Source organism: Lathyrus oleraceus, chromosome 1 (genome assembly GCF_024323335.1).
Source record: "Lathyrus oleraceus cultivar Zhongwan6 chromosome 1, CAAS_Psat_ZW6_1.0, whole genome shotgun sequence".
NCBI lineage: Eukaryota > Viridiplantae > Streptophyta > Magnoliopsida > Fabales > Fabaceae > Lathyrus > Lathyrus oleraceus.
The window spans coordinates 234,271,884-234,343,972 of NC_066579.1; the positions used below are offsets into that span (position 1 = coordinate 234,271,884).

General features: G+C 38.2%; 1 long non-coding RNA gene and 1 pseudogene across 1 annotated transcript; both read right to left on the bottom strand.

Moving 5' to 3' along the window:
- Window positions 1–38,080: 38,080 nt before the first annotated feature.
- LOC127129022 (uncharacterized) lies at window positions 38,081–39,813 on the bottom strand. Its single transcript, XR_007806118.1, has 2 exons — window positions 38,862–39,813; window positions 38,081–38,481 (listed from the first exon to the last, which is right to left on the bottom strand). It is a non-coding gene; the product is annotated as an uncharacterized LOC127129022 (long non-coding RNA).
- Window positions 39,814–49,006: 9,193 nt separating this feature from the next.
- Window positions 49,007–49,106, bottom strand: LOC127116440 (uncharacterized; annotated as a pseudogene).
- Window positions 49,107–72,089: the final 22,983 nt, after the last annotated feature.

Genomic DNA, 72,089 nt, shown 5'->3' on the forward strand with positions numbered 1-72,089 from the left:
ATTAGAGGGCGCTTGTGGAAAAAAAGCGCCCTCTAAAGGGGGCCTAAGAGGGCGCTTATGAAAGCGCTCTCTAAGGCTTTCCAGAAGCGCTTTATAAGCTGGAAATGCACGTGGACTTATAACAGCGCTTTATTAAAAGCGCCCTCTAAGGGTAACCTTAGAGGGCGCTTTCTATAAAGCGCCATGTATTGTTGTCCCTCTATCTCCTCCTTATTTTTTCGTTTCACCTTAGAGGGCGCTTGTGGAAACAAAGCGCCCTCTAAAGGGGGCCTAAGAGGGCGCTTATGAAAGCGCTCTCTAAGGCTTTCCAGAAGCGCTCTATAAGCTGGAAATGCACATGGACTTATAACAGCGCTTTATTAAAAGCGCCCTCTAAGGGTAACCTTAGAGGGCGCTTTCTAAAAAGCGCCATGTATTGTTGTCCCTCTATCTCCTCCTTATTTTTTCGCTTCACCTTAGAGGGCGCTTTATTACAAAAGCGCCCTCTAAAGTGCGCTGTCTATTGCTCCTTATTTTTCGCTTCACTTTAGAGGGCGCTTTTGTAATAAAGCGCCCTCTAAGGTGCGCTGTCTATTCCAGTTTTTGGCGTAGTGTTGGTACCATATAGAGACTATGCGAGGAGGATTTCAACTTTCTTTACAAAGGTTGAGTTTCGTCATATCCCTCGAGATGAAAATCGGATGGCAGATGCTCTTGCAACGCTGACTTTAATGATTATGGTGAAATTCTGGAATGAAGTTCCCAATTTGACTATGATGCATATTGATAGGCCATCTCATGTGTTTGCTGTTGAAGAAGTCAAAGATGAGAAGCCATGGTATTATAATATCAAGTGTTTCCTCCAAAGTCAGATTTACCCGTCTGGGGAATCTTTGAAAGACAAGAAGACTTTGAGAAGATTAGCTGGCAACTCCTACCTGAACAATGATGTGCTTTACAAGGGAAACTTCGATATGGTTTTGCTCAGATGCGTGGATAAACATGAAGAAGACATGTTGATGATTGAAGTCGATGAAGGTTCCTTTGATACTCATTCCAATGGATACGCTATGGAAAAAAAGATGTCGAGAGCAGATTACTATTGGGTGACAATAGAATCTGACTCTTGCAAGTTTGTGAAGAAATGCCACTAGTGTCAAATTTATGCAGATAAAATTCATGTTCCTCCGACACTGTTGAATTTCATTTCCTCCCCATGGCCCTTCTCCATGTGGGGAATTGATATGATTGGCATGATTGAGCCCAAAGCTTAGAACGGACATCGTTTTATTCTGGTGGCTATTGATTACTTCACAAAGTGGGTTCAAGCGGCATCATACGTGAATGTCACCAAGCAAGTTGTCATGAGGTTTATCAAGAATCATATTACATGTCGTTATGGTGTGCAGAGTAAGATCATTACTGATAATGGATCAAACTTGAACAATAATATGGTGGAAGATCTTTGTAAAGACTTCAAGATTTCACATCATAACTCTTCTCCCTACAGACCCAAGATGAAGGGGGTTGTTGAAGCTGCAAATAAGAACATCAAGAAGATCATTCAGAAAATGGTTGTGATGTATAAAGACTGGCATGAGATGCTCCTATTTGCTTTGCATGGGTATCGTACATCCATCCACACTTCAACAGGGGCAACCCTTTTCTCTCTTGTTTACCGCATGGAAGTTGTGCTCCCCGTGGAGGTTGAGATCTCATCATTGCGTGTCTCGATGAAAGCCAAGTTGATAAAAGTTGAATGGTGCCAGACCAGATATGACCAGTTGAATTTGATTGAAGAGAAGAGATTGACTGACATGTGTCATGGTCAGTTATATCAGTAGAGAATGAAGAAAGCTTTTGATAAGAAGGTCAGGTCTCGTGTGTTCAGAGAAGGTGACCTTATTCTCAAGAAGATTTTATCTTTCAAACCAGATGTCAGAGGGCAAATGGACTCCTAAATATGAAGGCCCATATGTTGTTAAGAGAGCCTTTTCAGGCGGTGCTTTGATTATTACGACTATGGATGGTGAAGAGTTCACTCGTCCTATGAATGTCGGTGCAGTCAAGAAATACTTCGCCTAAAAAGAAAAGAACAACTCGCTAAGTTGAAAACCTAAAAGGGCGACTTAGGCAAAAATGAGCGTCTCGGTGGATTGAAAACCCGAAAGGGCGATCTAGGAAAAAGTTAGAGACATAAAAGCATAAAATTTATTCTAATAGATTGAGTACCCCACTTTGGGGCAATCTAGGCAAAAATTAGGGATTATGGCAAGTAACTGCATTCGGTTGGTCCTAGTCATTGAGACTATTTTTGAGCAAGTCATTTGGTTCTGATTCATTATTCTCAACCGAAACCAAGAGCAGAGTAGATATCGAAGTTGGTAGAAGGACTAGTGATCACTGTATTCAATGTAGCCCTTTTCCATGTAAATTACCATTTTCAACTTTGTAAAAATCTATGGAGTCTTGTCATTTATAGACTACCATCCTATTAAATAAAGTTGAGCTTTTTACCCAATTGTTTCTACTCTTATTTATTTTAGCCAAATAAAATTGAATTTTTGTGATGATAATTTTGAAAGGAATTAATAAATTAAAATCATTTTTTCTTAAGAATATAAAAGCAATTACTTTAAGAACAATCGATTTCAGCAAGGAATATCAACAACAATCCGAGAACAGGTAAGTCTTGAAATGCGAAGCCTTATTGGTCTTCCCCGAGTAGTTGGTTTGGTAAATTTTCCCAAACAATTCATCATTTATCCCCAATAGAGTTGAGCTAGTGATCGGTCCCTTTTGCAAACTTCTTCCCTAGCTGAGTTTTAGGCTCACATCCTTAGCAGTTTTCCTAGTTCCTCCATGCAGAGTTTTATCTCTTGTACTCCTCGGTGGGGTTCATCTTCAGATACGGCAGTGTTGATTCTGAGCAGTATTTGGTTTGGTCCCCTGCGAGGTTGTCTCCCATTTGATATGGTGTTGACCTAGAATTCCCTGCAGAGTTGACAACTTGGATCCTCAGCAAACCTTTTCTCTTTCCCTAGTTAGTATTGAGACATTCAAAGCCAAATTATTTGTGTTCATCCCCAACATTTTTCTCCAGTTGGTGTTTCCATCTTGTTGAGATTAACCGAGTGTTGCAGCGGTGATTCAAATTTGTGATATTTGTATCCTTTGTGATTGTTTTGTTAGCATAATTATAATCATATACATGCTTATTCATGCATAAAGCACAACATCATATATTTTCATTATGCATTTTATTGCATTTGATTTCTTATTTTTGATCCCCTGTTATGGTGATACTTACTCCCCATAAGCAGAAAGAGTTTAACCTTTCTCATTTTCCCAGTGAGTTATTTCCTCGTGGATGATCATTATTTCAGTTTCCTCCCTAGTTAATTATCCGGATGGTATCACTCCCCTTGAGTTATATCCTCATTGGGTCGAGTCTTTGTTTGACCATTTCTTTCTAGTTACTACGCAGATGGATATTTTGGTCCCTTGAGAATATGTTACCCAGTAACTGGTAATATTCCTCTCAATTTTTTTAGTACATTTACATTTGCCCAATACCCGATAAAATGTAAGCCACTTCCTTTGTTTTCCCTAGTGGATTCGTTTTCACGTTTCCTCAGGAAGTTTATCCTTGATATTTTCATCCTAATCGATGACGGATATTCTCCCTTTGTGGTTTTCTACATAGTAAACAGGTAGTTGTAATCCCTATTTCATTCCACAGAGAGTTAATCCTCGATATTTTCATCTTAACCGATGACGGATTTTCTCCTCTTCGCGGTCTTCTGCCCAGTAACAGGTAGTTGTAAATCCTTCTTTCCCCTGATGAGTCTATCCTTGATATGTTCATCCTAATCGGTGGCGGATATTCTCTCTTTGGTATTCTATCCAGTAACTGATAGATATAATTCATATTTTTCCCCGATAGTACATTCTTGATATATTCATCCTAGGCGATGACGGACATTTTTCCTTTGAGTTTATCCTTGATATGTTCACTTTAACTAGTGACGGATATTCTCTATTTGGTCTTCTGCCCAATAATGGGTAGTTGTAAACCCTATTTAATGTTTTCCCCAACAGGTTATTCTTACCCAGTAACTGGTAACGAATACACCTCATGTTTCTCAGTGAGTCATCCTTGATATGTTTACCCTAATCGGTAACGGATGATCCTCTGTCAGAATATATTATCTTCCTACCCAGTAATCGGTAATAGATAATATACTTCTGATACTCCTGTGTTGAAGGTTCATTCTTCCCCAGTTGGGTTTGAGTGCGTATTTCCCCAGTGAAGTCGCCAATCCCCTGTTTGGTTCGAGTATTTCAGCGTTGTTCTGATTTACCCATTTCCCCTGCATATTTTCTCTTATTTCCACAACCGAGTCCTTCCATTGATTTATTTTCATGGAATTCCTCTCGTGTCTCCAGCAGTTTTAAAGTCATAGCCTGGCCTACACACAACTGTTTATTCCCTAGAGTCTCTGTCTCCTTAGTGAGTTTTCGTTATGGAATGCATCATGCTCCTGTAGACTTCTATTCTCTCCGGATTCTTTTCCTTTGTGGCAATATTTTCCCCACATATATTATTTTTAACATTCGATATCATATGCAACATGAGGTCTCTTAGGGAACAAAATTTGTTTCTATTGTTGTTATTTAAGTCCATTCTACTGAGTTGATACGAAGATTTTAACCTTCACATCCTCAGTTAGAATGTCCTTAAATAGGGGCAGTTGTAAGACCCCAATTTTGATCCTAAGATCCCTCATGCTATCTCATTATATGCATTAGCTTTGGGATCACACCTTGGCATCTTCCTTACCCCTTTCATTCATTGGGAGAGATCACCAAGCATTTTTAATTGTATCATACTTTGTTTTTCATTATTTACTAACCAAAATACCCAAGATATGTCAATGTATAGTTTGTTGCTTTTGTAGGTAGTGTGTACATCTACCAATGCCTCATCAAGCTCATATTTAGGGCTTGAGACCCTCAATGAAATAAGAATAATCAAGAGATGGTTCACATTGACTCTAGACATAATATACGGATCCCCGTGGTCTCCTCATATCATTATGATAAAGAATTCATCAAGAGTTTGAAGCTTGTTTGCCTTGGAAACCCTAATTCATCTAGGTATCTTGTGTGACTTCCTTAGAACGTTTCTTCAACATTTGATCAAATATTTCAAGGGGTACTTCATATTACATCATCTTACACATATATGATCCTCCATGAGTCCTAAAGATCAAGAAAATGTCAAGTTTTCAAGTTGGTTCATGGTGGTTGATCAAAGAAAGTCAACTGGTCAAAACTGGGGTTCCCTAGACCCTATCTCCTACACTTTTTGTCATATGAAAATGATTCTAAAAGAAATGTTACCCATCATGACATTCCAAACAACTTTAATGTTGAAGTCAAGAGCTAGTTTTGCTTGGAAAGTCATTTTTTATGGTGAAAGATTATACGTCATTTTGTCTAAACCCTAGTTAAGAGGTCAACTTCCAAGAACCATAACTTGCTCATTTTATATGATTTGAAATCCATTAAAGTTCCATGATAAAATTCAAGATGTCCTTTTCAACTTTTATGTTTGTAAGAATTTCAAATTAAACTTGGAAATTCATGTGCCAAGAGGAAAGATTATAGGTCATTTTGGGCCATTACCATTGAATAAGTGATTTTTCTCAATTTCTAAAAGGCATAACTCCTTCATGCCAAATCCAAATGAGGTCAAATTTGTGACCAAATTTAAGAGGTTTGAAATATATACAACTTTTATGAAGGAATATTTTCCATTTGAAGTCCATAGCAAAAGTTATTCAAGGTGGAAGAAGTGAACATTTGACTTGGTACTTAGAAAATTTTCAAATATGTTTGATTTTCCAAACTTCCACCTCAAAATTCATCATGATCCAAGCTTCAAATCGAAAAGTTTCCAACATGAAAGTTGTTCCCATTGATCTCACATTTCCAAAAAGTCAAAGATCATCTCATTTTCCCAAGGAATGAAGGACTTTTGCATGGGTTCTTTCAAATATCCATTTGGATGAATTTCACCATCACTTTCCAATTTCAAATGCATGGCCACATGACATGATTTCAGCATTTTACACAAGCAATTTTGGACCTGAATACATCACTTGATGGGCCTATCACACGCCCATGCAAGCATGCAATGCAAATTGCTAAATTTGGAAAAATTTGGAAGTGTGTGGAAATGAATCACATTTGCTATAAATACAACCCTCATGGCTCAGAATTGAGGACCTCGTGCTCAAGCTTTGAACCTGCAATCCAAACCCTCACCATTGAAGGATAATCTTGAAGGTTTTCATTTGAAAATCGAGCTTCAAATCTCATTTTATTTTGAGATTGAAACTCCAAGAGTCCAAGCTTTTCTTTGATCCTAATCACTTCCTACAAGCTTCTGAAACCAAGCCAATGACAATTGGAATCAAGATCAAGCAAGGTTGAAACTCCTTCAAAGATAATTTTTTCGAATTTTCATCTCTTCAATTCTCTCGCAATTCATCACTATTCTTTGTGATTTTTGGTTGGCTGAAGTCCTACCAATATATGCAACAAGATTGAGTTGCTTTGAGGTCAAATTGAAGCAACTCAGTTCATGATACTCAAAATTCAAATCCCTGTATCTTTTTATATACTTGGAATTGGAGAAAATTGAGGCCAGATTCGAGCTCCTGGGCATTTTTTTCTTTAAATCTATGTCCTTGTTTTTCATTTTCGTGGTGGTTGGTGGTGGACTAGTCTGGTGAGGTTCACCGGAGAAGAAGACCGGAGTTAGGGCTCCGATGATGTGTTAGCGTGTCCAAATCCATTGGATCATGATCTCCCATTTTAATCTTAGGCTTATGTTGTGATTACCAATTGTGCTACGTGTTTGACTCAAGTGGTAGTGGAATGCGCACTTTTGGCCATCAGACATGCCACCTCAATTAATGAGGGAGATCTGATGGCCCTCGTTTTTTTGATTTTCTTTTTAATTTCTGATTTTATGTTTAATTGATTTATTTTGTTTAATTCATAATAATATCATTTTTACTCCAAAAAAGTATGGGATTTTCACCAAAAATATTTAAATCTTTTTCTCTTTTATTTTCTGAATTAAAATTATTTTTTGGATTAATTTTGATGTTTTTCATGAATTAAAAGTTTTTGTGCATATTTTTAATTGTTTAAAAATACTTATGAGTTTTCAAAAATGATGAAATTTTTTGTCTAAGGTCCTTTGACCTTGTTTGGTCTAGGATAAATCTCTTGGCCATTTATTTGGTGTTTTGAAGAGAATTTAGGTTTTGATAATTGAATTTTAATGCATTTTTAATTTGATTTTTAATTGATTAATTCTGTAAAAATTATGTTGAGCCATTTTAATGGACTTGTAATGTTTGACTATTTGTTTGGGCCTTGGTCAAGGTTGATTTGACTTTTGTTGGATTAAAATCATTGTATTTAGGGGATTGATGAAATGTACATTTCATCTCCCAAAATGAATGAATGATTTTAATTTGATAAAATTCCTCCCATGACCAATTTGTGTTTCTCTCACTTCCCCTCCCCCTTCATCTTCATCTTCATCCCCGTTCTTTCCCATTTCTTTCATTGACCAATGAAATTTCAAATGTCCTAAGGCTAATTGATTCATCAATGACCTTGTGTCAGATGAATCAATACAAGTATGGATGAGATAGGTCCATCTCTCTTGATATTTTATTTTAGTGTGTGGTATGTCTTAGGAGTTTGGTTCATTATACCAAATCTTTAACATGTATTAACACCTAAATTTCTATTGCCCGACCTCAGATAGTTGTGACTTCTACATAAGTCCAATTACGATTGCTTAACATAGAGTTAAATTTGACCCTAAAGGCATAACATTCTAGTAAGTGAGATTGTAAATCTCCCATCCTTTATGGTATTATGTGGAAAGTTGGCCTTTTTTCCTTCCAATGCAAGATGTCTTGGTTCAAGGATCCATGCTTGTGAATGAATGGTTGAGTGTTCTCCAAAGAATGAATTAATCAATAAAAAAAGCAAAACACCACTAACATTCAATTAACCTTGACTAACATTTTACTAACTCTTGTTAATATTGCTCTATTTTCAAGTCATTTACTTTATGTAATTTAATTTTCACTCATTTATCATTCATTGCCATTTACATTTCATTTAATTTTTTTATATTTATGTCATTTTCACTTTGCTCATTTGATTCATATCTTGTGATTGTATATATTGTTTGTGCATTTTGATGTTGTTTGTGGTCTTAGGACCTTAAAACACTTAATAACAACAAAAACCCAAAAAAATGTTTGGTGGACTGTTGATCTTGATCTGAACTTTTGGACTTATAACTAGGAAACATTCCCTGTGCAAAAAGGACTTGGCTAATGCCAAGATTTTGAGACCAAGTTATTATGAACTGAGCCTTCATCTGATGTAAGTCTTGGGATTTATTTGAATTCATCTGCTACTTTGATCTTGTGGCTGATGCTTTGTTCTGAGTTGATCAAGGAATATGTCATCTGGTACATGATAAGACAAAGAAGACTGATAGCCATGGGAATTGCTTGCTTGGATGTGGCTATCTTTATTTGATGCCTTGATCTTCATGATGTTTGGATATTGCTAATCGCTTATTGATTATTGCTTGATTCAAAGTCCAAAGGGAAAGTGGGTTTTCTATATGACATTCTTGTCTGTTGGATGACATCTCATTAGTCATATCTTTTTCAACTCTTAACTTTTAAATTTGTGCTTAGGATAGCCTCTTCATCCCTTCCCATTTCTTAAATTTCAAAATCTCTCCCTCTTTTCAAAAACTTCTTTGCTTGTGATTTTAAACTTAGACTTTGTTTTAATAATTAGAAACTTTGGCCTTATGCCAATGAATTTTCAAACCTTTTATCTTAAATCAAATTTGTAAATAAACCTAATCATATTGACTTAACATTTCAAAAACACAAAAAGAACTAACAACTTCATTTAAACTTTTGGTTCTTTGTGCCTTTCTTATTAAACTTTTCTGTTAAAAGCAATTCACCAACTTCTTTGAAATTTTTACCATGAACTACGAGGTTTTGATCCCTCATTCTTATGTTGGTACGTAGGCACAAGTCCGAAGGTCTTGTCAAACACAAAAATATAATCAATGAATTATTTTCTAACCTTCACACTCTATTTCATCAAACATCTTTTATACCCAACACATATGCACACATAAAACAGGGCTCCCTAGGAGTACCTACGACACTTTGGGTGCTAACACGTTCCCTCTGGGTAACCAACCCCCTTACTTGTAATCTCTGGCATTTTATTAGTTTTGATTTAAAAACTTCTTATCTTTGGGTTTTGTTCGTACTTTTCCCTTTCCTTTGGAAACAATAAAAGCGCAATGGCGACTCTGGTTTTATTGACGTTAAACGTATCCATAGCTTAATGGTCATGAATTTACCGCTACAAAAACTAATAAAATGCCAGAGATTATAGGTAAGGGGGTTGGTTACACATAGGGAATGTGTTAACATCCAAAATATCATAGGTACTCCTAGTGAGCCCGTTTTTATGTTTGCATGTGTTTTTGGTAAAAATGATGTTTGAGAAAAATAGAGTGTGGGGATGAGAAAAAAATTCATTGATTATATTTTTGTGTTTGACAAGACCTTCGGACTTGTGCCTACGTACCACCATAAAAATGAGGGATCAAAATCTCGTAGTTCGTGGTAAAAATTTCAAATAAGTTGGTGAATTTCTTTTAACAAAAGTTTAATAAGAAAAGACACAAATGGCCAAAAGTTTGAATGGAGTTGTTAGTTCTTTTTCTCTTTTGAAATTTCAAGTCAATATGATTAATTTTATTTACAAATTTGATTTAAGAAAAAGATTGAAAATTTAATGGCATAAGGCAAAGTTTCTAATTATTAAAACAAAGTCTAAGTTTGAAATCACAAGCAAATAAAGTTTTTGAAAAGGGGGAGAGATTTGAAATTTAAGAAGTGGGAGGAGATGAAGAGGCTATCCTAAGCACAAATTAAGAGTTAAAAGTTGAAAAGATCTGACTAATGGGATACAATCCAACATACAAGAATGTCATATAGAAAACCCATTTCCCCTTTGGACTTTGAATCAAGCAATAATCAATGAGTAATTCACAATATCCAAACATTATGAAGATCAAGGCATCAAATAAAGATAGCCACATCCAAGCAAGCAAATCCCATAGCTAGCAGTCTTCTTTGTCTTCTCATGTATCAAATGAATTATTCCTTGATCAACTCACAGCAAAACATTAGACACAAGGCCAAAATAACAAATTAGCACAAAGATAGAGTAACAGATGAATTCAAACAAATCCCAAGGTTTGCATAAGATGAAGGCTCAGTTCACAGTAGCTCAATCTCAGAAAGTTGGCATTGGCTAAGTCCTTTTTGCATAGGGAATGTTGCCTAATCCTAAGTCCAATAGTTCAAATCAAGATCAACAGTCCATCAGACATTTTTTATGGTTTTTGTTGTTATTAAGTATTTTAAGGTCCTAAGACCATAAACAAAATCAAAATGCACAAACAAATATATACAATCACAAGATATGGCTCAAATGAGCAAAGGGAAATGACATAAACATAAACAATTTAAATGAAATGTAAATGACAATGAATGATAAATGACTGAAATATAAACTGCATAAAGTAAATGACTTGAAAGTAAATCAATATTAACAATAGTTAGTCAAAGGTTAGTCAAGTGTTAGTGGTATTTTTTAATTGATTAAGTCATTCTTTGGAGAACACTCAACCATCCATTCACAAGTATGAATCCTTAAACCAAGACATCTTCCATGAGAAGGTCTCCAACTTGGATAATTCAACAAGTATGCCACTAGCTCTCATGAAAGGAAAAAAGGTCAAGTTTCCACCTAATACCATGAAGAATGGGAGACTCACAATCTCACTTACTAGAATTTTATGCCATTTAGGATCAAATTTAGCTCTATGATCGTAATTGGACTTATGTAGAAGTCACTACTATCTGAGGCCGGGAAATAAAAATTTAGGTGTTAACGCATGTTAGAGATTTGGCATTAAGAATCAAGAGGGAGGGACCTATCTCAGTCATACTTGTATTGGTTCATCTGACACAAGGTCCTTGATGAACCAATTAACCTTAAGACATTAGAGATTTCATTGGTCAAATGAGGGAATGGGGAATAATATAGATGAAAATGAAGAGGGAGGGGAAGATAGAAACACAAATTGACCAAGGGAGGATTTTATCAAATTAAAATCATTCATTCATTTTGGAAGATGAAATATACATTTCATCAATCCCCTAAATACAATGGTTTTGATCCAACAAAAGTCAAATCATCCTTGACCAAGGCCCAAGCAGAAGGTCAAACATCACAAGACCAGAAAAATGGCTCAACATAACTTTTACACATTTAATCAATTAAAAAATTCCATTAAAGATTAATTAAAATGTATTTTCATTTGGTCAAAACCTAAAATCTCTTCAAAACACCAAATAAATGGCCAAGAGATTTATCCTAGGTCAAACAAGGTCAAAGGACCCTAGACAAAAAATTTCATGATTTTTGAATAGTTAGAAGTATTTTTAAACAATTAAAAATATGCACAAAAACATTTAATTCATGAAAAATATCAAAATTAATCCAAAAAATAATTTTAGTTCAGAATATGAAAGAGAGAAATATTTAAAGATTTTTGGTGAAAGTCCCATATTTTTGGGATTAAAAATGAAATTATTATGAATTAAACAAAATAAAAGGATTAAACATAAAATCATAAATTAAAATAAAAATAGAAAAAACAAGGGCCATCAGATCTCCCTCATTAATTAAGGTGACAGATCTGATGGGCACACGCGCGCTCCACATGGTGGACTTCAGTCAATGCAATGTATGCGTGGTAATCAAATGCAACGGTTCATATTAGAACTTTTTAATATGATCAGATGGCCAGGAAGCGTGACAACACACCACCGGAGCTAGGGCTCCGATCATCTTTTCTGGTGACCTCGACCGGACTGGTTCAACTTCCTCTCAATGGAAAATGAAAAACAAGGACAGTATTTTTCAAAGAGAAAAGGCTCAGGATCACGAATTTGCCCTCAATTTTCTCTAATTCCAATTATATTAAAAGATACAGGGATTTGAATTTTGAGGATCATGAACCGAGTTGCTTCGGTTTAACCTCAAAGCAACACAATCTTGTTGCCTATATTGGTAGGACTTTAGCCAACCAAAAATCACAAAGAATGGTGAAGAATTGAGAGAGAATCGAAGAGATGAAAATTCTGGAAAATCACCTTCGAGTGAGCTTCAAACTAGCTTGATCTTGCTTCCAATTGGCCTTGGCTTGACTTCATAAGCTTGTAGGAGTTGAATTGGATCAAGGAAAGGCTTGGACTCTTGGAGATTCAATCTTAAAACAGAAGGAGATTCGAAGCTTGTTTTTCAAATGAAAACCTTCAAGATTATCCTCTAATGGTGAGGGTTTGGATTGCAGGTTCAAAGTTTGGGCAAGGTGTCCTTAATTCTGAGCCATGAGGGTCTTATTTATAGGCAATACATTTGATTTCCACACACTTCCAAAATTGACCAAAAATAACAATTCACTTGCACGCTTGCATGGGTGTGTGATAGGCCCATCAAATGATGATATCAAGTCCAAAATCCTTCATGTGATCATGCAATGGAGATTGAAATGTGAATGTGAATTTCATCCAAATGAAACCTTGAAATGAACCCATGCGCAATTCCTCCAATTCTTGGCCAAATGAGATGATCTTGGACTTTTTGGAAAGGTAAGATCAAGGGGAACAACTTTCATGTTGAACACATTTCTATTTGAAGCTTGGATCATGATTAATTTTGAGGTAGAAGTTTGGAAAATGAAACATATTTGAAATTCTTCTATGTACCAAGTCAAATGTTCACTTCTTCCACGTTGAATAACTTTTGCTATGGGCTTCAAATGGAAAAAGTTCCTTCATAAAAGTTGTATCTCTTTCAAACATATTAAATTTGGCGACAAATTTGACCTCATTTATATTTGGCATGAAGGAGTTATTCATTTTAGAAGTTGAGGAAAATCACTTGTTTAATGGTAATGGCCCAAAATAACCTATATTGTTTCCTCTTGGCACATGCCCTTGCAAGTTGAATTTGAATTTCTTAAAAGAATAAAAGTTGAATAGGACATCTTAATTTTAATTATGAAAATTGAGTGGTTTCTATATCATAAACATTGAGCAAGTTATGGTCCTTGGAAGTTGACCTCCTAACTAGGGTTCAAACAAAATGACTTATAATCTTTCATCATAAGAAATGATTTTACAAGAAAAAGTAGATCTTTAATTCAACATGAAAGTTGTTTTTAATGTCATAAGGAATAATGTGTTTCTTGGAATAATTTTCATATGACAAAATTTGTAGGAGATAGGGTCTAGGGAACCCCAGCTTTGACCAGTTGACTTTCTCTGGTCAACTACCATGAACCGTCTTGCAAACTTGAAGTTATCTTGATATCTTGACTCATGGATGATCATATATGTATAAGATGATGTAATATTAATTATAAATTGAAATATTTTATCAAATGTTGAAGAAACTTGTTGAGGAAGTCACACAAGATACCCTAATGAATTAGGGCTTCTAAGGCCAACAAGCTTCAAACTCTTGATGATTTCTTGATCAAAATGATATGTGAAGACCACGGGGATCCATATATGATGTCTAGAGTCAATTTGAACCATCTCTTGATTAGTCTCCTTGCATTGAGGGTTTCAAACTCTAGATGTGAGCTTGATGGAGCATGGGTGGACACATACACTACCTACAAAAGAAGTAAACTATACATATACATATTTTTGGTATTTTGGTTAGTAAGTAATGAAAAACAAAGTATAATACAATAAAATGTGCTTGGTGACCTCTCCCAATGCAAACCCAATGAATGAGGGGTAAGGATGATGCCAAGGTGTGATACCACAACCAATGCAAATGATGAGATAGCATGAGGGATCTTAGGGTCAAAATTGGGGTCTTACAAACAGGTACATAAGCAAAAAAACACTTATGGGAACACAAAAGAAGAAGAAACATAGCAGGAATCCTAAGGTTCCTAAGGGTTTAGAGGAGGCGGCATCCTCTGGAGCAACTGAATCAGGAGACTCTGAATGCTGGAGTTGACAGAGTCCTGTTGATCCAATCTGGCTCTTATGATCTGTTGTTCTTTCTGGAGTTCCTCTAGAGTCTTCTGCACCAGCAGAGCAAGATCAGAGTTAGATGACTCACCTTGAGTCAGATCCACTTCCTTTGCCTTGGCAGATTCTTCCGCAGCAATGTGTGCTACTTCTTCAGCGTCAACCATGGTTGTGGCTTCAGCTTCAACAACAACAGCCTCAACGACGACCTTTTCTTATGCTTTTTTTATTGCTTTCTCTTCAGCTTCTAGTCTTGCCTTTTCTTCAGCTTCATGGCGAGCGTTCTCTTCAGCTTATCTGGCCAGACGAGCCTCTAGCCTCTCTTCAGCTTCTGTGATGTAGTCGTTTTGGACTTGTTCAGAGAGGCCTTTCAGCTTGAATACCTCAAATGTCATCCATCTGATAACTTTATTCCAGTGATTCCTCACTTCAGAGGGATTATCACTTAGTTTGGAATTTTCAGACAGTGATCTGAGCTTCTCAGCTGAAGACTCAGAAAATAAAGCAACTGCCTCTTCCAGGGTGGGGAAGGTTGGTTCAGGGTCAAAATCTAGATTGATGGTTTCTGGTGGGGTGGGGTTGGTTTCAGTGGGAGGGTCATAGGTTTGTGTAACAGTGGTTTCAGATGGATGTTCAGTGGGAAGTTCAGATGGTGATGTTGTTCGAGGTTCAGATTGTGGTTCTGTTAGATGTTCAAATGTGGAAGGCATTGAGGTTTCTGGAACAGATGGGGTTTGATCAGATAGTACGCTGGCTTGGAGTTGAGCTAGTGTTAGGGATGGAGGATCAGTGGTTTTTGGCTAGTCAGAGTCATAGGATATGTCATAGTAAGGTGGAGAGGAGGGAGTTATAGAGGGAGGTGAGATTGATTCATTAAAAAGTAAGGCCTTAGAGACAGGGAGTGTTGTGGTGGTGAGATTAAAAGGTTGGAGAGGAGGGGAGGATGGGTTAGATTTGTGAGGTTCATAGGGATTTGAAATGGATGTTGTGGATATAGAGTTTGAGTAGGTAGAAGATGGTTGAGGCAGAGAGGAAGATAGTTGCTTTAAGTTAGAGTTTAAAGGAGTGTTAGAGGGAACTGACTTACTTGAAGCAGAGGAGTCCAGAGGCACAGGAGGTCTGGTTTCTGACGCTTCTCCCAGCTTTAGAGTCTTCTTCTTTGACTTCCTTTTAGAAAGCTCTCGCATCCTCTTCATGAAGTTAGGTGGATGCTCACTCTGAGATGTCCACTCCTTGAGCTGCCAGATCCTAGAGGTAGTAGGCAATGACCTCAGGAGGATCTAACTTAGAGAACAGATAGAGACCATTTGGAATCTTTCTCTAATTCTTCATAGATTCCCAATATGTATCAAGAGTTGGTCTTGCTAAGACCCTTTCAATGACCCCCATGCTTTTTAGATTCCTGGCATTTAGAGGTTTGCCAACGTGTATGGTCACATCTTCCATCAGATTGTGGGATATCAGATGGTCCACTAAACCGCTTTCAATCAGCACATCATAAATGAGTCTTCCCAAAGGTATGTAGTTTTTGTGTTTCATGTGATTCCTTGTGTCTCTGACTAAATCCCTTAGGTACTGGAAAAGTAATGCAGGGAGATTCAACTTCAACCCTTTGTGAAGGCAGTATAGGATACACTTCTGGTCGGTGTTTATGTAGTCATAGGAGTTTGAAGTTGGACGATGAAGAATGGTACCCATAATGATCTTCAACCAGACTCTCAGATTCTGGTGAAGTTCCTTTTTCTTGGAGGATCTGCCTTCAGAGCTTTGTTTTAAGATAGTGGGCACAATCTCCTGGGACATGTATCTTGCCCTAGGGTTTATGTTGTAAATTATTCTTCCCCCAGCTTTCTCCATGTTGAGAAGCTTGGCAATAGATTTTTCGGTGATGACCATCTTCACACCCAGGACATGTGAGACAATACAGTGGTCATCGCAGTCTGCAAATCTATAAAACTCTTTGACAAGGAAGGTATAAATTGGACCATAGAGCCTCTGAAAGTAAGTTTCCCAACCTTGTTTCTTCATTTCTTCAGTGAGGTCGACTCCATTGAGCTTCATATTATCAAAATCCACGAGAGACTCACAAAGAACTTCCAGTTTATCAAAGGGTGTTGCAAGGTTGATGTGAGTTGGACGATCAAGAACATGAGGTTCCTTGTAGGCAGTGATAGATGTTGTAGCAGTTTCAGTAGAGGTTTGATAGGGAGTATTAGCAAGTTGTTTAGTAGCTTCCATCTGTTGTGAGTAGTTGTACACTTGTTGTTGTTGGGAGTCCATTTGAAGAAGATGAATGTTGAATGTTGATGGAGATGAAGAACGTTGAAGAACTTCGAGAGAGTTTGAGTACAAGGGTTTTGTGTAGGTTTGTGAGTGAGAAAGTGTGAGAGTGAGAGTTGTGACAAAAATACATACAAATTAGTTTGCATGCAAAACGACAGTGTTAACTAGAGAATAGTAAACAACACAAATTAATTAACACAGAATTTTGAGTTGACACACAAGAGTGGAATTAATTACAGCCAATGATGGATGTCTAATCCCAAAAATATGCACGTTGCTCGAGGAGATCTCAATAGTCTGGCTCTTGAGTTATGTGCTAGACAATTGTCTAGAAGATCCAAGATCAGACGCAAGAGAGGCCACATGTTGATGTATCTAACCTCAAGAAAACCAAGAGATTTATGATCCAGAGGATTTCTAATTCAGATTACGTCTAACTTGTAGAAGTATCAGAATCATAACCATATTCCAGATAGACTTTAAATTATAGCCTATTTTTACACTTCAGAGAGGGAGCACAAGTTTTAGAATCATTCTGGGCAATCTGCCATGTTTAAATGTTTCAGAATGAACGAGAATCTATCTTCAGCTAGGGGTTTTGTGAAGATATCAGCCCACTGGTGGTCTGTATCAATGAATTTTAAAGTTATTACCCCTTTCTGAACATAGTCTCTGATAAAATGATGTTTATTTTCTATGTGATTTCTCTGGAGTGCAGAATAGGAATCTTACTTAAACATATGGAAGTAGTATTGTCACAGAAAATAGGAATGTTACTCTCATATATCTGAAGGTCCTCTAATTGATTCTTCATCCAGAGCATCTAAGTAGTGCATAGTGAAGCTAAAATGCATTCTGCTTCTGCAGTTGAGAGTGAAATGGTTTATTGTCTTTTGCTAGCCCATGAAATAAGGATTCCTTCCAGAAACTGACAGTTTCCAGATGTGATTTTTCTTTCCAATATGTCTCCAGCATAATCTGCATCACAATATCCGGAAAGCCTATACTCTGATGTTTTCTCATACATCAGGCCATGGTTAGGTGTTCCTTTCAGATACCTTAGGATTCTCTTAACGGTTGTTAGGTGAGATTCCCTTGGATCTGACTGGAATCTGGAACAAAGATATATGCTGAATAGTATATTTAGATGAGTAACAGTCAGTTAGAGAAGAGGATGTATCATACCACGATAGAGTTTCTGACAAACCTTTTGACTTACCTCTTATTTCTCCAGAATACATATGGGGTGCATAGGAGTCTTTGTTGGTTTTCTTTTTGACATTTCAAACTTCTTCAGAATGTCTTTTATGTACTTTCTTTGATAAATATAAGTTGCATCATATGTTTGATTGATTTGTATTCCTAAAAAGAACTTTAGTTCTTGCATCAAACTCATTTCAAATTTAGCCTGCATTAGCTCAGAAAATTCTTGACAGACAGAGGGATTAGCAGAACCAAAAATTATGTCATCAACATATATTTGACAAATCATGAGGTCGTTTCTGATGTTTTTACAAAAGAGTGTAGAATCAACTTTGCCTTTGACAAAATCATTTTCCAGAAGGAAAGCACTCAGTCTTTCATACCAAGCTATGGGAGCTTGTTTTAGACCATAAAGAGATTTTTCAGTTTAAAAACATGTTCTAGACATTTTGAGTTTTCAAAACCAGGAGGCTGATGAACATACACTTCTTCATAAGTATATCCATTCAGAAACTCACTCTTGACATCCATCTGATATAGTTTGATGGAATAATTTACAGCAAAAGATACAAGTAAGTGAATAGATTCTAACCTGGCGACTGGAGCAAATATTTCATTGTAGTCAATAACTTCTTGTTGACTATAACCTTGTGATACCATTCGTGCTTTGTTTCAGACCACTTCACCCTTTTCATTTAGTTTGTTTATGTACACCCATTTGGTTCCAATTACATGGGTTCCCTTGGGTTTTGGTACAAGATCCCAGACATCGTTCTTTGCATATTGATAAAGTTCTTCTTTAATTACTAGAATCCATTCTTTGTCTTGAAGTTCTTCTTCACAAGATGTTGGCTCTATAAGAGATACTAGTCCCATAAGCATTTCTTCAGATCCCTTGAATGTTGATCTTGTTCTGACAGGTTCGTCTTTGTTTCCCATAATCAATTCTTCATATACATTTTGTCTAGTTCTTGATCTTTTCTGGTTTAAAGTGACTTCAGGAGCTTCTGAAGTTCTCTTTTCTGCTTCTTCAGATTCTTTAGCCTTTTCCTCAGAGCCTGCAAGTGTTATTTCTAATTCTGCAAAATTTTCGCTTAGCTTTGACTTTTCAGAGTCAAGCTTTTCATCAAATCTGACATGTATTGATTCTTACATAATTAATGTTTTTGTATTGTATACTCTATAAACTTTAGAGTATTATGAGTATCCCAACATAATACATTTTTGTGTTTTAGAATCAAACTTGTTAAGTTAATCTTTAGTATTTTGGATAAAGCAAGAACATTCAAAAGGATGAAAATAAGAGATATTGGGTTTTCTTCCCTTACACAGTTCATAAGGAGTCTTCTCCAGAATAGGTCTAATGGAGATTCCATTATGAATATAACACGATGTATTCACTGCTTCAGCCCAGAAGTGCTTAGTTACATATGTTTCATTGATCATGGTTCTGGCCATTTCTTGAAAGGTCTTATTCTTCCTTTCTACAACTCCATTTTGTTGTGGAGTTCTAGGACAGGAGAAATCATGGGAAATCCCATTAGAATCAAACAGTTCCTCAAAATATTTTTTTTCAAATTGCTCACTATAATCACTTCTAGCTCTAATGATTTTAGAGTTAAATTCATTTTGCACTTTTGAGCAGAAACTAGTAAACACAGAGTGTGACTCATTCTTGTGTTTGAGGAACTTTACCCATGTCCAACGACTATAATCATCAATGATGACCAGTCCATACTTCTTACCATTGACTGAGGTTGTTTAAACAAGTCCAAACAGGTCAATGTGAAGAAGTTCCAGAGGTTTAGAGGTAGAAACAACATTTTTATTTTTGAAAGTTGTTTTAGAAAATTTTCTCTTCTGACATGCTTCACAAAGGGCATCTGAAGAAAACTTCAACTTGGTGTAATACCCCAATTTTGACCCTAAGATCCCTCATGGCATCATAACATTTCATTTGCATAGCCTCAAGGATCATAAGCATCTTGGCTCCTTAACTTTGGGTGGGATCTCTCTTGTGAGTGGTTTGAGATCACCAAGCATGCCTAAATTGTATATTATTGCTTTTCTCATTTTATTTACTAACCAAAAGCACAAAAATATGTCACTAACATCTTTTGTTTGTAGCTTGAGCAGTCACAAGGTCCAAAGCTTCTAGGAGATCCTATGTGCATTGATATGGTCAAGAGAAGATGAAAGCAAGCATGGTAATGGTTCTCAAAGCTCTCATCCATCAAATATGCCTCCCAGGTATCTTAACTCATCATTTTGATCAAAGCAAGTCAAGGGGTTTGAGGTGTTTCCAAGGAAACCCTAATTCATCTGTTCATCAATTGTGCCTTGCTCATGAAGCAACCTCAGCCCCTGGTCAAATAAAATCAAGGGAAGTTCTTTAATTCATCATTTCATGCATTTTTTAACTTATTTGAGTGTCCTCAATCATCCATTCATCAAGATATGAGGTGTGGACTTAAGAATTTGATCAGTCAATTTATCTGACTATTTTGAAATATATTGAGACCTAACATTTTATGTGTTGGTAAAATGGAGATGATCCCAGGAGAAAAATTGTTCTTAAGAACAATATGAAAAACTTTCATGTTCGTCAAAAATTGATTTGAAGCTTGGAAGGTCATCATCCATTCCAAGACATTATAGGTCATTTTGACTGAAACCCTAATTTTGGGTCAACTTCCCAAGAACATAACTCATTCATTTTTCATTATTTTTAGGTGAGACTTAATGCATTGGAAAGCTTATTGTGTCTAATTCAAATTTTATGTTGAGAAAAATTGCAAAATCTCAAAATAAATACATGCGATAATGCAAAACATTAAAGGTCACTTTGGCCTAAATGCATTGAAATGTTAAAAAGTCCAACTTCAAGTTCCCATAACTTCTTCATCAAAAATCCAAATGATGCAAAATTTGAGCCCTAATTGATAGTCTTGAAAATATCTATAACTTTCATGTTGAAGATTTTATCATTTGGAGCTTGCATCATTGAGACAGAGGCGTTTGAACATTGGCCAAATTTGGAAATTTCACATGTATATGTTTTGCACCCTACACTTCAAGCTCAAATTTCATCAATTTCCAAGGCCCAAATGAAGTTTTGATCAACATGACATTTGTTCCTTATGCAACAAGCTTTCCAACCATTACCCATAAGCCTATGTTTTAATTTTGGAAATATCATTTTCGAAGAGGAGAACATTATGTTTCAAACACATTGCATGAGTTGTTAACATCCAATCTGCACGTCCATTTCTCATTTGGTGATGTATAGCAATCAATTCCAATCAGAATTGGGCCCTCCATGCGCCTGTACAGGCCCATGCATGAAGGCTCTCTTCTCCCATGCACACTTTGTTCATGCACTTTCAGATGGCTTTGGCTATAAATACATGGCATGTGAGCTCTCATTATTCAACCTAAAGGCACCTAAACCTCTACTGAATTGAATCCACACCCCTACCAAAGGAACAAATCTCATTTTTCTCTAAAAATTTCAGATATGAATTTTGATCTCCTCGATTGAAATTTCAGATCCAAAGTTCCTAGACCTTCTTTATTTGATCCATAGTAGCTTCTGTTTGCAAAAGGAATCAAAGAGAGTGACTCAATTCCTCACAATTCAAAAGTTTTGCTCAACTGCATTTTGCTTCGAAACAGCCTATACATTGCTCCATTTGCCTTGATTTTGTGTGATCTGAAGTCCTCTGCATAGAGGCATCATTGTTGTGTTCTTAATTTTTGAAATCAATCAATTTCAGTTGAACACCACCAAAGTTCCATCTCTGATTTCTCTCTTAATAGGGATCTAGAGTGGAATTGAGTGGCATAGGAGTGATGTACATCACTCCACCTTTCGAATGGTACCTGGATCGTGCATTTTAGTTAAAAAACATTGACCTGCAATTTTTGATCTTCATCGGAGCTAGCTGGAGAACACGGTGGCGCTGGCCACCGTCTCGTCTCCAGATCCAATCATGGTCGTCCATGTTTATTTCCAGATCTAATCTCAGTTGTCCAAACTTATGACGTATTTTAATATAGCGTGTGGTTGCATTGACTTTGGAACACGTTGGACGCGCGCTTGTGGATGCTTGGATCTGCCAGCTCAACTAATGAGCTCAGATCCAAGGGCTCACGCTTTTCCATTTATTTTAATTCTGATTTTAGTTTCTATTTTATTTTTTAATTCCATTTCATTTTCTAAAATTCATATGTCTTTTATTATTGGTCCAAAAATTATGGGACCAATTGCATTATTTCTCTTTTAATTTCTAGTTTCTAAAAATGATTTTTAATATTTTTTATTTTATGATTAGCTATTTTTTAGTAATTTTCTCTTTTCTGGTTATTTTTAATTCATTTTAAATAGTTTTTGATATTCAAAAAATACAAAAATATTTTCTCAACCTCTTTGAATGATGATGGATCTATGAAAAATATTCTCATCAATTTATTAATTGATTTGAGATTTATTTGAGATTTTAGTTCAATTAGGTTATTTTTAAGCATTTTTAATTGATTAAAAATAGTTTTTGACTTTTAAAAATGCTGAAATTTTTTGTCAAACTTTCTTTGACCTTGTTGAACTTGGGATAATTCACTTGGACTTTTCAAAGTTGATTTGAAGTGAGTTTGAAGTTTGACCATTCTTTATTATTTTAATTCAAGTTTTATTTTAAATATTAAAAAATGCCAAAAATATTTTTGTTTATTTCTTGACTTCTAATATACATTTTGCTTCTGTTTTCTATGGTTTGACCTTGATCTCCCCTATCTTTGGTCAATATTTGTTGATTAATACATTCCATTTCATTTAATGCACTTTAATTCTTCATCTCTTTCTTCTTCTTCTTCTTTTTCTTTTTTGATCAATGAGTTAAAGATTGGTGGTTAACATTGATTAGGGAGGTTTAATCTTCCTTGATTCAAATATAATTCATCTTGATCATGGATCAAGTGAATGGCTTTGCATTAAGGATAGATTGCTTTCTAAATCATGCAAAGGACCTCAATCAATACAAGATCATTTCTCTTCTTCTTTTTGGCATGGCAAGTTGTTGGAGTATGATTCACTAATCAAGACCTCTAACTTGTGTTGTTGCCTACATTATTATTGACCGACCTCAGATGGTTGTGACTTCTACATAAGTCCAATTACGATTGCTTAACATAGTGGTAAATTTACCTTATGGCACACTAACTACTAACATTAACCATTAACTATTAACATTTAATTCTTGCTCTTTACATTTATGCAATTTACTATTCTTATACATATTATTCATTTGCTTTTCCCCCTTTGCTCACTTGAGCACATATTTATGTTAATGCAATTTGCCTTTTTCTCATTTGAGCATATAATTGTGTATATATCATTGTGCTTGTGTTTTGTTTTGATTGTTGTGGACCAAATGCAAAGAAATGGACAAATGGACTTAGTTTCTAGGACTTTCCCTATGCAAATTGGAGTAAAAGGACTTTAAATGTTGAAGATGGATTAGAAGGACCAAATCTCTAAACTCACTCTTGTCCATTCTGGATTTGCTTCATAAAACTCTTTGATGTGTGTGCTCTTGTGCTAGGGATCCTATGTGAGCCAAATTGAAGAACCATTGCCATGTTCATCCAAAGTGAAAGATACAAGATACATTGGGGATCTTCTAAGAAGCTTGTTTGATTATGTTGATTGCTTGAGCTTACTATTATTTCGCTTATTCCAAAGGATTAGGAGCTACTTGGATCATCAATATGATCTCAAGAGAGGAACTCCATTTGTGGTCTTGTTTCCTATCCCTTATCTCTTGTATGATTAGGACTTTAGCCCTTCTTCTTCTTCCCTCCACTCTAACCCAAGCCAACACTCTTGTGCAAACATTTACCATTTCTTTCAAACATTAGAATCCTAAGCCTTATGCTTTTGATTTTCAAACATTATTTTCATAACACTTAATTTGAATTGAACCTTAAATAAACTTTGACCATATTTTGTAAATACTTCTCATTGGTAAATATCACTCATTCAAATACCTTTTTGTGGTTTCAATGGCTACTCTCTTAATCAAAAACTTTTTCATAACCTTTAGCTATTAGGTTTGAGTTATCCTTGAGGTAGATGTAATACTCACCTATATCCTTAGTGATGGACAATGAGTCTTCTATGCTTATTATAGGGTTAACCCCTCATTAGCATGTTGAAGCTATCCTCACATGGTGGATTTGTAGTTTTAGGTTGAGTTTTCTCCCTTGGATAACAAAAGACCTTAAGGCTTTTGGACCAATCAATTCACCAACTCATTTTGAGATTTTTACCCCGAACTACGAGGTTTTGATCCTAATCTTTTTTAAGATGGTACGTAGGCAATGGGTTTATCCATCCAAACACAAAATGTAAATAATTTGTATATTCTCTTCTTATCTCTTCAATCATGTTTGCACAAACAAATTTTCACAAAATACCAACCTTACAACAAATGTGAAAAGGGCTCCCTAGGAGTACCTAGGATGTTTTGGGTGCTTAAAACCTTCTCATTGCATAACCAACCCCCTTACCCCGATCTCTGACATTTTTACTAGTTTTTGATTCGATAAAACTTTTAGCTTTTTGTTCGCTTTCTAACCATTCCTTTGGATAAATAGAAGTGCGGTGGCGACTCGACTTGTATGGTTTACCTTGGATTTAGTCAATATCTCTAATGGTAACGAATACCCCGCTACAGAAAAGTGGCGACTCTGCTGGGGACATTTGCCTAGTGGGTTTTGCCTACTTTCCATATTTGTTGTATCGTATTGTATATTGTTTTGTGACATATTTTTGTGCGAATTGGGATTACTGTATTGTATGTAATGATTAAATTGCTTGAATATTAATTCCTTGTATGCTTAGTGATCTTTGTGAGATGAGTTCTATACCCGAACTCGAGTGCACTTAGGATAGGAGAATGGCATACTCTTGTTGACTTATGTGGAGTTATTCCTTAGCAAGTTGACTTGCGAGCCCATTCACTTGGTGGAGGTCATGTTGGGATCAATAATGTCACACAAGTAGTTGTGGTTAGACATTACTCTTTCCAATAGAGACCTTAGAAGCCAAGGACCTTAGTTTACCAAGCCCATCTTGGCCTATTTTTAGGACGTAGTGCGAAGGTCGTTCAAGTGTAAGATTTCATACGATTGTTACGCGATACTACACTCATAAGAGTCTCTCTTGAGAATATTTTTGGAATACGAGTAGTCGTTTATCCGATAATATCCGAAAGATGGGATGATGACTATGGAACCTCTTGTAGAACATGTTTGGCAGGTTTAAACCCTAGTGCACTCCCTTTGGGTGGTTCTTAACCGAGACTCCATGCTCGTGACTAACAACAAACTCTTGATTCATGGTTGATCCGTTCATGAATCCTTAATATCAATGGAACTTGGGTGTTGATAAGGTGTAAACCATAATCCACCAAAATGAATGATTGATATTAAGGATGACATGATCCATCCCATGACCTTTGTTTGGTGTGCTTTGCTTGATCCTTGAGTGTGTTTGTTGCATTCATGCATTCATGCACCCATTTGCATTCATATCATTAATAATGAGAAAATTTTCAAGGAACTTAAGAGGCCTATTTGCAAATTTTCAGACATGGAAAGACAAAGAAGGAATACAAAGAATTACAGTTTCAGACAACCCGACTTGAAAGAGCTAAGGAATTTGACATCCTATGTATTAGATCCCTTGGTTTTCAAGGCTCGTTTTGGGAAGCTTCTATCTGTTCTGACTACTCGGGTGAACGAAGGATTGATGAGTGTATTGGTGCAGTTTTATGATCCCTTGTACTGTTGCTTCACATTTCCGGATTTTCAACTTTTGCCCTCGCTTGAGGAGTATGCCCACCTTGTGGGTATACCTATTCTAGACCAGTTGTCGTTCAGTGGCTTAGAGAGTGTTCCTACTTCTCAAGAGATAGCTGATATGTTGCATATAGATGAATCTCTGGTTGGTGCTCATATGACTACCAAAGGAGGAATTCAAGGTCTCCCTTCTGAGTTCCTCATTGATCAAGCTACTATGTATGGGAAGGCCATGAGTGAGGACACCTTTGAAGCCATATTTGTACTTCTTACCCATGGGCTAGTGTTATTCCCCAACATCGACAAGTTTATGGATATGAACGCTATTAGGATTTTCTCTACTCTTAATCGCGTTCTGACTCTGTTGGGTGACACTTACTTTTCTTTGCATATGAGGAATGCAAAGGGTGGTGGTACCATTGTGTGCTGTTTGCCTCTGCTGTACAAGTGGTTTATTTCGCACTTGCCGTAGACGGTCGCCTTCAAGGAGAACAAAGGATGTCTACGGTGGTCCACGAGACTTATGTCTCTCACCAATGATGATATCTTTTGGTACAACCGTGTGTATGATGGTGTGCAAATTATCGACTCTTGTGGTGAATTCTCCAATGTGCCTCTTCTTGGTACGTGTGGTGGGATTAACTACAACCTTATTTTGGCACGTCGTCAGCTTGGGTTCCCCCTAAAGGATAAACCCAATAACATTCTGTTGGAGGGTGTGTTCTTTCAGGAGGGTAAACATCCCCAAGGCTTGAAGGGCAGGATGGTCCGCGCTTGGCGCAAGATCCATAAGAAAGGAAGGAAGGAGCTAGGTCCAAAGACCTGTATCGCTTTGGAGCCTTATACCTCTTGGGTTAGGAGGAGAGCTTCCGAATATCTCATGCCTTATGAGTATCCAAGACCTACCCCTTTGGTTGTGGCTAGGCCTTCAACCCTCCCTGACCAAGGAGTAGAAGAGTTGAGAGACGAAGACCGTTCACGTGCTTGGATCCGTGAACGAGAGGAGTTGCTTTAACAGGTCAAGGAGAAGGACACTTTGATAGAGTTCTTTGAGCACCAGGTTATTGATGATCCTGATGATGCATGGACTTCTCTACTTCCTCAGTCTTCCAAGTTTTGGAAGAGGAAATATGATCGACTCGCCAAGGAGAAGGCAAATATGGAGGCAGCCTATGAGAGGGAGGTGAAGAGGCTTCGTACATCTTTTCTTCCTGTGTCCAAAGCTTTAGATGATTGCTTCTAGGGTTCCATAGGATGTTCATTTTCCTTTCCTCTTGTATTTGGTTACCAAGACTGTACTTCTTTGGTGTAAAAATGTTTCCAGATATTATTTGATGAGACATTTCCATATGTGATAAATGTTTAATACTTCCAATATTTGCAAATAGGACTCTAAAGTTCCTCTGATAAAAAATAAATCATATGCATTGCATGCATCATGTGCATCAGCAGGTTTTGCTCCAGGCTTCTTGTTCTATGGTCTAACTCTGTGTTATTCATTTATTTTGAAGACAAGCTGACTCACCGGTACTACACCAGAGCCAGCATATCAAGACTGATGGATCATTTGGAATAAGAGAACCGCGAGTTGAAGGAGGAAGTAGCCAGATTGACTGCCCTGATGGAGTCATTCATGGTTGCCCAAAGCCAGTCTTCTCCGACACCTTCAACTCCTCCCCAGAGGACATTCATTTCTGAGATTGTCTCATCAACTGTGTCTGCGGCCAGCGCACACTTTGCTCTGACGGCCATGCCATACGGATTTCCGTGGGGGATGCCTCTTAATTTCATGCCTGAGGGTCCTGCACCCACTTTTGCTTCTCTGCCGGCATCTAGCCCGGTCCTTGCCATTCCTACTCCTGTCGTGCATACTATGCCCAGAGTAGACGACACCATCTATCATTCTGAGCCGTCTGAGGGCCCGGATGTCTATGAGAAGATGGACGCTATGAACGATCAATTTCTTGAACTCCGCAAGGAATTGAAAACTCTTCGAGGAAAGGTTCTTTTTGGCAAGTCTGCTGCCAAACTCTGCTTGGTCCCGAATGTGAAGATCCCTGTGAAGTTCATGGCCCCTGACTTTGAAAAGCACAAGGGAAATACTTGCCCTCTCAGCCACCTGGTCATGTATTCCAGGAAAATGTCGACTCAGACCGACAACGACCAACTGCTCATCCACTACTTTCAGGACAGTTTGTCTGGTGCTGCCCTACGTTGGTATATGGGCTTGGACAGTACGAACATTCGATCCTTCAACGACCTTGGCGAGGCCTTCATCAAGCAATACAAGTATAATATGGATATGGCTCCCGATATGGATCAATTGAGGGTTATGTCCCAGAAGGACAAGGAAACATTCAAAGAGTACGCCCAAAGGTGGCGAGAGGTGGCAGCACAGATCGTGCCCCGCTAGAAGAGAAAGAGATGACCAAGATCTTTTTAAAGACCTTGAGTTCTTTTTATTATGAGCAGATGATTGCCAGCGCTCCTTCTGACTTCACCGAGATGGTGAATATGGGGATGCGACTGGAAGAAGGAGTCAGGGAAGGGCGACTGACCAGAGAAGAAGGCTCTTCTACCAAGTGGTATGAGACGTTTGGGAAGAAGAAACATGGCGAGGCACATGCTGTGACCTCCCATATAAAACCAAGAAGACCCTCTGTGAGGAGGAAGACTGTGCGTCCGGCCGGTAACCAGCACCAGGTGGCTCATATAGCACCTGTTTTCAGAGATAATCAACAATTTCAGCATCACAATAGTAATCAGCAACAACCACATCCACAATATCAACAACAACAACACCGTTCTCAGCAGCAGGCCTATCAGCCTCGAAACAGTAATCAAACCCGCACAAGCTACGAGAGGAAGAGGGTCACCTTCGATCCTATTCCAATGACATATGCAGAGTTATATCCCTCCTTGATAGAGAGGAAGTTGATTATGCCACGAGACCCACCGGCTATACCTACCAATCCCCAGTGGTGGTATAAGCCCGAATTACATTGTGTTTATCATTCCGGTGCTCCCGGACATGACGTGGAGAGTTGCTACCCTTTGAAGACCAAGGTTCAAGACCTTGTGAGATGTGGCATTCTGTGTTTTGAGGACGTAGGTCCTAATGTAAAGAAGAACCCATTGCCCGAGCATGGGAAATCTGTCAACATGGTCCAGGGATGCCCTGGCAAGTACAAGGTCAAATTTGTCAGTCATATTCGACAATCTTTGGTCGAGATGCATAGATTGATGTGTGATTATAGTCATTATGAGCATGACCACGATAGATGCCGAGTCTGTTCTGTCAATCAAAGAGGTTGTCGCCAGGTGCGCAAAGATGTTCAAGAAATGCCGGATGAAGGAGTCATTCAGATCCTTCAAAACATAAATGTTGATGAAGATGCTGATGAAGTGAACGTTATTTCTCCAGTATTCCGGATCCCCGAGCCTGTTATCATCAAGTATGATGGTAGCAAGCAAAAAGCTTCTCCTACTTTGACCATTAAGCCAACTGGCCCTGTACCGTATTCTTCTGAGAAGGCGGTCCCTTATTGCTACAATGTTGTAGCATTGGAGAATGGGAAAGAGGTGCCCCTGCCCTCTTCATCTGTTGTTAATATTGCCGACGTTAGCGGCCTGACCCGTAGCGGTCGTGTTTTCTTGGCTCCGCCAAAGCCGCAAGTTGATGTTCGAAGGAATGATATTGTTGATTATGTTGAACGCCCGATTGGGAATGCTGTCAGCGCTCCGAATCCGGCACTTGTTGCTAAACCCGCCTCTATGTTGAAAACTTCTGTCTCTGTTGGCCCAAGCGGCAACGCGAAAGAAGATTGTGATAAGATACTGAGGCTCATCAAGAGAAGTGAATACAACGTGGTAGATCAGCTTCTACAGACGCCTTCCAAAATCTATGTACTATCATTGCTGATGAATTCAGAACCGCACCGGGAGGCTCTCCAAAAGGTGTTGGATGTGGCGTATGTGGATCACGACGTCATGACTGAACAATTCGACAGTATTGTTGCAAACATTACCGCTTGTAACAATTTAAGCTTTTGTGATGCTGATCTCCCTGAGGAGGGAAGAGACAACAATCTGGCATTACACATATCTCTGAGCAGCAAAGATGACGCCATGTCCAATGTGCTGGTGGACACTGGGTCATCATTGAATGTATTGCCAAAGTCCACTCTTACAAAGTTATCATATCAAGGGCTTCCCATGAGGCAGTGTGGAGTAGTTGTGAAAGCATTCGATGGGTCTCGCAAAATTGTGATTGAAGAGGTTGATCTCCCAGTCAAAATCAGACCAAGTGATTTCCAGATTACCTTGCAGGTTATGGAAATTCACCCATCGTATAGCTGTCTCTTAGGCAGACCATGGATTCACGAGGCAGACGTCGTGACATCCACCCTACACCAGAAACTGAAGTTTGTGAAGAATAAGAAGCTGGTGGTGGTAGGGGAGAAAAGGCTCTCCTGGTTAGCCATTTGTCTTCTTTCTCTTATATAGATGCTGAGGATGAAGTTCGAACGCCATTCCAAGATTTATCCATTGTTGAACCTATTAAGAAGGGAACTCCTTCATTTGCATCCTATAAAGATGCAAAGTTGGCCATTGAGCATGGTGCGACTGCTGGATTGGGGCAAATGATTAAACTGGAAGACAACAAATCCCGTGCTGGCATAGGCTATTCTTCTGGTGTCTTCAACAAGCAAGGGTTGTTCAAGAGTGGAGGTTTCATCCACACCGGTCAAGGTGAAGAGGCTGCTGCCATTCTGGAAGAGGATGAAGAGGATTCTGGCAACTTCATCATCCCTGGAGGGGTCTGCAATAATTGGGTTGCTGTTGATACTACAACAGTTATCCGTAAGTCAAAGTAATGTTCATTGTGTTTGAAAACCCTTTTCCCATGCCAAAAGGAGAAGTGATGACATTGTTGGCGCATAAATACAATGATATTTTCATTCAATAAATTCATGTTAAATGTTTGTTTTTCCAATTATTTTCCCTTTTCGCTTTTGCATGAAATTGGTGATCACATAAAACCCAAAAATAAGAATAAAATCAATATTTTCATCTGCATAATGATTTTCCTCGTTTGAATTCTAAAATCTCTTTATATCCAAAATCATTATGCAGGTTGATCAAACCCATTGAACATAATGATCCAACACCATCTCCCAACTTTGAGTTCCCTGTATTTGAGGCGGAAGAAGATGATGTTGAAGAGATTCCTGACGAGATTACCCGTCTACTTAAGCATGAAGAGAAGATCATTCAGCCGCATCTTGAGAATCTGGAAACAGTCAACTTGGGGTCTGAAGATTGTGTGCGAGAGGTGAAGATAGGGGCACTCCTGGAAGAATCTGTTAAGAAGGGGTTGATTGAGTTGCTATGAGAATATGTCGACGTCTTTGCCTGGTCATATGAAGACATGCCTGGTCTAGATACTGATATTGTGCAACATTTCCTGCCTTTGAAGCCTGAGTGCATGCCTGTGAAGCAGAAGCTCAGAAGAACTCATCCTGACATGGTAGTGAAGATCAAAGAGGAAGTTCAGAAGTAAATTAATGCGGGGTTTCTGGTGACTTCTACATATCCTCAATGGGTGGCCAATATTGTGCCCGTGCCTAAAAAAGATGGAAAATTCCGAATGTGTGTGGACTATAGAGACTTAAATAAAGCTAGTCTGAAATATGATTTCCCTCAACCACATATTGATATGTTGGTAGATAATACAGCTAAATTCAATGTCTTCTCATTTATGGACGGATTTTCCGGATATAATCAGATTAAGATGGCACCCGAGGATATGGAGAAGACAACATTCATCACACCTTGGGGAACATTCTGTTATCGAGTGATACCCTTCGGTTTGAAAAACGTCGGAGCCACATATCAACGAGCTATGACTACCTTGTTTCATGATATGATGCACAAGGAGATCGAGGTATATGTTGATGATATGATCGCGAAGTCAAGAATGGAAGTTGAACATGTAGAGCACTTGTTGAAGCTTTTTCAGCGATTGAGGAAGTATAAGCTTCGTCTGAATCCTAACAAGTGTACATTTGGAGTCCGTTCCGGCAAGTTATTGGGTTTCATTGTCAGTGAAAGAGGTATTGAGGTTAACCCTGCAAAGGTCAAAGAAATACAAGAGATGCCTGCGCCCAAAATTGAGAAGCAAGTCCGAGGTTTTCTTGGCCGCTTGAATTATATTTCCAGATTCATATCCCAAATGACTGCCACATGTGCGCTGATATTCAAGCTCCTCCGGAAAGATCAGTCTCATGATTGGACCGAGGATTGCCAAAAGGCTTTTGACAGTATTAAGGAGTATTTGTCTGAGCCTCCTATTCTGTCTCCACCTGTGGAAGGGAGACCGTTGATTATGTACCTAACAGTTCTTGAAGACTCGATGGGTTGTGTTCTTGGTCAGCAAGACGAATCAGGAAAGAAAGAATATGATATCTACTATTTGAGTAAGAAGTTCACCGAGTGTGAGTCTCGATACTCGATGCTTGAGAAGACATGTTGTGCTTTGGCTTGGGTTGCTAAGCGCTTACGCTAGTATATGTTGAATCATACGACTTGGTTGATATCCAAAATGGATCCAATCAAGTATATCTTTGAGAAGACTGCTTTAAATGGGAGGATTTCCCGTTGGCAGATGTTGTTATCTGAGTATGATATTGAGTATCGAGCTCAGAAGGTGATAAAAGGTAGTATCTTGGCTGACCACTTGGCACATCAACCAATTGAGGATTATCAGTCAGTTCAGTATGACTTCCCAGATGAGGAGATTCTGTATTTGAAAATGAAAGATTGCGATGAGCCTACGCTCGATGAAGGGCCAGAACCTGGTTCCAGATGGAGTATGGTGTTTGATGGCGCTGTTAATCAGTATGGAAATGGTATTGGGGCAGTGACTATTACTCCTCAGGGCACACATCTTCCTTTTACAGCAAGGCTAACTTTCAAATGCACGAATAATATGGCTGAGTATGAGGCCTGTATTATGGGATTGGAAGAATGCATTGATCTAAGGATCAAGCATCTTGATGTTTATGGTGATTCAACCCTTGTTGTTAATCAGATTAAGGGTGAATGGGAGACGAATCAGCCTGGCCTCATCCCATATAGAGATTATGTGAGGAGGATTTCAACGTTCTTTACTGAGGTTGATTTCCATCATATTCCTCGAGATGAGAATCAGATGGCAGATGCTCTTGCTACACTTGCTTCGATGATTGTGGTAAGACTGTGGAATGAAGTTCCCAATATCAATGTGATGCACTTGGACTGACCAGCTCATGTATTTGCAGCAGAAGAGATGCAAGACGACAAGCCATGGTATTATGATATCAAGTGCTTTCTTCAGATCCAGATTTACCCGCCTGGGGCATCTGTGAAAGATAGGAAGACTTTAAGGAGATTATCAAGCAGTTTCTACCTCAATGGCAATGTGCTTTATAAAAGAAATTTTGACATCGTTTTACTCAGATGCTTGGATAGACATGAAGCAGACCTGTTAATGACTGAGGTCCATGAGGGTTCATTTGGTACTCATTCCAATGGACATGCCATGGCTAGAAAGATGTTGAGAGCAGGCTACTATTGGGTGACAATGGAGTCTGACTGCTGCAAATACGTGAAGAAATGCCACAAGTGTCAGATTTATGCGGATAAGATTCATATTCCCCCGACACTTCTAAATGTGATTTCGTCACCATGGCCTTTCTCCATGTGGGGAATTAACATGATTGGCATGATAGAGCCAAAAGCGTGTAACGGTCACAGATTTACTCTCGTAGCAATTGATTACTTCACCAAGTGGGTTGAAGCGGCATCATACGCAAATGTGACCAGGCAGGTGGTTGTGAAGTTTATCAAGAATCAACTCATATGCCGTTATGGTGTGCCAAATAAGATCATTACTGACAATGGATCTAACTTGAATAACAAGATGATGAAAGAGCTATGTAGCAAGTTCAAGATTGCACATCATAATTCTTCTCCTTACAGACCCAAGATGAATGGGGTTGTTGAAGCTGCTAATAAGAATATCAAGAAGATTATCCAAAAGATGGTTGTTACGTACAAAGATTGGCATGAGATGCTGCCATTTGCTTTGCATGGATACCGTACATCTGTCCGCACTTCAATAGGGGCAACCGCTTTATCTCTTGTTTACGGCATGGAGGTTGTACTCCCAGTAGAGGTGGAGATCCCATCAATGAGAGTCTTGATGGAAACCAAGTTGGCTGATGCAGAATGGGTTCACAGTCGTTATGACCAACTGAACTTGATAGAAGAGAAGAGATTGACTACCATGTGCCACGGTCAGTTATATCAGCAAAGGATGAAGAAAGCCTTTGATAAGAAGGTCAAGCCTCGTGTGTTCCGAGAAGGTGATCTTATACTCAAGAAAGTCTTGTCTTTCGTGCCCGATTCCAAGGGCAAGTGGACTCCAAACTATGAAGGTCCATATGTTGTTAAGAGAGCCTTTTCAGGCGGTGCTTTGATACTTACAACTATGGATGGGGAGGATTTCGCTCGTCCTGTGAATTCAGATGCAGTCAAGAAATACTTCGCCTAAAAATAAAAACAGAATAGCTCGCTAAGTTGAAAACTCGAAAGGGCGGCTTAGGCAAAAATGAGCGTCTCGGTGGATTGAAAACCCGAAAGGGTGATCCAGGAAAAAGTTAGAGACAAAAAAAAATGAATATATATCCTGCTAGATTGAATACCTCACCCTGGGGAAATCTAGGCAAAAATTAGGGATTTGGCAAGTAACTGCATCCTGACAAGACTTTGTTCTCCTAACTGTCATCTGTCAGAGATTCTCGCTCAGTCATCGTCAACTGAAGCTTCAAATACATCGGATTCAGAGTTGGTGGAGAAATAGTCATTATGTTCAATGTAGCCCTTTTTCCAATATATATCACCAATTTCAAATTTGTAAAGATCTATGGAGTCTTGCCATTTGCAGACTACCATTCCATCAAATAAATTTGAGCCTTTATCCAATTATTTGCACTCTTATTTGTTTCTATTCAACAAATGTTTTGCATGTTTTAATTGAGAAATATCATTGCTTTAAATAAATGAAATTTCATAACTTATTTTTTAAACAGAGTGAACATTCACAATGATGAAAAGGATACTGGCAATGTTTTCAGTGCTCTCCCAAAGATGGTATGATTCCCAACAGAGTGAGACATTTGTTCATATTCCTGGCACACTTGTATCCTCTTTCTCTGGAGCCTCTTGTGGTTTTTCTCCCGAGCAAAGTGTTTGGTAAAGATATTCATCCCTCTTTCCTTCAGTAGAGTAGTGATCCTTCCTCCTCAGCGGATGTGCTCTCTTTGATAGAGCAGTATTTAGTGGTGACCTTGGAAGCTTCTGATTGGTGGTTGTTCCCCACGAAGATCCATCCTCCCCTTTGATAAATTCCCCAGTAGAGTTGCTCCTACAGTGGAGTTTATCTGTGCGATGATCCTGTCCCCAGCTAGAATGGCTGATGTTTCCCCTGCAGAGATTTTTGCTTCCTGGTATCTCTTGCCCCTCATCAGATTGGATCTTTTCCACTGGGCCTGACTTTCTCTCTTGAGATGTAGTACCGGATGTTTGTTCATCTTTTTGTTGGACCTGTTTGTGTTAGACATGTCTGTTTTGTCAGCATTCATCATACATAAACCACGCATATGCATATAATTTTAACATTCAGATATTCATGTTGCATTCTTTGCCATAAATCTTTGTTTGTTATCTCCTGCTAGTTGGTAATATATTTCCCCAAGCAGATGTTTGTGTGTGATCTCCCCATGTAGAGTCAGTCCCATAAGTAGAAAGGGTTTACCCTTCCTTCCATATTCCCCACTGAGTTATGTCCTCGTGGATGATGGTTGTTTCTGTTTCCTCCCAACGCATATATTGGGATGGAGTTTCCCCTGGGTTATATCCTCACAGGGATGAGTCTTGTTTCATCGTACCTCTCTAGTTTGTTCCTAGATTGGCTGCTCTTGTTTTCGTCCTGTGCTTCCCCGTAGTTTAGATGAATGATTGCTCAGTAACTAGTAATTATCCATCTTTTGCCCAGCGGAGTCTTTGGCCTTCTACCTTCATACAGGTAGGTATAAGTCCTATTTCTGTGGTTTTCTACCCTTATACCGGTAGTTGTAAACCCTATTTTATCCCCTTGCAGAGTTAACCTTATTTCCGTTCATCCTAACCGATGACGGTTACTCTTCCGTGGTTTTCTACCCAATATCTGGTAGATGTAATCTGTCGCACCTCAAAAAATGAGTGATAATGCGATCCCTCGCGATAAGACGCGGAAAAAATGTTGTTCGAACAGAGTCGCCACCGAACTTTATTTATCCCAATGAAGGGATAGGAAAATATCGAGAAAACCTCTATAGATAAGAATAATGGTCGTCGCAACCATATTCGGGTTCGGGAGTCGATTACGTAAGGGGAAGGTATTAGCACCCCTTACATCCGTTGTACTCAACGGGAACCTCTTAGTCTGATTTTGCTATTTGACTGTTAATTGACTGTTACTTGTTTGCTTCGAGTGGTTAGAATTGATGATAGATATGGATGAAGACCTCAGGAGGGGGAAATGGGAGGTTTTTTATTAGTGTGCTCGCGAAGATACAGCAATCTCCTGCCTACGTATCCTTATGGTGCAATAAGGAAATCAGAGCATTCGTAGTTCGGGCAACTACGAATATTTGGGTGTGTTTTGTTTTGATGAACGACTGTGTAAGTCGGCGTTCTAACGGCTAAACGCTGGCATGTCTACTCTCGGGGGAGGCTCTAGCACTGGTTTGTTGTGCGCATTAGAAAGGATTGACAGTGTTCTTTTTTGAAAGGGTTTTGGTCACGCGGGGGTGACAGGTTGAATTGATGTGTTTGATGTTTGGATTTCGATCGCTCGGGGGCGAGAAGTTAGGTTTGGTTTCGATCGCTCAGGGGCGAGAAGTTTGATTTGATTTGTTGGAAATGTTTTCGGGGAACGACGATAGATTGAGCAATGTGGTGTTCACCAATCGTCCAATTCTTTCGAGGAGTAATAAGGCGTACGCCTTCTATTCCCTTTTTCGTTCGAATTTTTATCGAAAGTTTGTTTGTGGATGTTGAATATGCACGGTGAGGAGGCGTACGCCTCCTACTTGCTTATTCAAGGAATAATGAGGCGTACGCCACCTATTCCCTTATCCAAGTTTATTTAGCGTGTTTTAGTCAGAAGTCGATAATTTGTGCAATATGGCGTACGCCAATTATCCAAATAATCGAAAGATGGCGAGGCGTACGCCTCTCATCTTTTATCATCCGAAATGTAAATTGTAAAAGATATGTTTGGATGTCGTATGTGATTTGCGAAAATAGTTTGAATTTTGAATTGGTAGGTTTTGATCGAAAGGTGATTTGAATTTATTTAATTGTGGTTTAAATTTGATGACGAAAATTCGAGCAATGTGGCGTACGCCAATTATTCGAATAATCGAAAGATAGTGAGGCGTACGCCTCCTATCCTCTTTTCATCTGAAATATGGAATTAAAAGGATTTATAGTTGATTTAGAAAATGATTTGAATGTGTATGATGAAGGTTTAAATTTGATGACGAAGATTCGAACAATATGGCGTACGCCAATTATTCGAACAATCGAAAGATAGCGAGGCGTACGCCTCCTATCCTCTTTTCATCTAAAATATGGGATTAAAAGGATTTGGAATTTGTAGAAATGTTTTGAAATATTTGTGATTTGAAAATATTTTGAAGCGATTTGAAATTGTATGATTAGGTTTAATCGAATGACAAGAACTCGCGCAATATGGCGTACGCCAATTATTCGAGTAATTGAGAAATAGTAAGGTGTACACCTCCTATCTCTTTTTCATCCCAGATTTATGTTTAAAAATTCTTTAGAAGTTGTATTGGTTTGGAAAAATGGTTTGAATTCATGTTTATGAATGAAATGAATTGTGTTTTGTGTATTATTTCATCTACTCGATTAATCAATAACCAAGTAGGTTTCATTGTAAGGAAGCCCAAGAGTAAGCTATGTGAGGTTGATGGCGATGCAAAGAGCAATCGACTTACAAGGGTGTTTTTTTAAAAATGGGCTCGATGTTTAAATCGAGAATTGTTGTTTGTGCATTTTTGAAATTGGTTTGGATGGATAATGAATTGAAATAAAATTGAATTAAAAATGATTGTGAAATGGTGATTTGTAAAGTAATTTAATTTGAAATAATGTGAAGTTTGTGATTGGAAGAAATTAATCCATTTTTTTAAAACAAAATTAATTTATTAAAATTTATTAAATTGATTAATTAAATTAATTAAAAATAATTATCAAAATTATCTAATTAAACTAAATAATTAAGTTAATTAAAGTTGATTAATAAAAATTAAACTAATTAAAGATTTTAATCGATTAATTAAGTTCAAAGAGAAAATTACAGTTTAATGTATTTATGCATGGTTATACTAAATTGCCACTAAAATCAACTTACTGTAAAAATTACAGCAAGAGACATTACATACATTTCAACCGTTCCAAACAAATTCTAAGCATTTCCAAATATTTCTATGAAAGGCAAAAAGGCAACAACAAACAGGTTACACACAATCCCCACACTTGGCTCATGATTCACATATTCATGCCTCTAGAATTCACGCAACAACAAGACCGTGTTCCAGGAATCAAAACATAAACAACCTATAATTCCTTAATCAAGATCATGGAATATATAAACTTTAAAATCACCAATATTTTGAATAAAAATGAAGCAGAGATTTTGAAAATTCACAGATGCAATCAAAGCCGAATTGTGACCGAAATCGTGATTGTGAAAGCTATGGATGATGTTCTGCAGCGGTTTTCAACATACAGCATTAGGCGGTGCATTGTACAAATAAATCAACATACCAACGCAAACATTTCGAAATCAAAATCTGAATGGTAACTATCATAAGCAGTACGATATCAAGGCCAATTGTGATACAACCGTTACCGTAACCAACACACAAAATTAACATACACATTCAACTTTGTGCAACAGAATTTTTAAACAAAAATACTTCTACAATGTAATGCATATACCAAATCCAAATACCAGTTTACAACAGCAGTGTTTCAATAATACATAAGCAGGAATTCAACAAAAGAAAACGCAACTTATTTAAATTAAGAACAAACCATAACAATGCACTCATCACAGTAAGCAAGTCTAGAGATAGTGTTACCAACCGAATCGACTTAAGGTTTCCGCTTCAGCGCCTTATCACTCAGCAACAGTTATTGGCGTGCTGGCTAGTGGTGTTCGTGACCTGTGGGATCCGTCTGCACCTGAAGAAAAACCGAAAAAACTTGATATTGTTTTCCTTTGTTCCTACTTGATTCTTGAACTCACTATGGTTCCAAAGCTTCAAAACTTTCCTGCAAGCTTCAAACATTTAACAAAAAAAACCAAATCTTCAGTAGAAGACATTCAAGACAAGGTTTAGGATTCTTTAAGAAAGATAGTCGCTGTTGATGGATTGTGTCGGCTTAGGAGTTAAGGGTTGGTGGATGGATTTTGACGGTGAGAATGACGGTGGGGGTCGTGTGCGAAGAAGATGGCGAGGTTGGGATTTTGTTAGCGAAGGTTAATGGAGGAGGACGAAGGAGACGGAGGGTGATGAAGGTGGATGTTGAGCGGAGGTTCGTCGGATGGTGCAGCGATGAGGGTTTTCGGTGGCGTCGGCGGTAGGGGTTTCGGCGGTGTGCGGTTGTGACGGCGGAGGTTGCGATTGGGAGGGTTTGATGGTCGAGGGTTTGACGGAGGCTGAGTTGTGAAGGTGATGATGAAGGCGGCGACGGCGAAGGTTTGTGGTTGGAGATGGTTGACGAAGGAGGGCGGAGGAGACGATGATGAATGTTGGGCGGAGGCGGAGGATTTTTCTGAGGGTTTGTGAGTGAGAGTTGAGAGGATTTTGGGAGAGGGTTTTTGAGAGTTTTTCAGAGAGAAATGTGTAAAGGAATTTTTTTTGAGAGCCCGAAGAGGGAATTTTTTTCGTTTAGTAAATAGTGAGTGAGAGAGATTTAGAGAGGTTATTGTTTTGTCCTTTTCTGAGAGTGAGAGAGTTGGTTAGTAGTGGTGAATGGGGAAGTTGGTTAGGAGTGGAGCAGACAGTGGAGTAGTGGGATTAGAAAGAGACGTTGGAACATTTTGAATTTTGTTTTTTTTCTGTATTGGAATCCAATGCAATATTATATACAATTATTGTTATAAATTATACAAACTAATTAATATCTAATCTAAACTAAATAATAATAAAAAAAAAGAAAACCAACTAATATTTAATTACCTATCTAAAATTTAAAACTAATTAATATTTAAACTAAAATTAACTATTATTTTTAAAAAAAATCTAACTAATATAAAAAAAACTAATTAATATTAAAAACTAACTAATTCTAATATTTTTTTTTTTAAAACACTAACTAATTATTTTAATTTAAATATCTAAAACAGAAAATTACCAATTAAAAAAATGAGTACAAATTATTCAGAAAAATTCAATCAATCACAGTCTTTTCTTCAAATCTTGACAATTCAACTGATTTTTTTATTCTCAAATAAATTCCCTCTGGTTGATATTTCCGGCATTTATTCATGATGCAAATGTGTGTCATGTTATGTGTATGATGCAAAAATGAAACTGAAATTAATTTTGAAAAGAAAATAATAAGCCCGGACAAAATTGGGGTACGACATAATCCCCTCTTTGATGGTTATCTTTATCCAATATTCGGTATTGATAGTCCTTCACCCTTTTTGAGTATGTCTCCCGGTAACCGGCGATATATCTCCCGGATCATTGCCTTTGTCAATGTATCCCCAGCGGATCATCTTTCATTTTCTTTTCGTCGGCAATGATCGTGTCTCCCTTTGATTTGATCATCATTTTATACCTAGTATTCGGTATCCCGATGCCCTTTTTCTCTCGGTCGATTTATCCTTTATTAACCCAGTAACCGGTTGTGGATAATCTTCCATGCGAGTGTGTTATCTACGTTCTGACGGTAATAGATAATATATCTCATACGCTCTTTAGTCGAAGTCTTTTGTTCTTCCCCAGTCGAGTAAGATTTGCATTCCTTTTTGTGGAATCGAATGTCCATCCTCTAATCGAGTCTGCTTTTCAGCCCTCTTTTGGATGATGAGTGTTTTCGAAAAATTCCCCAATTCACGCCTTGGTTGGTCACCTATTATATGCCCAGTAACCGGTATCCCTGGTGTTCCTTCCTCTCTGCTCCCTATTATGACTTTTTCATCCCCTGCGGAGTCAGATTTTCCTGAGTTGAAATATACCATTTTAGGTTTTCCTCAGATGGTTTTGGATGTTTGATATCTCTCACCCTTATACCGGTCTTAGATATTCATTCTCCCCGAGCATGTTGTTCTTCCACCCTCATACCGGTGTTCGGATCACATGTCTCTTTGAGCTTATTACCCAGTAGCCGGTAATACCTCATTTTGTTGTTTCCTCAGCTGAGTTTCTCTTTGGACATTGCCCCATCAGGGCCCTTTGTGGTTTTTCCCCAGCGAAGTCCCTTGGTGGATTCTCCCAGCCTGAGTCCAGATTTTTATCTGAGGTATCCTTTACGGATAATTTCGCTGTATTGGCATATTCCCCAATACATGCATTTTTGAGTCAGCTCGGGTCCTTCCATTGATTTATGGAATTTCTCTCGTGTCTCAGCAAGTTCTAAGTTGTGACATGCTCGTACAATCTATCTCTTTTCTTATCCCCATAAGAGTCCAGAGTCTCTGTCCCATGGAGTGAATTACTCATATGGATTGTCAGTTTCCCCGGATTTCTTTTCTTCTTTGTGGACACATATCCCAACAGAGTATTACCTTTTTGGATACATACATTTGCATCATGAGGTCTCTTAGGGACCAAAATTCGTCTCTTTGTTATTATTTAAGCCCATTCTACCTCGTCGAGACGAAAATCTTAACCTTCACTTCTCCGGTTAGAATGACCTTAAATAGGGGCATTTGTAAGACCCTAATTTTGACCCTAAGATCCCTCATGGCATCATAACATTTCATTTGCATAGCCTCAAGGATCATAAGCATCTTGGCTCCTTACCTTTGGGTGGGATCTCTCTTGTGAGTGGTTTGAGATCACCAAGCATGCTTGAATTGTATATTATTTCTTTTCTCATTTTATTTACTAACCAAAAGCACAAAAATATGTCACTAACATCTTTTGTTTGTAGCTTGAGCAGTCACAAGGTCCAAAGCTTCTAGGAGATCCTATGTGCATTGATATGGTCAAGAGAAGATGAAACCAAGCATGGTAATGGTTCTCAAAGCTCTCATCCATCAAATATGCCTCCCAGGTATCTTAACTCATCATTTTGATCAAAGCAAGTCAAGGGGTTTGAGGTGTTTCCAAGGAATCCCTAACTCATCTGTTCATCAACTATGCCTTGCTCATGAAGCAACCTCAGCCCATGGTCAAATACAATCAAGGGAAGTTCTTTAATTCATCATTTCATGCAGGTTTGAACTTATTTGAGTGTCCTCAATCATCCATTCATCAAGATATGAGGTGTGGACTTGAGAATTTGATCAGTCAATTCATCTGACTATTTTGAAATATACTGAGACCTAACGTTTTATGTGTTGGTCAAATGGAGATGATCCCAAGATAAACATTGTTCTTAAGAACAATATCAACAACTTTCATTTTCATAAAAAATTGATTTGAATCTTGGAAGGTCATCATCCTTTCCAAGACATTATAGGTCATTTTGACTGAAACCCTAATTTTAGGTAAACTTCCCAAGAACATAACTCATTCATTTTCATAATTTTAAGGTGAGACTTAATGAATTAGAAGGATTATTGTGTCTACTTCAAATGTTATGTTGAGAAAAATTGCAAAATCGCAAAAGAAATACATGTGATAATGCAAAACATTATAGGTCACTTTGGACCAAATGCATTGAAATGTGAAAAAGTCCAACTTCAAGTTCCCATAACTTCTTCATCAAAAATCTAAATGATGCAAAATTTGAGCCTAAATTGATTTTCTTGAAAAGATCTAAAACTTTCCTGTTGAAGATTTTATCATTTGATGCTTTCATCATTGAGACAGAGGGGTTTGAACATTGGCCAAATTTGGAAATTTCACATGTATATGTTTTGCACCCTACACTTCAAGCTCAAATTTCATCAATTTCCAAGGCTCAACTGAAGTTTTGATCAACATGAGATTTGTTCCTTATGCAACAAGTTTTCTAACCATTACCCATAAGCCTATGTTTCAATTTTGGAAATATCATTTTTGAAGAGGAGAACATTATGGTGCATTTTGTGAAATTCATTTCAAACACATTGCATGAGCTGTTAACATCCAATCTGCATGTCCATTTCTCATTTGGTGATGTATAGCAATCAATTCCAATCAGAATTGGGCCCTCCATGCGCCTGTACAGGCCCATGCATGGAGGCCCTCTTCTCCCATGCACACTTTGTTCATGCACTTTCAGATGGCTTTGGCTATAAATACATGGCATGTGAGCTCTCATTCTTCAACCTAAAGGCGCCTAAACATCTGCTGAATTGAATCCACACCCCTACCAAAGGAACAAATCTCATTTTTCTCTAAAAATTTCAGATCTGAATTTTGATCTCCTCGATTGAAATTTCAGATCCAAAGTTCCTAGACCTTCTTCATTTGATCCATAGAAGCTTCTGTTTGCAAAAGGAATCAAAGAGAGTGACTCAATTCTTCACAATTCAAAGGTTTTGCTCAACTGCATTTTGCTTCGAAACAGCCTATACATTGCTCCATTTTCCTTGATTTTGTGTGATCTGAAGTCCTCTGCACAGAGGCATCATTGTTATGTTCTTAATTTTTGAAATCAATCAAGTTCAGTTGAACACCACCAAAGTTCCATCTCTGATTTCTCTCTTAATAGGGATCTAGAATGGAATTGAGTGGCATATGAGTGATGTACATCACTCCACCTTTCGAATGGTACCTGGATCGTGCATTTTAGTTAAAAAAAATTTACGTGCAATTTTTTATCTTCATCAGAGCTAGCCGGAGAAGACGGTGGCGCTGGCCACCGTCTGGTCTCCAGATCCAATTGTGGTCGTCCATGTTTATTTCCAGATGTAATCTCAGCAGTCCAAACTTATGACTTATTTTAATACAGTGTGTGGTTGCATTGACTTTGGAACACGTTGGACGCGCGCTTGTGGATGCTTGGATCTGCCAGCTCAATTAATGAGCTCAGATCCAAGGGCTCACGCTTTTCCATTTATTTTAATTCTGATTTTAATTTCTATTTTATTTTTTAATTCCATTTCATTTTCTAAAATTCATATCTCTTTTATTATTGGTCCAAAAATTATGGGACCAATTGCATTATTTCTCTTTTAATTTCTAGTTTCTAAAAATGATTTTTAATATTTTTTATTTTATGATTAGCTATTTTTTAGTAATTTTCTCTTTTCTGGTTATTTTTAATTCATTTTAAATAGTTTTTGATATTCAAAAAATACAAAAATATTTTATCAACCTCTTTGAATGATGATGGATCTATGAAAAATATTCTCATCAATTTATTAATTGATTTGAGATTTATTTGAGATTTTAGTTCAATTAGGTTATTTTTATGCATTTTTAATTGATTAAAAATAGTTTCTGACTTATAAAAATGCTGAAAATATTTGTCAAACTTTCTTTGACCTTGTTGAACTTGGGATAATTCACTTAGACTTTTCAAAGTTGATTTGAAGTGAGTTTGACGTTTGACCATTCTTTATTATTTTAATTCAAGTTTTATTTTAAATATTAAAAAATGCCAAAAATATTTTTGTTTATTTCTTGACTTCTAATATTCATTTTGCTTCTTTTTTCTATGGTTTGACCTTGATCTCCCCTATCTTTGGTCAACATTTGTTGATTAATACATTCCATTTCATTTAATGCACTTTAATACTTCATCTTTTTCTTCTTCTTCTTCTTCTTCTTCTTCTTCTTTTTCTTTTTTGATCAATGAGTTAAAGATTGCTGGTTAGCATTGATTAGGGAGGTTTAATCTTCCTTGATTCAAATCTAATTCATCTTGATCATAGATCAAGTGAATGGCTTTGCATTAAGGATAGATTGCTTTCTAAATCATGCAAAGGACCTAAATCAATACAAGATCATTTCTCTTCTTCTTTTTGGCATGGCAAGTTGTTGGAGTTTGATTCACTTATCAAGACCTCTAACTTGTGTTGTTGCCTACATTATTATTGACCGACCTCAGATAGTTGTGACTTCTACATAAGTCCAATTACGATTGCTTAACATAGCGCTAAATTTACCTTATGGCACACTAACTACTAACATTAACCATTGACTATTAACATTTAATTCTTGCTCTTTACATTTATGCAATTTACTATTCTTGTACATATTATTCATTTGCTTTTTCCCCTTTGCTCACTTGAGCACATGTTTATGTTAATGCAATTTGCCTTTTGCTCATTTGAGCACATAATTGTGTATATATCATTGTGCTTGTGTTTTGTTTTGATTGTTGTGGACCAAATGCAAAGAATTGGACAAATGGACTTAGCTTCTAGGACTTTCCCTATGCAAATTGGAGTAAAAGGACTTTAAATGTTGAAGATGGATTAGAAGGACCAAATCTCTAAACTCACTATTGTCCATTCTTGATTTGCTTCATAAAACTCTTTGATGTGTGTGCTCTTGTTCTAGGGATCCTATGTGAGCCAAATTGAAGAACCATTGCCATGTTCATCCAAAGTGAAAGATACAAGATACATTGGGGATCTTCTAAGAAGCTTGTTTGACTGTTTTGATTGCTTGAGCTTACTATTATTTTGCTTATTCCAAAGGATTGGGAGCTACTTGGATCATCAATATGATCTCAAGAGAGGAACTCCATTTGTGGTCTTGTTTCCTATCCCTTATCTCTTGTATGATTAAGCCTTTAGCTCTTCTTCTTCTTCCCTCCACTCTAACCCAAGCCAAAACTCTTGTGCAAACATTTAACATCTCTTTCAAACATTAGAAACCTAAGCCTTATGCTTTTGATTTTCAAACTTTCTTTTCATAACACTTACTTTGAATTGACCCTTAAATAAACTTTGACCATATTTTGTAAATACTTCTCATTGGTCAATATCACTCATTCAAATACCTTTTTGTGGTTTCAATGGCTACTCTCTTATTCAAAAACTTTTCCATAACCTTTAGCTATTAGGTTTGAGTTATCCTTGAGGTAGATGTAATACTCACATATATCCTTAGTGATGGACAATGAGTCTTCCATGCTTATTATGGGGTTAACCCCTCATTAGCATGTTGAGGCTATCCTCACATGATGGATTTATAGTTTTAGGTTGAGTTTTCTCCCTTGGATAACAAAAGACCTTAAGGCTTTTGGACCAATCAATTCACCAACTCATTTTAAGATTTTTACCCCGAACTACGAGGTTTTGATCCTAATCTTTTTTAAGATGGTACGTAGGCAATGGGTTCATCCATCCAAACACAAAATGTAAATAATTTGTATATTCTCTTCTCATCTCTTCAATCATGTTTGCACAAACATATTTTCACAAAATACCAACCTTACAACAAATGTGAAAAGGGTTCCCTAGGAGTACCTAGGATGTTTGGGGTGCTTAAAACCTTCCCATTGCATAACCAACCCCCTTACCCCGATCTCTGACATTTTTACTAGTTTTTGATTCGATAAAACTTTTAGGTTTTTGTTCGCTTTCTAACCATTCCTTTGGATAAATAGAAGTGCAGTGGCGACTCGACTTGTATGGTTTACCTTGGATTTAGTCAATATCCCTAATGGTAACGAATACCCCGCTACAGAAAAGTGGCGACTCTGCTGGGGACATTTGCCTAGTATGTTTTGCCTACTTTTCATATTTGTTATATGATAACACGAAATTATATCACATTTTAAGACTTAATTTAATTAGATTATATTATCATTTACTTTAATTTATCCCATTTTATCAGATATTATGCAGTATTTCTTTTCTATTCACATCAGGTACCCATTTTGAAGCAAAAGTGAAAAAGGGAAGAAAAGGGGGTGTAAAAAGCAATGAAAAGGAAACAAATAACCAAGACCAAGCCCAGCCCAAAAGAAAGCGCACGTTGCCCCTGTGACGGGCGTCACAAGGGTTGTGACGAGCGTCACGCGAAGTAGCCTTGTGACGGACGTCACACATGGTGTGACGAACGTCACACCAGTCCTCTATATTTTTGGCGCAAGGAACTCAACTGACCACGTTGAAGCCTACTTCCACGCACGCTTAACCCTCGGAACGAGACCACGCACACGGAAACCCTTGAAAAGTAGTTACACCAGCAGCTGTATAAATAGCAGCTAATTGGGAACTTCCAAACGGACAGTTTTTGCACGCTCAGTTTTGCGGAAGCTCTGCCAAATTTACTTTTCACGCCTTTGCTTATTTTTCTTCCTTTCCAGCATTGTTCATTTTATTTATTTCTTTTGCAAGCTTTACTTTCTTTTTCCCCTTGCAAATTTACCTTTCCTGTTTTAGCTTTTAGATATTTTTCGCATAATAGTTTCTACACCGGAAACTATTGTGCAACTTTATACCGGATTTAACCTTACGTTATATTCGAGTTTTATTTCCTTGACTTAATTTACTGCTTAATTGAAGAATCGAAGAACAAATCCTACCGACTTGTGGTGGAGTGTTCAAGACCATTGTATTACGCATTCAGGTTCTTTAATTGTTATTTAATTTTTTTATGTTTTATTCTATTGTTTATTCATATTGCCTGCCTGGAATGAGTCTGTTTATGCATGATATAAATTCTTATTTATTTAGCATGTCTGGCTAATTTGCCTAGGTATCGGTATGTAAAGTAAGCAGAATAAGGGGTCGAGACTGAGTCGGTCCATCTAAACTTAAAATTAGAATCAATCTTTTTACGGTCTCAACTTACAGGTTTAATAACAAGATTTTTTACAAAAAGTAAAGGACATAAAGAAGTTAAAACCAACAGAGCGAGAGTTTGAGGTTTTGACTGGACAGTGTGAGTTAGGCATTAATTCTAGATCAGGGCGAGAGCAAGTTTTAGAGTTAATTAAATTCTGACCTTTTCCAAAAAAGTATTTTTAAAGATTGAATGTGAGGACGAGAGTTAAGCATTTGGATTTAATCATATAACCTAAGTCAACAGAGCGAGAGTTTGAGATAAGGGTGTTTAAAACGGTCAGTATTTTCTTAAAAGGAGTTTCTGCAACTTTATTGCTTTCAAAATATGGTTTTTGACTTAATTATAAGTGACAGCAACATTAATATAAAATCATGGTTTATTCAACAGAGCGAGAGTTTGAGATAAAACCTTTAACCAATAAAGTTAACTGAAACGATTTATTTTAAAAACCTAGATACCGACAAAGACTTGATTCCCTAGTTTTGATGAACTACATACCGATATCCGTTTTATTAATATTTAATCTAGATATTAGTTTAGCTCTTAGTTTTTCCCCAAACAATCAAACATTTTCACCTTAGATTTACGTAGTAACTTTAGATAACGGTATATCGATTCATAAGTCCCTGTGGGATCGATATCTTTTAAAACTACGCGATAGAACTGTGCACTTGCAGTTTGTATCCCATTCTCGACTCACACAGTCGAGCGATCAAGTTTTTGGCGCCGTTGCCGGGGACTTTTATTCAATCGATATCGTAACTCTTCCGTTACGCTGTAGAGACTAAGGTTTCTTTTTCCTTCTATTCTTTCTTTCGTTGATTTGTATGCCACGCACTCGCTCTCAAGGCGAACCGCTCTATTTACGAATCAACGATATCGAACTATATCTCCGAGTCTTACGACGAATTCGGGAATATCGTGCTGAAAACAATCTCCCTCCTATAAACCTTCCTGATATCAAAAACATTTTTCCTTCTTTAACCGAGATGGCAGAACCAGCTCGTGCTCTTAGAGATTACGCCGCTCCATCGCAAGATGAACCGCATTCAAGTATTGCTCCGCCCGCAATCGAAGCAAACAACTTTGAACTTAAACCTTCACTGTTGCAGGCTGTGCAACAGAACCAATTCTCTGGAAATCTTACCGAAGATCCAAACCTTCATTTATCCGTATTTGTCCAATACGCTGATACTGTTAAAGCTAATGGTGTCACTTCAGAGGCAATTCGACTTCGTCTTTTTCCTTTCTCATTAAGAGATAGCGCTAGAAGATGGCTTCAATCTCTCCCTTCCAACTCAGTCACCACCTGGAACGAGTTGAAGAAAGTTTTTCTTGCCCGATATTTTCCACCAAGCAAAACAGCTATGTTAAGAGCCCAGATAAACGGATTTAAACAGAAAGACAACGAGTCTCTTTTCGAAGCATGGGAAAGATACAAAGACATGATGAGACTTTGCCCACACCATGGTTTGGAAGACTGGTTAGTAATTCACACATTTTATAATGGTCTCTTATACAATACAAGGTTAACAATAGACGCCGCTGCAGGTGGTGCACTAATGAACAAACCTTATGCTGATGCTTACCAGCTTATCGAGAGCATGGCCCAAAACCACTATCAGTGGGGAACCGAACGAACAACAGTGGAAAAACCTCAACCGAAAACTAGCATGTACGAGATAAGTAACCTTGATCACGTTAATGCAAAAGTGGATGCTTTGGTCCAGAAGATTGAAAGTTTAAACGTATCACCTCCAACCGCCGTGGTTGCTATAACTCAGAATTGTGAGGTCTGTGGAATCCAAGGCCACACTCCTGCGGAATGTCAACTCTTGACTGGAATCCAAGCAGAGCAAGTAAACTATGCTCAAGGAAGCCCCTATTCGAATACCTATAACCCAAATTGGAAGAACCATCCAAACTTTTCATATAAGAGTAATAATGCTTTATACGCACCTGGACAATCTCCGAATCAAACCCCATCTGTACCTCCGGGATATCAGAAACCGAATCCTAACAATAATACCCCTAGAAAATCCAACTTGGAAATCATGATGGAAAACTTTATAGCTTCCCAACAACAAACCAATAAAGATTTCTTAAACCAGAACATACACACTGGCGAACAACTTAAACAACTAGCAAGCAAAGTAGATGCCTTGGCTACCCATAACAAAATGCTGGAAACGCAAATATCTCAAGTAGCTCAACAACAAGCACCTACTGCTGCACCAACTGGTACATTCCCTGGACAGCCCCAACCCAATCCGAGAAGCCAAGCTCATGCAATTATATTGAGAAGTGGAACGGAAGTGGAAGGACCGTCTGATCCAAGGATAGAAAACCAAAACCCTAAGAAATCTACTGAGGAAAGTGAACCTAAGGAAAAGGAAGAGAGTAATAAGGATACCCTAGAAAAGAAGGAACCTTATGTACCTCCACCGCCTTACAAACCACCTATACCTTACCCTCAAAGGCTTGTTAAAACCAAAGATGTAGGCCAATTTAGAAAATTTGTCGATCTCCTTAAACAATTAAACGTTACAATTCCGTTTACCGAAGCTATTACGCAGATGCCCTCATATGCTAAATTCTTAAAAGAAATTCTTTCTAATAAAAGGAAACTTGAGGATAGCGAAACCGTTACACTCCCTGCCAAATGTAGCGCTATAATCCAAAACATGCCTCCTAAACTCAAGGATCCGGGTAGCTTCTCTATACCCTGTCACATAGGAAAATTTGTTATCGACAAAGCCTTATGCGATTTAGGAGCCGGAATTAGCGTTATGCCCTTATCCATATGTAAGAGACTGGAGATGGGAGAATTAAGACCGACCAAAATGTCCGTACAACTAGCAGATCGTTCCATCAAATATCCTGTAGGAATCCTTGAAAACGTTCCCGTACGCATAGGTCAGTTTTACATTCCCACTGACTTCACAATTATGGACATTAGAGAAGATGATACTACACCTATTATACTAGGAAGACCATTCTTAGCAACTGCCGGTGCAATCATAGACGTAAAACGAGGAAGACTCACCTTCGAAGTAGGTGAAGAGAAAATTGAATTCATTCTTTCCCAATTCTTGAAAGCACCTGCAATAGAAGATACATGTTACTTCATGGATATCATCGATGAATGCATAAAAGAAGCAGAGTCAGGAAAAGACAAATCATCAGACTATCTTTTAGAAGACAAATCTAAACAATGCTTAGCAATAACACCGGACCCTACGCAGTGTCTTAACAAACCAACCCCTGATTTGAAAACACTTCCCAAAAATCAGAGATATGAATTCCTAGACTTAGAACTTGAACGACCTGTGATAGTCAATGCAGATCTAGGAAGACTCGAAACAGAAAAACTCCTACATATCTTAAGAAAATATCCAACCGCACTAGGATACCACATAACCGATCTTAAAGGAATAAGCCCTTCTATTTGTATGCACCGCATCATGTTAGAAGAAGACGGTAAAACCTCTAGGGAACACCAGAGAAGACTAAATCCGATCCTAAGTGAGGTAGTAAAGAAAGAAATAACCAAGTTATTGGAAGCAGGTATTATATATCCTATATCTGATAGCAAATGGGTCAGTCCTGTACACGTTGTACCAAAGAAAGGAGGCATAACCGTTATTGAAAACGAAAAAGGAGAAACTATAACTAAACGAATCGAATCGGGATGGAGAATGTGCATTGATTATAGAAAACTAAACAAAGCAACCCGAAAAGATCATTTCCCTTTACCATTCATTGACCAAATGTTAGAACGATTAGCAAAACATTCACATTTCTGTTATTTAGACGGTTATTCAGGCTTCTTTCAAATACCAATTCACCCTGATGACCAAGAAAAGACAACATTCACATGCCCCTTTGGTACCTTCGCTTATAGACGAATGCCGTTTGGTCTGTGTAATGCCCCTGCAACTTTTCAAAGATGCATGATGGCAATATTCGCCGACTTTCTCGAAAACATCATGGAAGTATTTATGGATGACTTTTCTGTATACGGACAAAGTTTTGAAGAATGCCTTGAAAACCTGGAAAGAGTTCTTGAGCGATGTGTAAAAGTAAACTTAGTACTTAATTGGGAAAAGTGCCACTTTATGGTACAAGAAGGAATTGTTTTAGGACACATAATCTCGAACAGAGGAATTGAAGTAGACAAAGCCAAAATAGAGGTAATCGAAAATCTTCAACCCCCAAGAACCGTGAGAGAAGTACGAAGCTTCTTAGGACACGCCGGTTTTTACCGACGATTCATCAAAGACTTCTCTAAGATAACTAAACCCTTAACCGGACTATTCATGAAAGATGCTGAATTCATATTCGACGATAACTGTTTAAAAGCATTTCAAACTCTTAAACAAGCATTGATCTCAGCACCCATTATGCAGACACCAGACTGGAATGAACCATTCGAGATAATGTGCGATGCCAGTGATTATGCTGTAGGTGCTGTTTTAGGACAAAGAAAGGATAAAAAACTTCATGTTATATATTACGCTAGCAGAACCCTGGATGAAGCACAGATGAATTATGCCACAACCGAGAAAGAACTCCTAGCAGTGGTATTTGCGCTAGATAAATTTCGTTCTTACTTGGTAGGAGCCAAAATAATAGTTTACACTGATCACGCTGCTATCAGGTACCTTTTAACAAAAAAGGATGCTAAACCTAGACTCCTAAGATGGATCTTGTTACTACAAGAATTCGACTTAGAAATCAAGGACAAGAAAGGAACTGAAAACGTAGTAGCAGACCACCTCTCTAGACTTGAGAACCTTGAACCGGAAAGAACATCAATTAATGATGATTTCTCGTATGACAAACTCATAGCTACTTTGGAAGAGAACAACTCCGACATGCAAGTAGAAACCACCTTAGCTATATCTGTCATACCATGGTACGCCGATCTAGTCAATTATTTAGCTGCCGGAATAGTTCCACCTACTTTATCTTACCAGCAGAAGAAAAGATTCTTCCACGACATAAAACACTATTACTGGGATGATCCCTTACTTTTCAAAAGAGGCCCCGATGGTATTTTCCGTCGATGTGTACCCGAAGAAGAGGTAGAAAATATAATCCAACACTGTCACTCTGCGCCTTATGGTGGACACACAAGTACATCCAAGACCTGCTCTAAAATCCTACAAGCTGGCTTTTATTGGCCAACTATATGGAAGGACGTGCATGCGGCTATTAAGGAGTGTGACAGATGTCAACGCACGGGAAACATATCTAGACGTGACGAGATGCCACAAAAAGGTATCTTGGAAGTAGAGATTTTTGACGTGTGGGGGATAGACTTCATGGGACCATTTCCATCCTCCTTCGGTAACAAATACATACTCGTGGCGGTTGACTACGTATCAAAGTGGATCGAAGCTATAGCTTCTCCAACTAATGACACCCGAGTAGTAACTAGACTCTTTAAAAATATAATATTTCCGAGATTTGGCATCCCAAGGATAGTAGTCAGTGATGGTGGATCACACTTTATATCCAAGGTACTCGAAAAACTACTACTTAAATATGGAGTGAGACATAGGATAGCAACACCTTACCACCCTCAAACCAGTGGACAAGATGAAGTATCTAACAGAGAAATCAAGCAAATACTAGAAAAAACGGTCGCCACTTCAAGGAAAGATTGGTCATTGAAATTACCAGAAGCTTTGTGGGCATACCGAACTGCTTATAAAACCCCCATAGGGACGACCCCATTTAAGCTCATTTATGGAAAATCTTGTCACCTCCCGGTAGAATTAGAACATAAAGCCTATTGGGCTATTAGAAATTTAAATCTGAATTATAAAGCCGCCGGTGAAAAGAGAATCCTTGACATAAACGAATTAGAGGAACTCAGAAGAGACGCCTATGAAAATGCCAAAATCTATAAAGAAAGAACAAAACAATGGCATGATAAGCGTATATCAAGGAAAATCTTCAAGCAAGGCGACGCAGTACTTTTATTTAACTCCAGACTAAAATTATTCCCGGGAAAACTACGATCCAGATGGTCAGGACCTTTCCATATCACTAAAACCTTTCCCAGTGGAGCGGTAGAAATAAAAGGACAATCTACAGAACCGTTCACCGTAAACGGGCAACGTCTGAAACATTATCACTATGCGGAAACCAACGAGGATTCGCAAATTCTACACTTAGACGAAACGCCCCCAGGACTCATAGACTATATTTAACAGTTTCTTTGTCGAGCTTGCGACATTTAAACAAAGCGCTTAGTGGGAGACAACCCACAAATTAATTTGCTATTTTATTATTCTATTATTATTATCATTTCTCTATTTTTCTCTTAATTACTCTTTTAATTTCTATTTAGTATTCATTATTGATTTATTCAAAAAAAAAAAAAAAAAAAAAAAAAAATATATCCATATAATAATAATAATTCTTTTCTTCTTTCGGCATTTGGCCAAATCCTGACTTAAACTCATGTTTTCTTTTCTCTAGTTAACACTAACCAGATGGGACATTTTGACCGTATGGGTATCAAGTTCAGAGGAATGGCTCAGAAACGAAGGTTTGAAGAACTAGCCGCTAGAGAGATGCTGCCTAGTTTATATGCTGATGATTGGGCTATGACTGCCCTTGGACTGAGACAGAGTGTCCTGTTTTTGCTGAATCAGATAGGATGGGAGACCTCCCCTATCCTGAGACATTTCACCACCTACCGGAGACTCACACTAGAATTCCTTAGTTCATTAATCTATCTACCTAGCCATGGAAAAGGAATTACCAGAGGTTTTATCCAGTTCAGAATGTTCAATATGGAGTACCAATTTAATATTAGAGACTTCACCAACCTTTTGGGTTTTCCTACCTCCTTTGACACATTCACTATAAGCCAGGAAGAACTTTTTGAATATAGAGAGCTTGAACACTTTTGGGGTAAGCTGACTGGAAATGATGAGCCCGAAGAACATGAGTTTCTCTCTGGAAACATACATAACCCGGCTTTTCGCTATTTCCATAAGATCCTGACCCACACTTTATTTGGGAAGAAGCCAAATAGTACTTCAGTTTCACGTGATGAACTCTTCATCATATTTTGTGCTTCCCAGAACCGTCCAGTAAACGGTGCTACTTTTATGTTAGCTAATTTGGACCACCTTATCCAGGATGAGTGAGCACCCATTAGAATAGGTGGCCTGATAACTATGATAGGTAATGCTATTGGATTACGTCAGCCTATGCTTGACCTGAACCCCTTTTGTGGCATTACTACTATGAGTATACCTTTCCTCTTCAACACTATGTTTATAGCAAACCTAGGGTATGATGAGTTTGAGCTTGTTATTGATAACCAGGTTCTCTGCCTATTCACCATGCCCGATCCTAGGACTAGTGTTCATAACCAAAGGAACTGGCTCTATAACCTGAATGAAACCCCAACTCCTGCTGGATCCACTGAATCCATCCAGGATTATGAGATTTGTGATGACTATGAGCACTATGTTGACCATATCTCTCTTGCTGAATCTGACCCTCAGACTCCATCCGGCTACTATGATATTGATCCTCCTCCTCAGCCTGTCCTGACCGAAGAATCAGTCATGCCTGATCTCCGACATCATATGCCAGGAACAGATATTAAAACCGTCATTGAAGCCTTGATGTCAGAACAAAACGCCCTCAGGGAAGATTTCCACAGCTTGAGACTTGCAGTACTAGAACACATGAGCAGCACGGCAAGTCAGTTACGTATGTTACGGCATCATGTTAACTCTTTTGCTCCTCCGGCCAGAGATCCGAAGATAGATGGAATTTAGTTATTTTTCTCTCTAAGTTATTTAGCTTTAGGCTAGATTTTTTTCATTAATGTTGTTTGAATTCATGTTTATTTCTATTTCATTTTATTACTTTCCCTTCCTGTAATACATTATGATTTTTTTTTTTATTTATTGAAGCCGTTTAGTTAATTTTATTATGCAATGCCTGTTACGCTCTACTGTTGTTACCCATTATTATTATACAAAGCAAGTAAGCATGCACAATGCATTAAAATTGCATACTAAAAAATGATCATAAGCAAAATGAAACATTAAAATACGCTACCAAAGTAATTCTGTGAAGCGCCACTGAAGCCTTGCCAAAAAGGAGGTGTGACGAGCGTCACACACTCCATGACGAACGGCACGCTTAGTGCCTGTTACGAGCGTCACAGCCCTGTGACGAGCGTAACACCCTTCAGACAAGTGAACGTTAAGGAGCCGTTGGAGACGAACGTTACACTTTAATTTTTTTACATTCCCCATTCATTTTTCATTTACCACACTTAATTACTTTTCAACCACTTTTTCTTTCAATCTTCCAATCCTTCTCCTATAAATACCTACCAAAACTTCCTTCATTCACCACAAAACAATTCTCTCATATCAAATACATTCCTTTTTCTTTCCAAATCATCCCTTCAAAAATTCATCACAATGGCGGGAAATCAAAATTTCGGAAATATCATCTTCCGATCCGGAGATGACAACTATCAGCAAGAGCAATTCGAGCGCTTCCAACAGCGAGGCGTCGCTCCCACCAGGTACCCCGATTTAACTTGTTTGCAACAATTAGGCTTACTCCAAGGTATCGAGTGGATGCTCCGTAAAGCCGATTTAACCTTCCTTTGCACTCATAACCAACCCACCTACCCTTCCCTAACCTTAGAATTCCTAAGTTCTTACGACTACACCACTCCCGCCGGGGAAGGTGAATTTCTAACCGGTACGGCAACCTTCCGTATGTTTAACACCGAGTACTCTCTAACCCAACGCGAATTGAGTGCCATGCTACAATTTCCCACAGAAGGTCTGCTGCATGCCAGAATCCCTCCAACCTCAAACTGGAACACAGTTCTAGTTTTCGACCTTTTTAAGAAAATTTCCGGTATAAATACCTACAACTGGGAAGAACTCCTTCTCTCCCACATCCATAACCCCACCATCCGTTATTTTCTCCGTATCCTGCAAAACACACTTTTTGGAAGACCAAACAACAGTAAGGTTAACTCGAAGGAGTTATTTTTCCTCCAGTGCGTTTTCGAACCGGATACTAAGGTAAACGCCGCCTCTTTTCTCTTTCATCATATCCGCACCTTATGTGCTAGAGGCCGGCAACCCTTTATAATTGGTGGATTAATAACCTCCATAGCACTTGGCCTGAACCTAGGGGATAAACTGCAAACTTTAGAATCCTTACCTCCCCTGTCTATGGATATCAGCTATTGCCGCTCCAGCCGCCTGATTAAAAACAGAGTAGGCGGAGGCTATTATCTTATGGTGAACAACCAAGCAGTCCCAAGTGTTGTGCTACCCAATACCACCCTAACCGATGTCACAAACCCGGACCGCCACCTCTACGATCTTAGCGCTCCTGAAACCACCGAGCCTTCACAAACAAACCAGCAAACAGATGAGTTTGAAGAAATGGAACAAGGTGATCATCCGCCAACACAACAATCAGTCCCGCTAAACCCTTCCAGTAATGCAGCCGGCCCATCCTCCCAACGTCGTCGACGAAGACGACCTGCGACCAACGACGACATTATGGATGCTATCGATGGTATGCAGGCACAGAATGCAGATATGATGCAGATGATGCGTCAAATGCAACAGCAACAGGATGCTCGGAATGCCATAACCGACCAGCGGTTTACTGAGTTGTTTAGCAGATTCGACAGCTTAGACATACGTCAAAGATCACCAGGTCCAAGAACCAGAGGCGGAAGGCAGCCTTAACTGTTATTTCCTTTTTCATTTCCATTTTGTATTTCTCTTCCTTAAAACATTGAGGACAATGTTTAGTTTCAGTATGGGGGGGAAACAATATTCTTTCCATTCTCATTTTTTTTCAAGTATGCTATTTTCCCTTTCATTGTTATTTCCCTTTCTCATTATAAAAAAAAAAAAAAAAAAAAAAAAAAAAAAAAAATTATTATAATATATTTATTTTAAGCTAAGTTCCTAAGTGTGAAAATTTTCTATTATCTATTCCCCTCAATTTCCTGAGCCATAACAAAAATTTTAACACACCCAATAAATATAAAGGTTGCTTACTTTATAAAACTTGAGTGAAATCAAAACAAAATCATTACCATAACAACGCTCTGAGAACCTCAATATGTTAGATCAGGATAAGTACCTATTATACCGATTCCTTGAACTTTTAGTTCTATGGCAACCCCAAGTAGTTTATACAGAAGTCAGCACCATCTTAATAGCAAACTACGTGGAGAGCCGATGAATATAAGTGAATGATCCCCAAAGTAACCTAAGATACATAAATATATCAAGAAATGCACTAATTAAATTAGGTGATCCTTACCAGATCATTTAATCTAAAGGTTGCAGATCATGCAAAAGCACAATACGAAAGACCCATTACGAGTTGGTTCAGTAGGAATCTGGTACTGAACTTGGTAGGGCGGACTACGGTTCGATCCCCCGCAATTTGCAATGGACTGAATAATGAAGTTATCCGACTTATGTACCAGAACTTCTAGCTAAAAGCGGATCATAATCACTAACCGATTACTCCACTATGTGCGCGAAAAGATAAAGGGCTTAATGTGATTTCGCTAGAATGAAAACGGGTAAAATAAGACTAAAGGAACCAGGATAGCTATCATAGGGTACTTGAACTGATTGGCATAAGGTAGGGTTATCTAAGTTGTAACGGTAGTTGTTGATGTCAAGATTAAACTCGAGTCCTCCTAAACAAAAATCCATTTGCAACCTAGTACGAATTGAGGTGTGCTTTGAAATTTCATCTAGCTAAAACCTTTAACAAGTTCTATACTGAATTTTGCTTGAGGACAAGCAAAGATTTAAGTATGGGGGAGTTTGATAACACGAAATTATATCACATTTTAAGACTTAATTTAATTAGATTATATTATCATTTACTTTAATTTATCCCATTTTATCAGATATTATGCAGTATTTCTTTTCTATTCACATCAGGTACCCATTTTGAAGCAAAAGTGAAAAAGGGAAGAAAAGGGGGTGTAAAAAGCAATGAAAAGGAAACAAATAACCAAGACCAAGCCCAGCCCAAAAGAAAGCGCACGTTGCCCCTGTGACGGGCGTCACAAGGGTTGTGACGAGCGTCACGCGAAGTAGCCTTGTGACGGACGTCACACATGGTGTGACGAACGTCACACCAGTCCTCTATATTTTTGGCGCAAGGAACTCAACTGACCACGTTGAAGCCTACTTCCACGCACGCTTAACCCTCGGAACGAGACCACGCACACGGAAACCCTTGAAAAGTAGTTACACCAGCAGCTGTATAAATAGCAGCTAATTGGGAACTTCCAAACGGACAGTTTTTGCACGCTCAGTTTTGCGGAAGCTCTGCCAAATTTACTTTTCACGCCTTTGCTTATTTTTCTTCCTTTCCAGCATTGTTCATTTTATTTATTTCTTTTGCAAGCTTTACTTTCTTTTTCCCCTTGCAAATTTACCTTTCCTGTTTTAGCTTTTAGATATTTTTCGCATAATAGTTTCTACACCGGAAACTATTGTGCAACTTTATACCGGATTTAACCTTACGTTATATTCGAGTTTTATTTCCTTGACTTAATTTACTGCTTAATTGAAGAATCGAAGAACAAATCCTACCGACTTGTGGTGGAGTGTTCAAGACCATTGTATTACGCATTCAGGTTCTTTAATTGTTATTTAATTTTTTTTATGTTTTATTCTATTGTTTATTCATATTGCCTGCCTGGAATGAGTCTGTTTATGCATGATATAAATTCTTATTTATTTAGCATGTCTGGCTAATTTGCCTAGGTATCGGTATGTAAAGTAAGCAGAATAAGGGGTCGAGACTGAGTCGGTCCATCTAAACTTAAAATTAGAATCAATCTTTTTACGGTCTCAACTTACAGGTTTAATAACAAGATTTTTTACAAAAAGTAAAGGACATAAAGAAGTTAAAACCAACAGAGCGAGAGTTTGAGGTTTTGACTGGACAGTGTGAGTTAGGCATTAATTCTAGATCAGGGCGAGAGCAAGTTTTAGAGTTAATTAAATTCTGACCTTTTCCAAAAAAGTATTTTTAAAGATTGAATGTGAGGACGAGAGTTAAGCATTTGGATTTAATCATATAACCTAAGTCAATAGAGCGAGAGTTTGAGATAAGGGTGTTTAAAACGGTCAGTATTTTCTTAAAAGGAGTTTCTGCAACTTTATTGCTTTCAAAATATGGTTTTTGACTTAATTATAAGTGACAGCAACATTAATATAAAATCATGGTTTATTCAACAGAGCGAGAGTTTGAGATAAAACCTTTAACCAATAAAGTTAACTGAAACGATTTATTTTAAAAACCTAGATACCGACAAAGACTTGATTCCCTAGTTTTGACGAACTACATACCGATATCCGTTTTATTAATATTTAATCTAGATATTAGTTTAGCTCTTAGTTTTTCCCCAAACAATCAAACATTTTCACCTTAGATTTACGTAGTAACTTTAGATAACGGTATATCGATTCATAAGTCCCTGTGGGATCGATATCTTTTAAAACTACGCGATAGAACTGTGCACTTGCAGTTTGTATCCCATTCTCGACTCACACAGTCGAGCGATCATTATATCGTATTGTATATTATTTTGTGACATATTTTTGTGCAATTTGGGATTACTGTATTATATGTAATGATTAAATTGCTTGAATATTAATTCCTTGTATGCTTGGTGATCTTTGTGAGATGAGTTCTATACCCGAACTCGAGTGCACATAGGATAGGAGAATGACATAGTCTTGTTGACTTATGTGGAGTTATTCCTTAGCAAGTTGACTTGCGAGCCCATTCACTTGGTGGAGGTCATGTTGGGATCAATAATGTCACACAAGTAGTTGTAGTTAGACATTACTCTTTCCAATAGATACCTTAGAAGCCAAGGACCTTAGTTTACCAAGCCCATCTTGGCCTATTTTTAGGACGTAGTGCGAAGGTCGTTCAAGTGTAAGATTTGATACGATTGTTACGCGATACTACACTCATAAGAGTCTCTCTTAAGAATATTTTTGGAATACGAGTAGTCGTTTATCCGATAATATCCGAAAGATGGGATGATGACTATGGGAACCTCTTGTAGAACATGTTTGGCAGGTTTAAACCCTAGTACACTCCCTTTGGGTGGTTCTTAACCGAGACTCCAGGCTCGTGAATAACAACAAACCCTTGATTCATGGTTGATCCGTTCATGGATCCTTAATATCAATGGAACTTGGGTGTTGATAAGGTGTAAACCATAATCCACCAAAATGGATGATTGATATTAAGGATGACATGATCCATCCCATGACCTTTCTTTGGTGTGCTTTGCTTGATCCTTGAGTGTGTTTGTTGCATTCATGCATTCATGCACCCATTTGCATTCATATCATCAATAATGAGAAAATTTTCAAGGAACTTAAGAGGTCTATTTGCAAATTTTCAGACATGGAAAGACAAAGAAGGAATACAAAGAAGTACAGTTCCAGACAACCCGACTTGAAAGAGCTAAGGAATTTGACATCCTATGTATTAGATCCCTTGAGTTTCAAGGCTCGTTTTAGGAAGCTTCTATCTATTCTGACTACTCAGGTGGACGAAGGCTTGATGAGTGTATTGGTGCAGTTTTATGATCCCTTGTACCGTTGCTTCACATTTTCGGATTTTCAACTTTTGCCCACGCTTGAGGAGTATTCCCACCTTGTGGGTATACCTATTCTAGACCAGTTGTCATTCAGTGGCTTAAAGAGTGTTCTTACTTCTCAAGAGATAGCTGATATGTTGCATATAGATGAATCTCTGGTTGGTGCTCATATGACTACCATAGGAGGAATTCAAGGTCTCCCTTCTGAGTTCCTCATTGATCAAGCTACTATTTATGGGAAGGCCATGAGTGAGGACACCTTTGAAGCCATATTTGTACTTCTTATCTATGGGCAAGTGTTATTCCCCAACATCGACAAGTTTATGGATGTGAACGCTATTAGGATTTTCTCTACTCTTAATCCCGTTCTGACTCTGTTGGGTGACACTTACTTTTCTTTGCATATGAGGAATGCAAAGGGTGGTGGTACCATTGTGTGCTGTTTGCATCTGCTGTACAAGTGGTTTATTTCGCACTTGCCGCAGACAGTCGCCTTCAAGGAGAACAAAGGATGTCTACGGTGGTCCACGAGACCTATGTCTCTCATCAATGATGATATCTTTTGGTACAACCGTGTGTATGATGGTATGCAAATTATCGACTCTTGTGGTGAATTCTCCAATGTGCCTCTTCTTGGTACGTGTGGTGGGATTAACTACAACCCTATTTTGGCACGTCGTCAGATTGGGTTACCCCTAAAGGATAAACCTAATAACATTCTGTTGGAGTGTGTGTTCTTTCAAGAGGGTTAAGATCCCCAAGGCTTGAAGGGCAGGATGGTCTGCGCTTGGCGCAAGATCCATAAGAAAGGAAGGAAGGAGCTAGGTCCGAAGAACTGTATCGCTTTGGAGCCTTATACCTCTTAGGTTAGGAGGAGAGCTTCCGAATATCTCATGCCTTATGAGTATCCAAGACCTACCCCTTTGGTTGTGGTTGGGCCTTCAACCCTCCCTGACCAAGGAGTAGAAGAGTTGAGAGACAAAGACCGTTCACGTGCATGGATCCGTGAACGAGAGGAGTTGCTTCAACAGATCAATGAGAAGGACGCTTTGATAGAGTTCCTTGAGCACCAGGTTATTGATGATCCTGATGATGCGTGGACTTCTCTACTTCCTCAGTCTTCTATGTTTTGGAAGAGGAAATATGATCGACTCGCCAAGGAGAAGGCAAATATGGAGGCAGCCTATGAGAGGGAGGTGAAGAGGCTTCGTACATCTTATCTTCCTGTGTCCAGAGCTTTAGATGATTGCTTCTAGGGTTCCATAGGATGTTCATTTTCCTTTCCTCTTGTATTCGGTTACCAAGACTGTACTTCTTTGGTGTAAAAATGTTTCCAGATATTATTTGATGAGACATTTCCATATGTGAATGTTTAATACTTCCAATATTTGCAAATAGGACTCTAAAGTTCCTCTGATAAAAAATAAATCATATGCATTGCATGCATCATGTGCATAAGCAGGTTTTGCTCCAAGCTTCTTGTTCTATGGTCTAACTCTGTGTTATTCATTTATTTTGAAGACAAGCTGACTCACCGGTACTACACCAGAGCCAGCATTTCAAGACTGATGGATCATTTAGAATAAGAGAACCGCGAGTTGAAGGAGAAGTAGCCAGATTGACTGCCCTGATGGAGTCATTCATGGCTGCCCAAAGCCAGTCTTCTCCGACACCTTCAACTCCTCCCCAGAGGACATTCATTTCTGAGATTGACTCATCAACTGTGCCTGCGGCCAGCGCACACTTTGCTCTGAAGGCCATGCCAGCCGGATTTCCGTGGGGGATGCCTCCTAATTTCATGCCTGAGGGTCCTGCTTCCACTTTTGCTTCTCTATCGGCATCTAGCCCGGTCCTTGCCGTTCCTCCTCCTGTCGTGCATACTATGCCCAAAGTAGACGACACCATCTATCATTCTGAGCCGTCTGAGGGCCCGGATGTCTATGACAAGATGGACACTATGAACGATCAATTTCTTGAACTCCGCAAGGAATTGAAAACTCTTCGAGGAAAGGATCTTTTTGGCAAGTCTGCTGCCGAACTCTGCTTGGTCCCGAATGTGAAGATCCCTATGAAGTTCAAGGTCCCTGACTTTGAAAAGTACAAGGGAAATACTTGCCCTCTCAGCCACCTGGTCATGTATGCCAGGAAAATGTCGACTCAGACCGACAACGACCAACTGCTCATCCACTACTTTTAGGACAGTTTGTCCGGTGCTGCCCTACATTGGTATATAGGCTTGGAAAGTGCGAACATCCGATCCTTCAACGACCTTGGCGAGGCCTTCGTCAAGCAATACAAGTATAATATGGATATGGCTCCCGATAGGGATCAATTGAGGGCCATGTCCCAGAAGGACAAGGAAACATTCAAAGAGTACGCCCAGAGGTGGCGAGAGGTGGCAGCACAGATCGTGCCTCGCTAGAAGAGAAAGAGATTACCAAAATCTTTTTGAAGACCTTGAGTTCTTTTTATTATGAGCGGATAATTGCCAGCGCTCCTTCTGACTTCACCGAGATGGTGAATATGGGGATGCGACTGGAAGAAGGAGTAAGGGAAGGGCGCCTGGCCAGAGAAGAAGGCTCTTCTACCAAGCGGTATGAGACGTTTGGGAAGAAGAAAGATGGCGAGGCAGATGTTGTGACCTCCCATATAAAACCAAGAAGACCCTCTGTGAGGAGGAAGACCGTGCGTCCGGCCGGTAACCAGCACCAGGTGACTCATATAGCACCTGTTTTCATAGATAATCAACAGGTGCATGTGTGGAATGATATGAAAAAGGAGATTTTGGCTTATCCTTTGCAGAAGGTATTTGCTCATCTTTATCAGAGTCATATCCAATTCCTCTTTTCTTATTGTGACTAACACAATAAATCATAGAAGCCATTTTGCTTCTTTCAAGCCCATTTTTCAGAAATTTCTGAAATGCCTTTTCATATTTGTATATGATGGTGTCATAAGTTGGTGGAGCTTTGGATAGAGTTTCTTTAAGTTTTTAAAATTTTTTAGTTGAAAATTCATTTTCTTTTTCTAAAACAAAAATGTTTCCTTTTAGTTCAAAAACTTCTATTTCAAGCTTATCACATTCTTTAATAGTTTCTTCATGGACCCTTTTTAGGACCTTGAATTTTTGTTGAAGCTTCTGATAGGAGTTTAGAGATTCTGATAGGCAAGCTTCTAGATCAGAGAGAGAGAGAGAGATCAGAAAATAACTCTTCAGAGTCAGATTCCTTTTCAGATGTACTTCCAGATGTGGTAGCCATGAGTGTGACATTTGCCTGTTCTAGTTTAGAGTCTATTTATGAGGCATCAGATTCAGAGTCATCCCAGGTAGCCATGAGTCCCTTCTTAGTTTTGAAGGAGTTTTTCTTGAATCCATCTTTTCTGGAACTATCTTTCTTGAGCTTGGGACATTCGTTTCTGTTGTGTCCTGGTTCTTTACATTATAGCAAGTTATCTCTTTGCTTGGTCTTCTTCTGGAAGTAGATTCTGAACAATCTCCCTTCTGTCTGGGTCTTCTGAACTTGTTATTCCTTTTTCTCCAGAGTTGTTTGACTCTTCTAGATAAAAGATATAACTCTTCTTCGTCATCAGAGTCGTCTTTTTCAGAATCATCATCTTCTTCTTCAGCTTGAAGAGTTATGTTTCTTTCTGGCTTGCGTCTTTCTAATATGGACTTCAGAGCCACTGATTTGCTTTTCTTTTGAGGTTTGTCTTCCTCTAACTCTATCTCATGACTCCTAAGGGAGCTGATGAGTTCTTCCAGGCTTATATTGTTCAGATCCTTTGATAGCTCTAAGGTAGTGACCATCGGTCTCCACTTCTTTGGTAGACTCCTGATAATCTTTTTGACATGATCTACAATTGTGTAGCTTTTGTCCAGAACCTTGACTCCTACAATTAAAGTTTGAAATCTAGAAAACATTACCTCTACAACTTCATCGTCCTCCATTTTGAAGGCTTCATATTTTTGGATTAGGGCCAGAGCCTTAGTCTCTTTGACTTGATTGTTGCCTTCGTGAGTCATCTTTAGGGAGTCAAATATTTCTTTAGTTGTTTCCCTGTTGGTGATCTTTTCATATTCATTGTAGGATATGGCGTTCAGCATGATCGTTCTGGCTTTATGATGATTTTTGAAGTCACGCTTCTGATCATCACCCATTTTGTTCCTAACAGTGACAACTCCAGGAGTAGATACTGGTGATTCATAACCATTTGTAACCATGTCCCATAAGTCAGTGTCAAAACCTAGGAAGAAGCCTTCGATTCTGTCCTTCCAATAATCAAATTTCTCTCCATCAAAGAATTGAGGTTTGGCGTTGTAGTTGTCTCTTTCATTGGTGCTAGTCATGATGTTTTTCTCACGCTGGATCTCACTACATTGTTAAGTGTTTGATTTGAAAATCAATAAAAGATCCGGAGCTCTGATACCAATTGAAGGTAGAGAAAAACAAGAAAGGGGGTTTGAATTGTTTTCATAGACAATAAAAACTTTTGGAGTTTCTACAAACACAATTTTAAAGACAAACAACACAAAAGTTATTCTGGTTCGCTTGAAATTCAAAGCTACTCCAGTCCACCCTACCAAGATGATTTCTCCTTCAAAAAGGACTTAATCCACTAATCTGAAAGATTACAACAACGTCTAAGAGTACAAAGCTCTCTTAGCCCTCTCATGTCTACAGACTTCACAAGTCACTTGAGGAAATATTACAACAAATATTATAGAAATACAATAAGTTGTTTAATGCTTCTAGGTAAGCAAAACGAACACAGTAAGAACAATTGAATCTCACACTAATAGCAAAAACTCGTGTGAAAAAGTGAAGCAAGAATTAGTGAGTATTTGAAATTTGATGAGCAAAATTCTTATTGAGTATTTTCGTATGTTGGTATGATGATGGTTGGACCTTTTTATAGTGCTTGGAGATGATATTGTTGGATGGAGCATTTATGCTGATATCTTGCCAATGATGGGGCTCAATTGTCATTAAGTTTATTGTCCTTTCCATAGCATTTTAGGAGAGTACTTAATTTTCTCCATATATAGATTTATACCATTTTGGAATACTTCACTGTTAAGTCTTGGTCTGATTTGATTGGTGAGAGTCAGAGTGCACGGAGTTCAGATACTTCACTCAGATCTTGTATCCTTCAGATAGTTGCCTGATGTTTCCGTTAGAAGCTCTTGATTAACCTTTGACTTGACATTCCTCGGATATAGTGCTCCTTAGAGACTTCAGATGAGGGATCTTTTAGATCCAGAAAGTCAGAGTCGCCAGAGCGACGCTTTTAGCTTTTAGTTTAGCTGTTATGGACTTACTTAACACTTAGAGTTTGTTCCATCAGATGCATTTAACGTTAGAGTCCTCCACACTTAGAGAATTTTATCAGGGTACCAAAATGTTGAAGGAGAATTGCCATCCAAGGCGCAGCGGAATTTAAAATTTTCTCCATTTAGTGATCCTTACGAATGGGCATGATCAGTGATAGAATCGTTACCTCTTGTGGCGATTCAAACCTTTGTTGTAGATCTCTTGTAACGATCAAAACCTTGGATACAAATCCACGGGGCGATCACAAACGTTGAACGATGACAACGTCTCTACTCGGTCCACACGAACGGATTCCTTCAATCGCAGTGCTAGCTGTTATGAATAAAGGCTTTGAGCGAGAGAAAGAGAGATACGAAATTCCAACTCTTCAGTTGTGTTGTATTCCCATACAATGCTTCTGCACAAGAGCTCTATTTATAGAACCACTTGTGTGGGCTGCAAGCTAAAAAGCCCACTCAAGTGTATATTGCCCTTATCTTACAATATGCCAAAATCACTTAAGCTCGTGGTACCTTACCATATTTCGTATTCTACTCAAGGGAACCATACATTATGGTATTCCTTAATTATTCTATTTCTCATCAATCCGTCCTTTGTGTGTGACCTTATAGGTTTTCGCGGCGTTGGCAATTATATTAAATCACGCATTTAACATAATAAACAGTGAGCGGTATCTAGCAACACATCACTACTACCCAAGACACGAAAATGTCATGTGATCTGACAAAACCTCCTGTGATAATAATTATGTGTATAATTACCCTATTGCCCTTATGTCTATATTGAACACAAGGTATAGACCGTGTCATCCTTGTCCAGTTCAATATTGGGCCCATAGACATTTATCCTGTTACGCAGGATGGGCAAATTCCATCTAGGACACTCATGTCCCTCAGCATGCTTTGTGGAGTACCCATCAACTGTCTTTATGGTCATCCAGTTACGGACAACGTTGGATCAACAACAAAGCACTCGACTCTACATCTAGGGTCCATAGTGGTTTCAGGTCGAAGAGTGGTATACACTATTATCACCATGAGAATAACTTATGACACTTTGCATAACTTTCTATATAGTATTCTCATAGCGGGTCAATCCAGTATAAATATTACTCTTAATATTCATACCTATGTTTAAGACTTGATAACTCTTTATCCATGATCCATGAGATGTGATCATCAGTCTACAAACATAATAGTCTTAATGCTTTAATGTTATCCCACTTCATACTAAAGCTTGACAACGGATACTTTAAGAATAGTGTCCTTATGTTTAATGTGGTCTCATGATCAAGTCATACTTGATGCATTTAAGCGGACTAGCTATTCTAGGGACTTTATTAAACAACCGTAATAAAGAAAAAGCCTTTTATTATTAATAAATAATTCGATACAAGTACCAAAAGTATTGGCCTCTAGGGCTTACACCAACAAATGTTTCATCCTTTGTTCTCATCAAAACTTAAGGATAAATTGCAATACCAAAATCTTGTTTTAACACTCCTAGTAGCAAAGGGAATCTAAAAATTTCTTGGTGTTCTTGCCTCTCCCATAACTCTAAGTTTCCAATGTTATTCTTGCGTTTTTTGCTCCAACTTCCAAAAACACGTACTATAACCTCTATCCCCTAACAATTCTCTTTTTTATCCAAAAAGATAATTCCTTCATTAGGCTATCCTCATCTTAACCTTAATATACTTCTTATAATGTTTACTTTGTCCTCACTTACTCAACATAAGCCCAATATTGCCCTTAAAATCTCTACATGCTCCTTTTTCCTTATTATTTTATTAAATAATCAATTAAATCGTAATTATTTTAATTATCTAAAATAAATCTAAATTATTCTAGATTAATCCTATGGTCACAACCCCTTAATTATTCTCCCATCTCAAGGACACATACCCCACCAACACACAATAATAAAATAATAAAAAAAATTACATAATTCTAAAAAAATACATAATTAAATCAAAAGGACTTACATAAAATAAATTACTAAAATTGGAATGTTACAACTCTCCCCCACTTAAAGAATTTCCTCCCTTGAAAATTACCTCAAGTGAACAAATTCGGATATGAATCCCTCATCTGGCTCTCAAACTCCCAAGTTATGCTCCCACCAACTGGTCCTCCCCACACTACCCTCACCAAGGATATCTCTTTACCACGTAGTTGTTTCACTTCCTGATCCTTGATCTGTATGGGTGATGTCTCAATAGTCAGGTTATCTCTCACCTGCATATCATCCAATTGGATCACATGAGGCGGATCCATTATGTATCTCCTCAACTGAGACACATGAAACAGATTATGAAGATTAGAAAGCGGAGGTGGCAAGGCAATTCGATAGGCCACCTCTTATATCCACTGCATAATCTGGTAAGGACCAAGAAAATGCGGTGTGAGCTTTCGAGACTTCAAAGCTCGACCAACACCAATTATCGAAGTAACTCTCAAAAACACATGGCCTCCCTCTTGGAACTTAAGTGCTTTCCTTCATCTATCATGATAACTATTTTTGCGACTCTAAGAAGATATCATCTTCTCCTAAATCACTTTGATTTTCTCTGTGGTCTGTTGGACAATCTCAGGTCCAATCACCGCACCCTCTTTTAACTCATACTAACACAAAGGTGTCAGATAAGAAACTCAATTCAAACCCTTTTTCTTGTGTTTCTTGAACCTTCACGACCTGCACCGACCAACTATTGCCTGCCATGTTGCCCTGCATAGTAGATAACGTTGCACCACGCACTTGCACTACTACAACTTCGCATGCGCACCTAAGCTAGTGTGGCACTATCGCTACATCGCGGACCCACCTATGTGCGACTGCATTGTTACGGCTTCCTCCACGCGCACCTTTGTTGATCACGAACATGTCACCACGCCGCGACACACTGTACTGTAACACACTAAAACCTGGGGGGTCGCAAACAAAAGAATAAAATCCACACATTTTAGGATGCTACTCAAAAACTAACATGCACTTTCCAATTAACTTGCTAACTTGCATCGAAACTTAACAGGAATTTAAATCACCAAAGGAGTGACTGGAACATTTAATTCAGGTGTTGGATAAGGGATATCCACCATAACAATATCCTCTTCTTTTCTTATTGGGCATCCAATTTGAATCGTACCCTGGTCAATAAACTATTGCACACAATTCTTCAAACTTGCATAAAATTCCCTGGATTAGAGACACAATCCATGCAATCATCATGGTTTGTTGGGATCAAACCATGCTTCAATAGTTGTTCCCCTATAACAGATATAGGGGTTTGGATCTCCTCCACTCTCAATCAATTCTTGACTATTAGCCCCCTCAACATAATTAATAGATGGCCTTGAATGCATCGACTTTGGATTTGTCTTCACATTTGTGCTCGTGGGTGTGAATGTGACTGCTTTGGAATCAATCAACTTTGGGACCCTATATTTGAATGTGTTATAATTGTTTATGGTCTGCCTTGTTGCACCCATATAGTAATCACACCGAGCGTTGGCACTATAGCCTGGTGGGTAAGGGGCATAAGTCGACCTTGATTCTTTTAGCGTTAGCAGTCCACTTTTAAGCAAATATAGAAAAATATGGTTCTAAGGCATGGACAATGGATCAAATTTCCGTTCAGGCTTTCTAGGCTTGTATGGTCGTTGTTATGGAGCATTTTGTTGGTACTGTTGTTGTGGTTAATAAGTTGGTTACCGATACAGTTGTTGTTCTGGAACCTGTTGTTAATACTAGTTGGATGCAATAGCTGCAATCTATGATACGACACCAGAACAGGATGCTGAGCTTCATTCCTCCTTGACCCCGTTATAGCATTAGTTTGTCCTATTTTATTTTTAGGAAAGTTGAAGTAAGTCTTTTTCCCCCACTCGAGTCACTGCAGTACTCGGCAACTTTCCCTTTTCTACGTGGCTTTGTATTCTTTCTCTAGAAGTGACTATGTTAGAGAAAGTTGAGAATGAAATCCCAACCATCTTCTCAAGGTATTGAACTTGTAAAGTTCCCATGAACATATCTATCAACTCCTCATCATCTGGATGGAACCACCCCCCTTGAGTTATATCCTCATTGGGTTGAGTCTCATTTGACTGTTTATTTCTAGTTCTTACCTAGATAGATCTTTTGGTCTCCAAGAGTTTATTACCCAGTAACTGGTAATATCCTTCTTGATGTTAAGTCTATCCTTGATAGGTTTACCTTAACCGGTAACGGATACTCTTTGCGGTGAGTCTATCCTTAATATGTTCACCTTAACCGGTGACTGATATTCTCTCTTTAGTCTTCTACCCAGTAACTGATATTTGTAAATCCCATTTCTCCCCGACAGTTTATCCTTGATATGCTCACTTTAACTGGTGACGGGTATTCTCTACTCTTTAGTCTTCTACCCAGTAGCAAGTAGTTGTAAATCCTATTTCTTCATTTTTCGCTAGTAGGCTATTATTACTCAGTAACCGGTAATGGGTATTCCTCATTTTTCTCAGTGATACATCCTTGATATGTTTACCTTAACCGGTAACGAATGTACCTCTTCCCGAGTGTCTTATCTTCCTACCCAGTAGCAGTTGGTAGTAATATATCTCTCTTACTCCTGTGTTGATGTTTTTTCTTCCTTAGCTGAGTCTGGATTCGTATTTCTTTATGAAATCGAATTTCCTTTTGTTCGAGTATTTCAGTTTTGTTCTGATTTACACCTTTTCCCAGTTTTTGTTTCTTGCTGTGTTGGTGTTATCCCGATACATACAGATTCTTTTTCCTAGTCCGAGTATTTCCATTGATTTATTTTCATGGAAATCCCCTCGCGTCTCCAGTAGTTTTAAGTCGTAGCCTGGCCTACGCATAACTTTCATCCCCAGAGTCTATGTCTCCTCGGTGAGTTTTCCTTATGGAATGCTTTGTGCTCCTGTGGACTTTCAGTCTCTTCTGAATTCTTTTCCTTTGTGGTAATATATTCCCCATAAAGATTATTTTTGCGTTGATATCATATACATCATGAGGTCTCTTAGGGACCAAAATTTGTTTCTTGTTATTGTTATTTAAGTCTATTCTACTGCGTTGATACAAAGAATTTAACCTTCACATCCCCAGATAGAATGGCCTTAAATAGGGGCAGTTGTAAGACCCCAATTTTAACCCCTAAGATCCCTCATGCCATCTCATTAACATGACATTAGCATTGAGATCACATCTTGGTATCCTCCTCACTTATAATTCATTGGGTTTGCATTGGGAGATATCACCAAGCATGTTTCATTGTATCACACTTTATTTTCTTTTGTTTACTAACCAAAATCCAAAAATATGTGTAGTATAGTTTTATTTCTTTTGTAGGTAGTTTATGCATCCACTTGTGCCTCATCAAGCTCACAACTAGGGTTTGAAACCCTCAATGAATTGGATAAAGTTAAAAAAGGTCTACATT